At 45.7% G+C, this 72089-nt stretch overlaps 1 protein-coding gene across 5 annotated transcripts; it reads left to right on the forward strand.

Annotated features, from left to right (window-relative positions):
* Nucleotides 1–13394: 13394 nt before the first annotated feature.
* Nucleotides 13395–46412, forward strand: TLR5 (toll like receptor 5). Of its 5 annotated transcripts, none has more exons than XM_050780004.1 (5): nucleotides 13395–13480; nucleotides 23981–24146; nucleotides 36332–36453; nucleotides 37594–37689; nucleotides 42785–46412. In XM_050780004.1, exon 5 carries the CDS (start codon nucleotides 42789–42791, stop codon nucleotides 45363–45365), a length of 2577 nt encoding a protein of 858 aa, XP_050635961.1. In that variant the 5' UTR covers nucleotides 13395–13480; nucleotides 23981–24146; nucleotides 36332–36453; nucleotides 37594–37689; nucleotides 42785–42788; the 3' UTR covers nucleotides 45366–46412. The 5 variants fall into 5 exon arrangements, with proteins under 5 accessions (XP_050635961.1, XP_050635991.1, XP_050635972.1 ...); XM_050780034.1 differs by having other exon boundaries at nucleotides 36336–36453; XM_050780015.1 differs by lacking the exon at nucleotides 37594–37689.
* Nucleotides 46413–72089: the final 25677 nt, after the last annotated feature.

The raw sequence follows: 72089 nt of genomic DNA on the forward strand, positions 1-72089 counted from the left end.
TGCACACCACCATACCCAGCTAATTTTTTGTATAAAGTAGAGATGGGGTTTCAGCATGTTGGCCAGGCTGGTCTTGAACTCCTGACCTCAGGCGATCTGCTTGCCTTGGCCTCTCAAAGTGCTGGGATTACAGGCGTGAACCACTGTGCCTGGCCCATTAATTATTCTTTAAAAAGAATATATGTTATGTGATCTTGACTATGTAATTTATACATACACATACTAATGCCTGCATGTTAATAAAGGGAGCTTGAGAAAGTGAGACAAGCATGAGTCTTATTTTCCAAGCAGCAGAAATTCTCTCTCGGGAAATATTTCCTCTTGCTAGAAGTATCTTGATGAGCCTTAGGGTGAACGGTGACAGTGCAATTGGTAGTTGTGATTTTTCCAACCATGTGGCTTTTGTTTTGCTGAGTGGGGGATACAACATGAGGTGGCAGTTGAATTGCTCCAAAGCATAGAAAGGATTGGGGAGGCAAAAAAGGAGAATAATATTACCATAGCTAATACGCCTTATGTGCCAGACACTGCCGTAAGCATTGTTTAAGTACTAACAATTCTGCAAGGTAGATGCCATTATTATCCGCACTTGACAAATGAGGAAACTGAGACCCAGAGAAGTTAAGTCGCTCATCCAAAGTCTGACAGCTAGTAAGTAGCAGAACTTGGGGATCAAACCAAGCAATTCTGGCACATGAATCTGTGCTCACAGCCATCAGAGCTAGGGGTAAAAGAGTGAGGAGAATGTGGATACGTTTCTGATGGATAGGCTGTGATGTGGATTCTCTTTCATGTCTTGCAATAAAATCTTTTATAAAATATTCAGGTGTCCTTCATATGTTCTAAAGTTGAATTTGTTTTGTGGGTTACAGTAAAATGCCAAGTATGGGGTGTGTGTATGTGTGTGTGTGTGTACAAACAGAATGTAAGAATGCAGTTGAATCTGTGTAATTTTTTTCTCCTTTGCATTTTGATTTTCCGTAATACTCTATGGCTGAATGTATACTTTTACAATCAGAAAAAAATTATTTCTTAAAAATAAATATACTGAATTTTGTATTTGCCATATGATGAGAGCATTTAAAATGTTCATAGCAAATAGCCTGGAACAAAACTCATAAAATGTAAGCAATGGTTATAACTAGATGGAAAAACTAGGGGTGATTTCTTTCTTTCCTTTCTTTACTAAATTTTCTAATATTTTTACAATGACCAGATTCCAATTTTGAAATGAAAAAAAAAAAACATAATTTTAAATAAAATCAAGGATAATTTTAGATGCAATGACTAATGGGACATTATCAAAGTGAAGTGGCATGAAGACAGTGGGTTTTAGAAAACGTTCTCTGACGGTACCAGAATTGACCAGAACAAGGCGAGAAGCCAATGATTGGAATACCAAAGGTCCCCCCCTTTCAGCCTTGTCAGCTTTCTAGCCACAACAGGATGTCCACGGCTTACTGATGTATTCAACAAATGATTATGGAACAACAGCCCTGGGCCAACCATGGGCCAGGTACAACAAACAAGGAGGAGTTTAGACTGAGTGGGGAAGATAAGCACTAAACAAGTAAACCAATGACTACACAGCTAATTTCAGATGATGGTACAGGATGTGAAGGGGAATAAATATGACACTGACCAGAAAATAGGTATTGGGGCACTGGCGAAGGAGGGTTTTGCTTTAGATAAGGGGCACAGGGAATTAAGGTTTTAGCTGAAGCCTAAAGGATAAGAAGGAGTTGCCCAGGCATTCCAGGCAGTAGGCACTGCAGGGACACAGGCTGGGAAGAGGGAATAGAAGTGATAAGAGGGATATGGGAATTGAGCAGGAGGCAGTCACATATGGTCTTTCAGGCCATGCAAAGGAGTCCTTATTGTATTCCAAGTGCAAGTAGAAGCCACTGGGAGGTTTTAATAATGGAATGACACAATCTGAATTATGCATTAAAAGGTCACTCTGACTGCTCGTGGAGAATGAGTTGAAGAGGAGGAAGAGAAGTTCTGCGGAGACCAGTTAGGAGGTCAGCATGATTGCTGGTGACAGATGATGAGGCCTGACTATGGCAGACTCTGGAAAACGTGACTCAGCTTCCTGTCTTTCAAGAACGTGTCCAGCAGTTGCCTCCTCCCTGAGGCTTTTCCTGACCCTTCCCAGGGGGCTTTGTGACACCAAGGATCACCTCCTATTGCAACTGTAGCACTGTATAGCACTCACTGTGTGTATGTCCATCTCATCCTTATAAACAGTCAGTCTCCTTAAACTTCTCACTGGTGCCTAGCACAGTAGCTTGCCCTTAGCAATAAGCAACAACTAGGGTATTGAGTGCCTATAACCTGCCAGACTCCCACTAAGCAATGTACATACTGTGATGGTTCATTTTACATATCAACTTAACTGGGTTAAGGGATACCCAGATAGCTGGCAAAGCATTATTTCCGGGTATGTCTGTGAGGGTGTTTCTGGACGAGATTGGCATTTGAATCCACGGGCTGAGTGAGGAAGATCTGCCCTCACCCAGTGTGACAAGGCACCATCCAATCCATTGAGGGCCTGGATAGAACAAAAAGGCAGAGGAAGGCAAATTCTTGCTTTCTCTCTTCTGGAGCTGGGATGCCCTTCTTCTCCTGCCCTTGGACATCAGGCTCTAAGAACTGTACCCGCAGCCCTCCAGGTTCTCAGGCCTTTGGCCTGAGACTGAGAGTTAGACTGTTGCCTCCCCAGGTTCTCAGCTCTTTGGGCTTCTCTGGGGCTCCAGCTTGCAGACAGCATATTGTGGGGACTTCTCAGCCTCCATAATTGTGTGAGGCAGTTCCCCTAATAAATTCTCTCTCATCTGTGTAACTATCTATCTATCTCGATTTCTCTGTTTATCCTATTGTTTCTGTTTCTCTGGAGAACCCTAATACACATTTATTGCATTATTTTAATCCTGTTAACAGCTTGATAGGTAGGTATTTGTATTAGGCCATTCTTGCATTGCTATAAAGAAATACCTGAGGCTGTGTAATTTATAAAGAAAAGAAGTTTAATTGGCTCACAGTTCTGCAACCATACAGGAAGCATGGCACCGGCCTCTGCTCTACTTCCTGATAAGTTCCTCATTTCATCTGAGACCTCAGCAGCCTGGACTTCCCTGTCCTTATCACTATCAGCATTTTGGTCACAACCATTTAACCAGTTTCTAAGAAGTTCCAAACTTGCCCTCATCTCTCTTCTTCTGAGACCTCCAAACTCTTCCAGTCTTGGCCTGTTACCCAGTTACAAAGTGGCTTCCACTTTTTCGGGTATTTTTATAGCCATGGCCCACTCCTTGGCACCAATTTTCTGTATTAGGCCATTCTCGCATTGCTATAAAGAAATACTTGAGACTGGGTAACTTATAGAGAAAAGGTTTAATTGGCTCCCACTTCTGCAAGCTGTACAAACATAGTGCCAGCATCTGCTCAGCTTCTGGGGAAAGCCTCTGAGAGCTTTTACTCATGGCGGAAGGTGAAGCAGGAGCAGGTTCCTCACATGGCGAAAGCAGGAGCAACAGCAAGAGTAGAGAGGGAGGTGCCACACTTCACAACAGCCAGATCTCAGAATAATTCACTCACTATCATGAGGACAGCAACGCGCCGTGAGAGATCAGCCCCCATGACCCAAACATCTTTCACCAGGCCCCACCTCCAGATTTGTGGATTACAATTCAGCATGAGATTTGGGTGGAGACAAATTTCCAAACCATATGAGTATTATTCTTTCCATTTTACAGATCAAAAACTGAGGTTTAGAGACAATGAAAAATTCATCAATGTCACACAGATAGTAAGTAAAAGAGCATGGGCTTTGAATGCAGGTCTAGCAGGCTCTCAAGCTCAGGTCACTATTGAGCAGGGCATCCATAAACAGGTGTTAAGTGAACAAATGAAGAGATAAGGACCTGGACTAGGGCATGGTGGATGAGACTAGAAATAAAGAACCGCTACAAGAGAAAGCTCAAAGGAAAGTCTGAATAAACCTTTGTATCTATTAACTGTGGGCGGTGAGCAGTCATTCAAGACAGCCTCAACATGGCCCCACCTTAAGACTGGAAGCACACAGGGACCTCCAGGTCATGGAAGTGGGCGGGGGAGCTAATTTCAGAGAGAAAATTATATTTCTGGATCTCCTGAAGAGCTGTGATAAAAAAGGTCAGGAAAAAAGGGAGAAGACAGCTTAGAGGAGATGGCCATCCACTTGGTCAAACTCTTTCCAGGTCAAGTGGATTAAAAACAAAAACGTTTTTTATTACAGTGTGGTTTCTGAGGAACCCAAATCGCAATACCACCTGAGGTTATTTTGCAACTTGATTACTTAAAAGGGCATCAAGTCTGAGTGAAGTGAGGTCATGGAGCCCATTTCTACCCCATCTGCCCTCCTCCTGACAGCCACAGGGAGGAGATGGCACAAAACCATGAGGCAGATTTCCCCCAAGACCCAGGCACCTGAAGGCTCCTGAGACAGATGGTAACTCATCTAATAGGGGAGCCTCTCTCCAACACGCCACCAGAACATAACTGCACTCCAATTATATGGTTTTCTGTTCTTGGACATTGCCCTGCAGGGAGCTATGTTTTAACCTTATAAGCACCCCATGGGGAGAGCATGAGGGTTGGTAGAAAATGTGTGACATATAGGTCTCACCAGGCCCCCTTCATGATTTTTCAGAGACATGTTCCCTCACTCAAATGCAGCAACAACTTGACAGAAGATGAAAATGGAGAGAGAAGAAAACAATTCATGCTCGTCGCATAAGTGGAGAAAAAGCGAAAAAGAGAATCACTCACTTTCTGATTATTGGAGTTGCCAGGCAGCACAATGAAGCATTGCTAGTAGAAAAGTGCCTGTACCCTCTGCCATCACACGCCTCCCTTGGGACCAGAGCTCCTGGCCCACTAGAAAGTCTGAAGAATGCACAACTCTATAATTGTATCTTGGCAGTGCTGCAGCTATGCCTGCAACTGTGATTTCAGATACGTGGCTCACAGAGAGGTGGACTTGCATCGCTTCAACAGCTGGGCACTCATGAACAATGTAAAAGGCACTCCACCTTGACGGGGGCTACGGAGGAGGAGAGGTAGGGAGAGTGGAAACAAAAATGTCCAGGAAGGGCAAACAGTGGCTCATACCTAGCCTATAATCCCAGTATTTGGGGAGGCTGACGCAGGGGGATTGCTTGCGTTCAGGAGTTCAAGAGCAGCCTGGGCAACATAGCGAGACCTCGTCTCTACTAAAAATTAAAAAAAATTAGCTGAGCATGGTAGTGCTTGCCTGCAGTCCCAGCTACTTGGGAGGCTTAGTGAAGAGTGAGGATGGCTTGAGACCTTATCTTTTTTTTTTTTTTTTTTTTTTTTTGAGACGGAGTCTCGCTGTGTCTCCCATGGAGTGCAGTGCTTGCTCACTGCAGCTCTGCCTCCGGGTTCACGCTTCTTGGGCCTCAGCCTCCCAAGTAGCTGAGTGCCACCACGCCCGGCTAGTTTTTTGTATTTTTAGTAGGACGGGGTTTCACCATTTAGACCTTATCTCGATTCCTACCTCGTGATATACAGGCTTGAGCCACCGCGCCCGGCCCTTATCTTTTATATATATATATATAAATATATATGTATCTTATATATATACACATATATCTCCACCAGAAAGAAGCAACCAGATCAGTTTCCAGGAAGTGAAAATCTTTGCTTTGGTAAAAAAAGAAAGGAAATTTTTTTAAAAGGAGAGAAAAAAGGTGTGGAGGATGGGAAAAGAGAAGGAAGAGAAGAAGGAAGCAACTGACATCCAACAGCGGATATTTCCACATAACAGAAGGTTGAAATCTAGCCCAAAACAAAATGGACATCAATTCACCTAAGCGGAGTGTGAGCAAAGCCAAGCAGCTATTTTCTTTCCTAACCTAGAGTATTGGCCAAAGGATTCTTCTGAGATTCAGTTAAAAAACCAGAATTACACTGCTTTTGTCATATACCTGAGTCCTCCAACTGTTTCACACTCTCAAGTAATTGACAGTACTGAGGAACTCTAAAATAACCGTGCCAAGAGGCTATTAGAAACATTCACTCTTCAGATCTGAGGCCAGCGGTAGACAAGGCCATCCCAGCTGTCCTCTCTGTGGGCTCCTTTTCCATGGAGTACAGCCAACTGGGCCTGTAGGGGGGACAACCACAGTCACCCACAGGTTCTTCCAGGGCTTTCAAATTACATGACTTATCAGTGGCACCACAGAACCCCAGAAGCCTGAAGCTGCCACAAAGAATGTCCACTCCTGACATCCCCAAAGCATGGTTCCCATGGGCATGATGAAGAGCCAGGAGTCTTCGCCCTTCTTTTGGTCTCTCCTTTGGTCAACACTTATTGAGCATTCATCATGTGTCATACCCAGAGCCAGGGGGAAGGAAAGAAAGAAAGAAAGAAAGAAAGAAAAAGAAAGAAAAAGAAAGAAAGAGAGAAAGAGAGAAGAAAGAAAGAGAAGAAAGAAAGAAAGAAAGAAAGAAAGAAAGAAAGAAAGAAAGAAAGAAAGAAAGAAAGAAAGAAAGAAAGAAAGAAGGAAGGAAAGGAAAGGAAGGAAGGAAGGAAGGAAGGAAGGAAGGAAGGAAGGAAGGAAGGAAGGAAGGAAAGAAAAGAAAACTCTGGAAAGAGTCCTGCTTTCTTGGAGCTCACAGCCTGGCAGGGACAGTGAACAGGATCGAATTTAGATTCAAGGTGAAAAGCATAGCCAATGACATGAATGAGGTGCTACGGCAGCACAGGGTGGAAGTCGAGATTGATTTGAGCCACATGTGCCAGGTAACAAAGTGAAGGAGGCTTTATTAAATCCAGGCAGAAGGACAACGGGTTAGGGAAGGTATGTCATAATCCTATTTTAAAGGCTTCACACGATCTCTGTTACCCACTCTACCCTTAGGTCATTGATGACCTGCTATATTTATTTTCTCCTATTGCATAAAAAAATACAAGAAATTTATTGACATAAAACAATAGCCATTTATTATCTCACAGTTACAAGGGGTCAGGAATCCAGGCATAGTGTAGCTGGGGTCTCTGCTCAGAGTCTTACAGGTTGAAATCAGGGTGTTTGCTGGGCTGAATTTCTTGTGGAGCTTGGGATTGTTGGCAGAAACCAGTTCCTTGCAGCTGTAGAAATGACATCCTATTTGATCACTGCTGCTTGGTGAGAGTCACTCTTAGCCTTTGAAGGGGGCCACATGGCCAGGACCTGAAGTAAATAGTTCATAACATGGCCATTTGCTTCTTTGAGGCCAGCCGTGAATTGCTAGACAGCCTGCTCGAATGGAGTCTTACATAACAGCACCTAATCAAGGGAGTAATGATCCCATTATAGTCACAGATCCCCCCATAAAAATGGAGAGGGGTGCCAAAGACGGGAATCTCGAGGGCCATCTCAGAATCATGTCTGCAAACCAGCAACTTGTCGCATCCAATGGGGAAACTTCACTCCTTTTGGTATTTGACTCTAGAAGAGTTGGCACCGTTGACCACTCCCACCTTGAAATTCATTCAATGACTCCAGTTCCTCTCTTTTGATATTTCTCCTGTTTTTTTCTTTCTACATTCTTTGGTTCTTTTTTTCTCTGTTTTGTAATTTTTCAAATGTGAAATATATTACACATATATAAAAGTGCATCAAATATAACTGCACATTGTCATGAACAATCATAAAGCAAACCCTTATGTAACCATTCCCTAGGCCAAGAAACAGAACATTCCCCCGCCCTGAAAAGACCCCTGGGCCTTTTTCCCCATAATGCTTCCTTCCTTTGGCCACCCTGACTTCTGCAATAATCAATTTCTTGATCTTTTAAAATTGTTTCATCACCTACTTATGTGTGCCTAAACAATATAATTTAGCTTCACCTGTTTCTGAATTTTATATAAATGAAGTAACATTTACCTATTCTTTTGAGTCTTCATTCTTTTGCTGAACATATGTTTGTATGTTTCATCCATGTTGCTGGATAGCCTTTCCAATGTCTAATGCTCCATTATATGACCATTATTGATCAGCAATTTATTTATCCATTCTACTTGAAATTTTTTTATTTTTAATTTTAATTTTTTATTTTGTAGAGTTTGGCTCTCACTATGCTGCCCAGGCTGGAGTGAAGTGGCTATTCCTAGGTGTGATCATTGCACACTACAATCTTGAACTCCTGGGCTCACGCCTGTGACACTGAGCCCAACCCAGCTTATCCATTCTACTTTTGATGGACATTTGAGGGATCTCTAGTTTGGTGATTTGTATTAGTTATCTATTGCTGTGTGGCAAATCATGCCAAAACATAATGGATTAAAACACCATGTATTATGTGACAGTTTCTGTAGACTGAGACTCCAGGCATGGCCTGGCTGGGTCCTCTGGCTCTGGTCTCTCACAAGACTGTAATCAAGGTGTTAGCTGGGGCTATGGTCTCATCTTAAGGCTTGAGCGGGGGGTGATTCAATGCTAAATTCACTCAAGTGATTGAGTGGTTGTTGGCCAGAACCATTTTCTCACAGGCTGTTAGACTGATGGCTTCAGTCCCACACCAGTTGTTGGCAGGAGGCCTCCCTTGAGTCCTTGCCATATGGGTCCTTCCATAGGGCAGCTGACAATGTGGCAGCCAGCTTCATGACAGCAAGCAAGCAAGAGGGCCAGAGAGAGAGTGTGAGCAAGGCAGAAGTCACATCCTTTTGTAATCTAATCTCAGAAGTGATATCCCATCAATTTTGTCATGCACTATTTGTTAGAAGAAGTCCCTAGGTCCAGTTCACACTTAAGGAGAGAAGATTACAGAAAGGCATGAATACCAGGAAGCAGAAATCTTAGGGAGCCATCATAGAAGCTGTCTGGTACAAAGGATATAACAAACAATGCTGCCTTACAGATTTCTGTATGTATATTGTGATATATGCATATCAGGTTTTGCACCTAGGCATGGAGTTTCTAGATCTTAGGGCATGTGAATCCTCAACTTTCCATGACAATGCCAAACTTTTCCCAAGTGGTTACACAAATTCACATTCCTACTAGCAACAAGTGAGAATTCTGTTTGCTCCATATCATCACCAACACTTTTTATTATCAGACATTTTATTTTTGGCAGTATGATTTATGTAATATGTGATGTATTATAGATTTAATTTGCATTTCTAAGATTACTAGTGAGGTTTGGCACTTTTTCATTTATTCATAGGTCATCTTGTATTTCCTCTTTTATGAAGTATCTGCTTGAATCTTTTGTCCATTTTTCTCTTGACTTTTCTTTCTGATTTGTATGAGTTCTGAAGATAATCTGGATGCTTGGGCTGTGGCAGTTACATGTGTTGCAAGCATCTTCTCCGGTTTTGTTTCCTATCTTTTTATTCTTTTAAATATGTCTTTTGATGAACACAAGATCTTCATTTTAAGGCAGTTGAATTTATCAATCTTTTCCTTTATGAACTCTTGGACTAAGCCTGTCTTCTGGCTATTGTTTTCCACCTATGTCTCCAGCTGTCCACCCCTCTTGATCCCCCACTATTGTCTCCATATAAACATCTTTTCTATGCTCTGGACACATGACTTCAACTGCTCACTTGATGGCTCCACCTCCATATCCCACAGTCAGTCCAACACCAATTTACCCCAAACTGAACTCATCCCTCCACGTTCACCTTCCGCCACGCTACCACCTGTAACTTGTATTTCCTAACTCCATGACTGACACAACTATCCACCAATCACAAAGCCAGTGTCTTGTGAATTTGCCCTGACTGCTCTTTCTCTTATAAGGATCCCGTGTTTCTGATTCTACGATCTAAACCTTGCCCCATTCTGTCTCCTCCTCTACATCTCCAGTGTCAGAATGTAAGTTCCATGAGACCAGGGACCTTGTCCAGCTTGTTCATTACCACAATATCAGTAGGGGATAGTGCTTAACAGCATGAATTTTGGAGCCCAATTACCTGATTCAAATCCTGACTCCATCAATTATTAGCTATCTAAGGAAGTGGAAGTTACATGACCTCTTCTCCCTCAGTTTCCCCATTGGTAAAATGGAGGATGATGATAGTACTGATTCATAGGGTTGTGGTAAGGGTTGAATCAGTTCATGCATGTATAGTACTTAGAAAAGAACAGGGCACATGGTAAGCACTCAATAAATATTGACTATTAATATTATACCCTACCACCTAGCATGGGGTAGGGTATAATATTAAGCATCAAAATATATTTTAAGCATCAAAAAATATTTATCATCAAACAACTAAGTATCAAATAATATATATCAACAGAAATGAATGAATGCCACTCCTCTAATTTAGACTCTTATTATCTTTGCTTAGACAATTGCAGTAGCCTCCTAACTGGGCTTACTTTCTGCTAACCATCCCATTCCCTTTTCCATTCATTCTACACACTACCATTAAGGTTATAACTTCTTGTATATAAACATGAAGGTGTGGTGCCACTCTATTGCTTAACACCATGCAGTGGATCCCCAAGCCCCATGGGGAGCCAGGGCATAGTCCAAACTCCTCAATAGAACACATGTGCATGAACATGTGATCTGGCAATTGCCTATCTCTTTACCCACCTTCATCCTTCACACAACCTGCACTCCATTTACCAAACCACTGGCAGTTCCCCAAATGAGTCGCATTCCTTTATTCCTCTCCTGCCCAGAATGCCCTCCCTCTGTCCTGTCCAGGTGACAAAGTCATCTTTTTCTTTTTTGCCAAGTCCCAGATGTAGGCACTTCCAGGCAGAGTTAGATACATTTATTATTGCAGCATTTATCAAATTACACTGTAACCATTTATTTACATGTCCACCCCCACTCCCCCAGGCTGCAAGCTCCTGAGAGCCAGATCATATTTAGATTTGTATTTCTGGCAAGAAGCACAAGGGCTATGGAAGCTTAATATCAATTTGCTGAATGGATGGTTAATTTTAAGAAGTACCTAATAAACCTTGGTATTTGTATTTCCTTAAATACTTGTTTTGGTTGCTACCTTTCTTAATAGAAATAGTCACTACTGCTTATGTTTACAAGTTTATTGGGTTCTAATTTTATCCTTTAAGATAAAAATTGCTAATATAATTCATTCATTCATTCATCAATAAATATTTATCAGGAGACATTTGTCAGATACTGATTTGAAGTGAACAAATCAGATATGGCCCCTACCCTCATGAGGCTTACAGTCTTTAAATCTATTAAGGATGAAGGACAGACTGACCTTGAACCAATAAACAGGTCCATGTAAAATCATAAATTGAAATGAGAGTTGTGAAGGAAAAAAACAGGTTATAAAGAGAAAGAATAATGGGAGGGACCTAATTTAGATAGAAGACTTATGGAAGTTCTCTTTGAAGAAGTTACATTAGAGGGAACACTAAAAGGTGGGTAGGAGTGAGCCACACAGAGTCATGGAGAAAGGGCATTCCAGGCAGAAGAAACAGCATGCGTGAAGACCTTAGGCAAGCGGAAGGCAGCTGCTGAGGCTGGGGCCTGGGAGTTGGGGACTGGGAGCAGACAAACCTAGAGAAGTTGTCGGGGGCTAGACAATGGGGTTTTGATCTAGAATATAAATTTCGTTTGTAGTTCATAGGGAAGACATTGAAGGTTGAACATATGGGAATGACAGGAACCTCTGGCAGGGCTCTGCCTGTGAGCACCACATAGCACTCTGAGGATGTGTGCGCTACTCTAGGTTTCAGTGGAGAAAAAAGCAAGTGACAACCCTTCTGTCCCTGCTCAGTAAAAGCTTTGATCACCAGCCCCTTCCCCTGAATATACTGGAGAAAAATAATGCAAGTGCATTTCAAGGGCCGCATGTGAGAAGATCCTAAGCTGTCCTGGCTGTTCAGGTAGAAGTTGTCATCTTCCTCAATGATTTCGGCTGTTGGAAGACATGGCCAGGCAGACAGAATCTAAAAGTTCTTCCAGGTGTGACATGAGTCCCTGGAGGTCAGTGACAGAAAACAGTGTCCAAAGCCAGATGCCACCATGGGAAGGGGGGCTTTGGAAGCCCCTGGGAGGCCATAACACCGCCTGGAAGGCTCCTGTCTCCCACATATTCGCAAAGCTCCATGATAAGCCAGACCCCTGCTAAGCGTCCACCTATGATGCAGAATAAACAGTGCCACCCGTCAAGCTGTCTCCAACCTTGCCCTCGGTTCCACTACCAAAAGAGGGAACCTTGCTGGGCTTGCCCCAGCAAGGTGTTATTTATGTTAAGCTAGGGCCACCGTGGCTTTCAGCTCTTACTGCTTTCAAGGTGCCCTTACAGACCTTCCCGCTGCCCCCTGCATATGCCAGAGTGTGAACACCTCCTCCCTCTCCACAGCCCCCGCAGTGGGGTTCGGGTGGGCGGGGAAGTGGTTTCATCCCTCTATATGCAGCCCTTGGAGACCTACTTAGGCAATTTGTCACTCAGGCTTCAAGCTGCCAGCCGAGGAGGGGAGCTGAGAAGACTCTATAATGAGATCTTTGTGCTGTAATTAAGTGCCTGGCTTTGTTTTACACCTATCTTTCCCGCCTTGCCCGATTCCACCGCCAAGCTCCTCCAGGCAGTGAGTGGGGAGTGTCAGCAGCTCTGTGATTACACCCTATGTGGCAGGTGGCAGGGAGCTCCTCCGCCTGCAGTCTGCACCCCACCCCCAGGCTTCCCCCACCACTAGTCTTAACTCAAGACAGTGTATTTCTGTCCTTGAACTAGATTTCACCCCAGAAAGTCACTCCACCGCTTTCTCATAAGGCTACCTTCTTTTAACCCTATGGTTGCAGGGCCTCTGGGGTGTCCATTTCTTTCTTTTGACACGTTCCTTTTCCTGAAAGTTTCAGCAAACCTCAAAGGCAGAGGGGGTGTGAAAAAGGAAAAGATAAGTTAGGGCAAAAAAACCACTGTTCTTATAGGACAGGAAGGGTCTGTCTTCTCTCTTGGGTCCTCCACACAAAATCGGAGCTTCCAAACACCCCAGCTCCCAAACATATGCAGTAGATTCTGCTGGCAAGAATGTGTCACTGTGATCTTCACATTTTAGCCTGAAGTTTAGCCTAGCTGAAGAAGCACCGGATTGGCAGTCGGAGAACATGGGATGGTGCTTCTCTTTGGCCTGGCTGTGCTTTCGGACAACACTTCAGGTTTTCGGCCTGAGTTTCCTTCTCTGCACGATGAGGAGAGAATGGGAAGGGGCAATGCTGGCCTGTGTGATCTCGATGGACATTGTGGGAGTCTGCAGAGACCGAAGCAAAACCTCCGCGTCTTCTCCTCGGGCCTCGCCTCTCACAGCCCTGGGAGAAAATCCTTCCCCGTGCTGGGGCGTGGCCGAGACGGGGGCGTGGCCTCGCCGGTGGGCGGGCCCTTCTGTGGGCGGGGCCGCGGGGCTTTGTGGAGCCCGAGCAAGGGCGCAGCTTCTGCGGCCGGGAGTAGCCAGACGAGGCGCGGGCGGCGCGGGGAGGCGTCCCAGAGGTGAGCGCCCTGCAGCGGCAGGGGACGGGCCGGGGGCCCTAAGTCGTAGGCGGCGCGGGGCGGGGACGCGGCTGCCTGCGGCGGTCGGACGCCTCTCCGCCCTCCCCCCGTCTGTCCCGGTCTATTTTACAATCTATGTCCAACTCGCGCCGCCTCACTAGGCGGCGCTCTCTGCCCTGCGGCACCCGCGAGACGTGGGGTCTGTCGGCCCGGGGACGGCGTGAGGGTGTCATGTGGGTGCCCTGTGCCTGACAGATTGGAGACGAGGAGATCTCGGCAGTGACGAAGTCACCCACATCCTCTCCTTGAAACAGAGCGGGTCCCTCTTGTGCTGTCTCACTGTCACTCTCGCCTCTACCCTGTGGAAGAGGCAGGTGGCTTGTCCCCACTTTCTTCCTTGGAGAAGGGAGACAGAGGGCCACCTCCAGCAGGGCTGTAGAAATCCCAGAAAGTCACTGAGCTGCTCAACAAAAGGCCCTAAACACCCCACCCCACAGCACCAGGCAGTGCACCCTGGCCAAGACTCCGTGGTAAATATTGCCGCCTTTATGTTGAGAGGGGGAAAAAAAAAAGCCTGCCCGTGAAGATCATCGCCCAGTGGCCATGCTCCTGTGAAAACACAATTGGAAAACCATGTCCTAAGGGGCGAGGGTGGGACTGGGACCATGCTGTGGCTTGGGTGATTGATGGTCGCGGGAGTGAGGGTGCTGCCCCGGGAAGGCGCTGAGGCCCTGTTGGGTGGGAATCAATGGCTGCGACTTTCTCCGGGAGGAGGGAGAGCGGTGTTGTTACCTAGTGTTAGGAGCACGTCCGTCCAGCACCGTGAATTGCCAACAAGCAGAGTAACTCCAGTGTCCTTCAGATACTGTTGCTGAGCAGTGACCTAATCAATGAGATGCTCTGTTTGGACGGCAGGTACCTCTGTAATGCCGCCCTCTTGCTCAGTGCCTGAAAGAGGCGTTGGTGACTCCCCGCTAATGCTAGGGGTAGCTACCCTGCCGGAGCAGTCAGGCTCTTGCAGGGCCTGTGTGGTTTCATCAGTTTTCTCCTGCATTTACCCATCCCCTCTGAATTCTGAAAAGTGTGTCCAAGATCTCTTGGACTCCTTGACTCACTTCATCCTTGTTCCTGTGGGCAGAAAACAATTCCCAGTGTGTCATGCACAGCCAGTCAGAAGGGAAGCCCTGGAGCAGAGCCCTGGGAAAAGTTCTGTGGAGCTAGATGCTAATTATTCAGTTACTGGATTGTGAGGAAATTCCAGGGGAGGTCCCAGAGGAGGGACCGGGCTAAAGCTAATTACCAAGCAGTACAAAAATTATATATATATATACACGCACTTTTTTTTCTTTTTTTGAGACAGAGTCTCGCTCTGCCGCCCAGGCTGGAGTGCAGTGGCGCGATCTCAGCTCACAGAAACCACTGCCTCCCAGGTTCAAGCGATTCTCTTGCCTCAGCCTCCCAAGTAGCTGGGATTACAGATGCCTACCACCATGCCTGGCTAATTTTTGTATTTTTAGTAGAAACGGGGTTTCACCATGTTGGTCAGGCTGATCTCCAACTGCTGACCTCAGGTGATCCGCCTGCCTTAGCATCCCAAAGTGCTGGGATTACAGGTGTGAGCCACTGCACTGGGCCAAAAATAATCTAAATTTCAACAGTCAGTATGACCATGTCTGTGCATATGGGCCTAATTATCAGTCTGACTGATTCTTCCTTCCAAAATGATGGCAGAGGATCACCTCTTTGGACATTTACAGCTCTGAGCAAAGCAAAAAGCATGTAGGTGCCATTGTCTGAATGTAAAATCAGCCCTGCCAGGTTTTTGATGTTGTTCCTGAGGAGGAAGCACCTCTCTGGAGGAAGGTGTTTCCAGAACAGTGCCTCCGTTGTTCATTCCTGTGCATCAGGAAGTTTGGCTCTGCTGAGTGTTGAAAGCAAAACTCTCCTGTTTGTTTGTTTCTGTATGCTGACAGACTCAGACAGCAGACAGCACTGCAGTGTCCAGTTACTGCACCCAGATGTGTTTGTTTCACTCCTAACATTGTGGGAAAGAATGCAGAAGGCAGATCCAAAGCTTCCATCAGATTTCCCGAAGCTTGAGTGATTCCCAGCCTTGGTCCTTTAATGTGTGAGCCACAGCGTATAGTGTCTTCAGCGTATAGTGTCTCTGGGACAAACCCAAGTCTGAGGCACAGTCCCTGCTGTCCAGAAGTTCCTAGGTCTAAGTGGGACGACAAAACCAGCACCTGTGAAACAATTAGAGAGCAATTAAGTGCGAAAGTATGTGGCAGCATCTGCTAGCTCAAAGAAGACAGCTAGTGTGGACTGACTGGGAAAGGAAGAGAGAGCTTCACAGAGCCAGCTGGTGTTCAGGTTGACTTAAGAATGACCATCAAGGGCTGGGCCAGGCCCAGGAAAGGAAGCATGAGGATATATGAAACTCACAATAACCAAAGGCACTTGCTGCCCAGAGCCAATCCAAATTCCTGCCTTCCAGGAATTCTGGCTGTGGGTCCTGCCACTCTCTTCCTGCACCCAGTCATACTGCCCTTCTTATAGCATTCTAACCATGGCTTTTTTTTTTCTTTTTTTTTCTTTTTTTCTGAGATAGAGTCTCACTCTGTCACCCAGGCTGGAGTGCATTCGTGTGATCTTGGCTCACTGCAACCTCCGCCTCCTGGGTTCAAGTAATTCTCCTGCCTCAGCCTCCCGAGTAGCTGGGACTACAGTCACGTACCACCATGCCCAGCTAATTTTTGTATTTTTAGTGGAGACGGGATTTCACTATGTTGGCCAGTCTGGTCTTGAACTCCTGACCTCAGGTGATCCCTCTGCCTTGGCCTCCCAAAGTGCTGGGATTACAGGCATGAGCCACCGCGCCCGGCCTGACCATGCGTTTTTTGTGTGCCTCCTTCACTTTATGCCTACTCTCCTATGCTCAAAATGCTCTGCTGAGCAATCCTCTACAGTTTTTAAGAAGCAGCTCAAATGACACCTTCTCCAGTGAAGACTTCCCTGGCAGGCCCCTATCCGAGTTTTTGAGCAGAATTGGAGGGTTTTTCCTTTGTCCTCCATTAGTCCTTGCATAGACCTCTTTGAAGCTCTGTATTGTCCATAGGAGTTAAGGGGTCTTTGACCCACTCATTGAAGCAGATCTGTGTCTCACTTACCTAGGGCTCCCCTGAGCCAAATTTGGTGTCTGGCACATAAGAGGCATTTGATAAATGATTCTTGATTGAAATTCAAGTCCTTATAGGTAACGGTGAAGTGCCCTACCAACTTGGAGTAGACGGCATGGGTTATGTGTTATAGAGAGTCTCAGATTAGATAAATTACATGGAGCCAATTCCCAGAGGCCTTGAGGAGTCTGAGTGCAATGCAGTGGTGGTGCTCAAAACTCATAGCACCCCCTATTGCCTTCACTGTAGAATTCTGCCCCCAGCATATCCTCTTTAGCCTCATCTTCCCCCAGCTCCCACCTTGAACCCACAAATCTACCTTCTGAGCCACTCCAGCCCCAGGTAGCTCCCCAGGCCTGGGCTGTCTCTTCTCCTTTGTCCATGCTGTTTGGCAGCCTTGACCAGGAATGCCTACTGCTCTCCCCAGCTAATTCCTGATCATTAAGACTCCAGATCTGAATCCTCTATGTGCAGAGGCCCCTCAGGCTGGGTTTTCAAGTTCTCTGTGCTCCGTAGCACCCTGCACAGCCTCTAACAGCATTTACCACACCCTCTTCTGGCTGCTGTTTACTTGACCATCTCCCTGCTGGTTAGCTCCCTGAAGGCAGGGATTGGGTTAATCCTTGATATATCCCCCATCGGCTAATGTTGTTCCTAGGAGATGGTGTCCAATAAGTGTGCACTGGATGGCAGGCTGAAACAGGGTGGTAAAAATATCAAAAGAAGGACAAATCTAGAGACATCTGGAAGGGGAAAACTAGAATTTGGTGATTAGTTATATAAAAAGAGTGTATTAGTCTGTCCTTAGACTGCTAATAAAGATATACCTGAGTCTGAATGATTAATAAAGGAAAGAAGTTTAATTGACTCACAGTTCCACATGGTTGGGGAGGCCTCACAATCATTGTGGAAGGCAAGGAGGAGCAAAGTCACATCTTACATGGCAGCAGCCAAGACAGCATGTGCAGGGGAACTCCCATTTATAAAACCATCAAATCTCTTGAGACTTATTCATTATCACAAGAACAGCACGGGAAAGACTTGCCCCCATGATTCAATTACCTCGCACTGAGTTCCTCCCACAACACGTGGGAATTATGGGAGCTACAATTCAAGATGAGATTTGGGTGGGGACACAGCCAAACCATATCAAAGAGTAAGGGACAAGGTTCCTTAAAACCTATGAGGCAGGTGGAGATGGTGTCCTACAGGGGTAGGATTCCCTGGCCTGGGGAGAGGTCTGCTTATATGTCTCTGAGTACTATGCAAAAATGTTTTTGTTTCCTGGAGGATTTTCAAAAAATATTAAGTCACTTTGAGACATGTTGAGTCTGATGACAAAATGGAAATGTTCTAGAGTCAACTGAAACACACCTTTGAGTACAGGTGAGGTCGGGCCTAGAGAAAGATTTTGGGAGCTTAGTGGTGACAGTTTAACTTGTGAAAGCAAATGTGGTCACTGAGGGAAGAAGCCTAAAGCAGAGAACAAAGTCTTGGGGAAACCTGGAAGCCATGGGAGTTGGAAAAAGAAAAGGATCTGTTGGAAAATAGAATGACAGAAAGATAGAGAAAAAATCAAGGAAGCCAAAGGAAGAGATATTTCAAGAAGAAATATGTGGCCAAAACTGCCCAATGCTAAAAAAGCAAAAAACAAAACACCAAACCACACACACACACACCACTAGGAGATTCAAAAAAGAAAAGAGGCTAGGTACAGTGGTTCATGCCTGTAATACCTTGGGAGGCCAAGGCAGGAGGATTGTTTGAAACCAAGAGTTCAAGACCAGTCTGGGCAGCATAGTGAGACAGCCCCCTACACACACACAAAAATTATCTGAGCATGGTGGTGCATGCCTATAGCCCCAGCTATTCCAGAAGCTGAGGTGGGAGGATCACTTGAACCCAGGAGTTCAAGGCTGCAGTGAGCTCCGATCGTACCACTTCACTCCAGTCTGGGTGATGCAATGAGACCTGGTCTAAAAAAAAAAAAAAAAAAAGACCTGAGGAGGTTAAAGAGAGGCTAGTTACTGAGTTACTGGGCAGTGGAAATGTTGGGTGGAGTTTTTAGACTTCTTGTCTGAGGAATTTGGCCGTAAAAGAAAGAAGGAAGGAATGATCTGCTCAAGAGAAGACGTTCTGTTTGTTTTATGGTAAGAGAGATCTGCCTGCCTTTGATCACACTAGGGAAGGAGCTCATTTATGCTAAAGGAATATGGATAAATATTTATATTGTTCACATTGGTTATATTTCATTTAAACCTTCCTATCCTGCTTTCCCCTCCCCTGCAAGTGTCCCATAGAACTTTCTTTCTGGGGAATTGCCAAAGTCATGGTATTGCTAAATCCAGTGACAGGGTGTTGCAACACTGAAATGATTTGTTCTCACCTCACTGGCCTGTAATAAGCTTCTCTCAAACACCTCCAAACAACTTTGCTTCCTAATAGTGCTAGTCAGGCATTTTCTGTTTTACTGTGCACAAATTAATAACACCAGCAATAACAGCAAATGCATAGATAGCACTTAACTCTGAGCTAGAGACTATTCTGAGTACCTATGAGGAGTAAATGGTGAACCAGTATTCAAGCTCAACATATCTGTCTTCAGGGTCCATGCACTTAAAGCACTATGCTAAATTCAAGATAAATAAGTTTGTATTTTACCATAGATTGATGTTCATGTTCCTGACACTACTACAACATTCATAGTCCTGATGCTACTGACGACGTGGCTTGTCCACAGTCACCAAACCAGGCATCTCTCTGGACCCAGGTTCACTGTGGGTTGAACTAGCTTTAATAGTCAATAAGGCCAGGGACAGTGGCACACGCCTGTAATCCCAGCACTTTGGGATGCTGAGACGGGCAAATCTCTTGATCCCAGGAGTTCGAGACCAGCCTGGGCAACATGGCGAGACCTGCTTCTACAGAAAATAGAAAAATTAGCTGGGCATGGTAGCATGTGCCTGTAGCCCCAGCTACTTGGGAAGCTGAGGTGGGAGGATCACCTGACCCGGGGGAGTTCGAGGCTGCACCATGATCACACCACTGCACTCTAACTTGGGTGACAGAGTGAGACTCTGTCTCAAAAAAAAAAAAAAAAGAAAGAAAGAAATTAAAAAATAGTAAATAATTTGATAGTCAACAAGTAATCTGCCACATGCAAAGTATTGCAAGGGACCAAAAAATATAAGCTATGTGTCCCATCTCATTTACTCTTCATAACCATCCCATTTTATAGTCAGGGAAACTGTCTGGATTTGAACTCAGAAGACCATAATAAAGGCAAAATCGAAAGCCACTTTTAGTCCTGAGTTTCTGGGGTCTGAGATTCCTCCTCATCTTGGTCAGCGATATAACTAGGTTCGGATAGTTTCAAGACTACCTTTTATTTTCTTTCCCAACCTGTGAACCAAAAGGGTAGTGAGTATGAATCTCTAGTATGCACAGATGTGCAAAAAATACTACCTCTCCTCTATTTTCTAGATATTAATATTGGTTTAGAGCCTTCATCTCATCTGGCTGGCAACCATAGAAACCACCCCAGGTTGTGTCACTGTGTCACAATTTCAGATCTTTTATGCATTGCCAAGATCCCAGGGGCATGGGTGCAGGTGTCTCCTGCTCCCCCATCTGGTCCACTCGGGTTACCACTGAATGCACTCTTGTGCCTGTCTTGCCTAGCAAGTCCCCACTGCTTCCAGACCACATAGCTAACACTGGGGTCCTGCCAGAGTCCTGTCTTCCTGGGACCCACAGGCCTCTTTTCCCTTCCTGTCTTCCTGTTTCTAGAAGCATGCCTCTCTGCTTCTACCCATCAGCACCCCCCACCTCTCTTCCCCCAACTTGGCAAAGCCTTGTGTCCCAACCTAAGGCCCTGTTTGGGAAATCGAAGCCAGAAGAACCTGCAAGCTATTCCTGGAAGGGTTCTGACATGTACCTGCCCTGGGCCAATGACTAGGGAGCTGGCTACAGAGGTGGAGGTGAGCCTAGGAAAGTAGAAATACAAGGAGAGGGGAAAAAAAAGTTGTCTAATCTCAAAATATCTAGCCACAGACACAAGATCCTCTGAGGGTAATTTCTTGAGGGGGGAAAAAGTTGCTATTTAAAGCTAGGATATATGTGGATGCATTTTTTTCATTGGTACATTAATAACATCATTTTCCACTATGTGTCTTCAAGATCTGGTGTAACAGGCTTGTAAATTTGCCAGAATGAAGAAGGAATGTTCTGCTCCAGGGAGGATTGGCTCTGGTCTGTGATTGCTGTCATGATGATACTGAGCAAGTTTCCTTAGATAACTTTAGAGTTAACAAGGATGTAAAAATGCTTCCATTTCAGACTTACCGTTATACATACGCAGAAACTGAGGACAATGAAAGTTAGACTTGTCTAGGATACCCAGACTGTAGCTGAAGGAGGATTAGAACTGAGATTTACCCTTTCCCAGCCCAGCACTTTTGCCATGGTCTCATTTATCTTGGAAGTAACCACCACTAGCAAGTTGGAACCCAATCAACTAGCTGACTCCCTGCCCTGACTCAGAATGGAGCACAGCCACCCTGGGCAGCCTGCCCAGGCAGATTCCACATGCAATAAACCTCCTTTGGGTCCCAGGACACTGGGCACAGGGTGGGGACCTGTGCTTCCAGCAGGGGTACGCTCCCCAGCCTCACCTGTCCCTGCTTACAGTCCCTCAGGCAACACCAGTGAAATCGCTTCCTCTCAGGGCGTCTTCATCCTGGCCTGAGTGCCCCCCACCTTTCCCTCTCAGCCTCTTAAGGGTTCACCTTGCATCAGGGGGTGTCTCCAGCAGCTGCATGGTGCATTGGATTTTATCTGCCTGGGAAACTTTCTCTTGATGCCTTTGCTAGCCCAGCACAGACTACACATCCCTCTCAGAACAGTTCTCAAGTGTTTGATACTCTCTCTTCACATTCCTATTCCGTGTCTAACCGATCAGTTTAATAGGGTTCCTAAGTCCCCGGTCACCATCCCCACCACAACTGTTTCCAATTTACATCACAATCCAAATGATTTTTGCAGCGCTTAGCAGATTGTCTGTGTCATTACTTTCAGGGATGCTATATTGGACTTCCCTACTCTCATCTGCTCCAGCTCCCTGATCTTACAGTTGCCCAGCTTTCCTGGCAATTGACTTTGCTCATCAATACACAGGATTTAGCTGAGTAGCATCCAGGGAGGATGTCGGAGCCTCAGATGTTAATTTTCTAATTGAGAATATTGGCGCTGTCTGAACCTGGAGACAGATAGGGATGTTCACTTTGTAGACGAGCTACCTTTTCCCGACGATTTTAAATGTTATGCTAGTTGTTCGTTTTTAATATCACTCAGACAAAATGATGTCTTTCAATCAGATGCTTTAAAATTGTGTGATAAAGAGTTATAATGTGCTGACAACAGGGAAGCCATTCTGTACCTAAACCATGTGGGTTTTCAACATAACTATTTTCAGAATATCAGCGCCTTTGCTTGCTGCTGTTTTTGTTGCTTTCTGATGCTGGGAATTACCACCTAAAGATAGTAAAGAAAACAGAGGAAGCTTTCCGGTAATTTCCCACTCATGCTAAAGAAACACAAAATCACCGCAGTGCCTTGAGAAATTTCCTTTCCCTCTCTCACTTTCCACTTCAGTGGTGTTCTAAAGGGAAGGCGTTTCTGGTGAGGGGTAGTTGCGTAAATGATGGCTGCCTACTTCAGCAAGCAAGAACTGTTGGGAGTATTAAGCATGTGTAACTGGATCCTCTGGTTTGGGCACTGGAGGATCCTTGCAAGCCGGAAGCAGGCTGTTGCTGCCGGGGTAGGGGGCGGCGGGAGTGGGAGGTAGAAACTATTATTGCTGTGATTTTATAGGCAGTAAACTGATGCTCAGAGAGGTTCAGCACTTGCCCAAGCTCACGTACCTACCAAACTGTGGAGTTAGGATTTGAATCTAGCTACAAACTTAGTTGTCATTGAAATGTCTAAATGCACTCTGTTGCGCAAGCGATAGGAACTTCCCAGCGGAGCTCAGCTCAGGACCGCTTGCAGCTCCTCCCCGCCCCGCTCGACTCTCCCCCGCAGCTCCGCGGGCTCCTCCCCCTCGGTCCCTGCCCCTTGTGCGCCCTCTGCTGGTCTCCAGGGAAAGCGCCTCTCCTGAAACCAGAGACGTAGCACCCAAGCTGTCCTGTTTCCTTAGCTCCTAGTAAAGCGATATGACCCATCCATCCCCTCCTCCTCAAAGCCTCACATGAATCTTCTTTGAGGCACTCTCTGATGCTTCACTCTTCAGCGCTGAGAAAAATGGGGAGGGGGGAGTGAATGTATTAGTATAGCCCATTCTCAAAACCAGTCGTGCAGCATCTTAGTCATGCCTCATCCTGGAAGAATGAGGCAGCTCACATGGGCATGGGAATAATGAGCAGGGAGGTGAATCACAGGCTCTTAGGTTCTCACCGCTAACAGTGTGGTCAGTGGACCGGCAGCAGCATCACCTGGGAGCTCGTTAGAAATGCAGACTCTCAGGTCCCGCAGCCACAGCCCTGATGAATCAGAATCACCGTTTCAAGGAGGTCCCGGGCCGTTTCAGGTTCCGAGCTCGCTTTGAGACCCTGTGGATGTTTTGCAGCATATTGAATTTTGATTCTGTTTAAAGGTCACAGTGACAACTAAGTTTGCAGCTGGATTCAAATCCGAGCTCCACAATGTAATAAATATGAGATCTTAGACAAGTGCTTAAGCTCTCTGCGTTAATCATCTATAAAATAATGAAAAGCAGTATAAGTCAACTCTTCAACTTTCAGGACATCGTTCACCCGAAACCCGAAATCCAATAACTGTGCGCTGTCTTCTAGCACAGCCATAATTTACCTAGATGTACTGCTTAGAAGTCTCACTCTGATGGTGACCTTAGTTCTATTTGTCCCTGGAGAGCCACCAGACCGTTTTGTCTGGAGGTTCTCTGCTCACTGGACAATAGGGACGGTGGAATTGTCCTCATCCTTGTTCTTGAGTCTTTAGAAACCAAATGACCCCAGAAATGTCATGGAAGAGATTTTTAGGTCCCAGAGGAACTGAATGACTTAGGCATCCACCTTCTGAACAGAAGCTGGGCCAGAGATTTCTCAAGATCCCTTCAAACTTGGTGTTCTGTACACCTTGATTTGCAAAGTGGTCTTGATCTTTTCCAGTTAAAATTCCATTTAGTAGAGATACACAGAAAGTTTGCAATTCTTCCACAAGAAAACTGCTGTATGGCATAGAAAAATATCTACGTAATTTTTTTGGTTTCTTCTTCTTAATTAGCTTTCCTATTCTTCCTTAGGAAAACAAAAAGCCCTTTCTCCTGATTCACCAAAATATAAAATACTGACTGCCATCACTGTGATGAGATTCCTATAGTCTCAGGAACTGAAGTCTTTAAACAACCAGGGGACCCTCTGCCCCTAGAATAAGAACACATTAGAAGTCCCTTCTGCTAGGACAAGGAGGTAAGTGCTTCTGGTAAAAATGTATCGTGTGTGTATCTGTGTGTGTGTGTGTGTGAGATACATATACAAATTTATACATATTTGTACATTTATATACTTACGTATGTATGTATATTTGAGATAGGGTCTCTCTGTTGACCAGGCTGGAATACAGCAGTGTGATCATAGTTCACTGCAGCCTCAAACTCTTAGGTTCAGCGGATCCTCCTGCCTCAGCCTCCCAAAGAGCTCAGACCACAGGTGCACACCAGCATGCCTGGCTAATTTTTCTATTTTTTGTAGAGACAAGGTCTCACTGTGTGGCCCAGGGTGGTATGGAACTCCTGGGCTCAAGCAATCTTCCCATCTTGACCTCCCAAAGTGCTGGAATTACAGGCGTGAGTCACCATGCCCAGTTCTATCTTCAAAATATTAATGGGGAAAAATATTGCTGGGGTACTTAAGTTGTGCCAAGTACTACAGGGGGATCCTGTGTGAATAAAACTGAGTGCCTGCCCCTCAAGACTTACAATCTAGTGGAGAAGGCATAATGTAATAAACATGCCATGATGGAGATGTACCCAGAATACCAGGGGAGGGAGATGAAGAGTGTATGTAGGCCGGGCGTGGTGGCTCATGCCTGTAATCCCAACACTTGGGAGGCTGAGGCAGGTGGATCGCTGGATCCCAGGAGTTCGAGACCAGCCTGGGCAACATGGTGGAACCCTGTCTCTACAAAGCAAAAACAACAACAACAACAAAATTAGCTGGGCATGGTGGTGCAAGCCTGTAGTCCCAACTACTTGGGAAGCTGAGGTGGAAGCATCACTTGAGCCCAGGGGGTTGTGGCTGCAGTAAGCCCTGATTGCACCACTGTACTCCAGCCTGGGTAACAGAGCGAGACCTTGCCTCAAAACAAAAGAAACTAGTGCACGTAGAAGTGTGAGAAGTGCACGTAGAAGTCTCATGGCAGAGGTGGCCTCTGAGGTGGCCTTCAATGGGGCAGTTGGAATGGGATGAGCAGATGAGATGTGCACGAGCATTCTAAGCCCTGGGACCAGCCTAAGCTGAGAGATCAGGTGGAGGGCAGACTCTGAGAATGGCAAGTTAGACGTTGAGCACAAGGCAGTGATGGGACGCCAGTGTAGATACAGCCAGGAAGGCAGGGTGGCTGGAGTTTCCCCCTCTGTGAAATGAAAGGGTTCAAGCACCGAGGGCCTCTCCTGTCAACCATTCTAGAATTTGCTTAGAGTCTGTGGTGGGGACCCTGAGGTCATCCTGAAGAGTCTGAGTGATAATGGGCATGAGGAATCAGTGAAGACTTCTAATCAGAGTCATGCCCTAGGAAGCCCCCTCAGATAGCAAGGGGTGTGTGTGTCAGGATCAGGGTCAGGCTTACTCTGGGAGCCTAGCAAGGTGGTGTCTCCCATATCTAGAGAGGAGGCAGTGGAGCCTTGCAGCCGGGCAGTGGCTGTAGAATTGGAAGAAGGGGAATGGATGCTGGAGGCATCCTGATATGAAATTCACAGAACTGGCTGCCAACAGCATTGATGCCCTGCTTGAGGCTTCCTCCAGCTGGGAATTAAGGAAACCAGAATGACCTCACCCTCCTGGTTAGATTTTAAGGATATATACACTAAAGATAGAAATGAGGATCCATGAGCAAAGATGAATATGAGGCAGTGTCTGACCAGTGAGAAGGGTCTCAGAAAGGCCATAGCCCTAAATGCTCTGAATTTGGGGGAAATGCTACAAATATGCAAAATGATTTTTCAAGCTCTGTTCAGATAAGGAAGAAGCAACAAGCTCACTGTCAGAAGCAGATGGTGCAATGGTGTAATACTAGCAGATAACCACTCCCTGACAGGAGAGAAGTGATGGCCCATGTGGGAGAGAAAGAAGCAAGCAAGTGACGTGTGGCTGTTCTGAATCTGCCCAAGTCCTTCTCAGACCAGCCCATCCAAGGAACCCAGAGAATTGGCAGAGGAGCTCTCTGCACCTAGCAGCCTTTTCTGCAGGGCCACGAAGAGGGAAGGAGGCACCAGGCAGGATGTGAGCAAATTCATTCATTCAGCAGATATTTGCCAACATACTACATTCTAGGTGCTGGCAACACGGTGAGCCAAAGAGAACCGAACAATACCTGGCCTCCGGAACAAAATTCTGATTCACAAAATGGGACACAGGTGGGCTTTTAAACCACAAACCAGTGAGCTTGACAGCAACTGTGGACAAATTTCTAGGAGGTTTGGTAGGTGGTCTGCAGCTCTGTGGAATGGTGTGGGGATCCCTGTATGTCAGCCTGTGTTTCTGAATGGTGAGTCACAGAGAACTCAGCTTGTTTCCATCCTGACAGGGTTACCCTTTTCTAGCAACTCTAGGAATTTGGCAGGGCATTGACAGTCTCTCGGGGTACCCCCCAACCCCCACCCATTGCTAATGGAACAAAGGCTGCACATAAAAGTGCACATGAAAGGGAAATTTAGGCTACACTTAATAGATGTGCTTTGCATTACGGAATCATAAAGACCTAGAGAGGCAAACAGACCCTAATGAGACCACCCGGCATCAGTAAATAAATCAACCATTCTGCAGTGCACAGAAGCCTCGTATGCTGATTCTCTGAGTCCTCTTTAGATAACAGTAGTCAGTCGACAGTCTTATACCCCGCTGTGTTAATCCCTGATGCTAATGACTGTTGCTGCTCAGGCGTGTGATGGGTCTGAGGAGAAACCTAGGTAGGAGCTCGCTTTCCATTTTGCTCACATGAGCGGATTGCCTGTTCCTGGCCGTGGAGTGCATTTTGCACGAGTGAGCTGCCCTCCCTCCTTCACCTCGTTAGCCTGAGTGTGAGCTGCCTAGGGCACCTGCCTGACCCCAGCTTTCCCTCCCCGTGGCGCTGCTGGGTGCTGCTCCCCGGGACTGCGGCAGAGCCCTCCTCGCGGGCGCCGCTCCTGACATGGTGTCCGGCCGCACGGATGACCGGTAGAGGGCAGCAGCGCGCTCCGGGTCCTGAGCAGGGCCTTCCTTTTCAGACTCGCAGTAGGTCCGCTGCTGAGGGACGGGGCCTGATGGGCTAGGGGCAAGGGCAACCTGGTGAAGGAGTGGGATCACTGCAGGAGGAAGAGAAAGAGGAGACGTGGAGAAGTGGTGCTGACCACATTGGCGTGTTGAACACTGCACATTTATGTGGGCCCCAACGTGCCTGGCGTGTGCACGCGACCGGAGCCCAGCCGTCAGGTGTAGACATGCAGGAGGCTGGCAGATGGGTTAGAAGAGCAAGGAGGCACAGCAGTTGGAGGTGTCGAAAGAGGGTTTGAAGAGAAAGCCCGGAGTGCCTGGAATGGTGAGGAGGCATGAGGAGGCTGACACCGTGAAAGGCAGGGACGGCTCAAGGGCACTTTCAAGGCCATCAGGGAATGGTGTGGAGAAGTGAGCGCGCACAACAGCTGGAGGGGGCGGTTGTGAGGAGGGTCGGAGAGAAGGCCCTCCTTTCACCGGTAGAGGGTCGTGACTGCAAGGTGTCCAGGTTCTTGGGGTTTTGAACAAAGAATTGGACAAAACGCCTAGCAAAGCAAAGAAAGAGTGAAGCAACAAAAGAACAAAAGCAGGGATTTATTGAAAACCAAAGTACACTCCATAGTGTGGGAGCAGAGCCAAGCAACGGGCGGCTCAGGGGCCTGGATGCAGAATCTTCTTGGGTCCAAATACCTGCTAGAGGTTGCTCATTGGCCACTTCATGCTCACCTTATGTAAATGAAGTGGTGGCCTGCAATCAGGCTGATTGGTTGCAGAAAGCAGCTGACCAGAGGCTGAAGTGAATTTACAAAGGCCAGGCTCCTGTGCAAAATACCTGATTGGTTGCAAAAAGCAACCAATCAGTGGCTAGGAAGAAGTTACAGTTATTCTTCTATGCAAATGAAGACTCGGCAGGGAATCAGTCTGATTGGTTGTGGACAGCAGCCATTCAGAGGCTGGAGTGAAGTTACAAAGTTGCAAATGAAAACTCACCTGCAATCAGTCTGATTGGTTGCAGACAGCCAATTTCCCATCTGCTGTGCAGAAAAGGACAAAGGGAGTAGCGTCTGGTCCTTTTGTTACTTAGGCGTGGAAAGTTTGGGTTTTCCTTTCAGTTTAGTTCTAGGAAGTCAGCGTGAAACAGCCTTAGGTTCCCTGCTTCCAGACCCTATTCTGCCTCACTCCCACATTGTTCCATTGTCAGGAATAAACGACTCGGGGGGTAAGGTAGACCTCCAGATGAAGATGAAGGTAGAAGGGGAGGAGAGGCTGAGAGGCTAACCTGCCACTGGGACCCAGGGCCAAAGCCCTTTATGATTGAGGGAAAGTGACCACAGATCAGCAGATGATGGCTGAGAGATGTACTGGAGCGGGACCGTGGTCCGGTCCTGAACAACACATGCAGCCATGCCCAGAGATGCTAGGTTTAGAGGCTAACATGCAGTAGACAGAGCTGCTTGACCTTAAGTTACTTAACTTCTCAGGGCTTCAGTTTCCTCATCCGTAAAATGGTACCTACAGTAATGGTACCCAGTAATAGTACCTACAAAAGACTGGGAAGATGAGGGAAGGGAGGGAGCTCCCAGCTGTGTGGGGAGGAGCGTACAGGCGAGGGTAACCCACCATATGGTATTATAGGGATTTGTGTCTATTTCTGTTCTCCCTCCAGACTCTAGCCTCGTGGTTCTCAGACATGGGTATGCATCAGAATGACCCAGATGCATTAAAAACACTGCCAGGTCCGAGCCCCAGAGCTTCTGATTCAGTGGGGCTGGGATAAGGCCCAGTAATTTGCATTGCTCGCTAAGCCCAGGTGCTGCTGCTGCTACTGGTGGTGGTTCCGAGACTGCACTGTGGGCACCACTGCTCTGGAGTCTGTAGAGCCCCAGCAGGGACTCCTGTTGAGAAGAGACGGGCACATAGTGGGAGTAACTCTAGGACAAACAAAAATTCCAGATACAGTGCAAGAAGAGGTAGTGCTGAATGAAAAAGCGATCACTCCAGCAAAGCTTTAAAGTCATGGTGGTTTATGAAGGAAGTTAGAGTTGCACCTGGGGAGCAAGTGCTGAGGTTAATGGCCGTGCAATCCCCCGTCTGTTTTATTGGAACTGTTGTCAGAAGCAGAATGCTGGCCTGGTGGGACTATGGCCCTAGCAATGTTTTGGACTTGACAATGCCCATTTGGTGGGCATGATTCCAGTGGGATGCTATATTATGCATCTAAAGAATGTATTTGTCCTGGAAGAGTTCACTTTGTCCACTGCCCTCGAGCCTTTACCCAAGGCTAAACCCACATTCTGTACCCACATTTGGAATTGGTCCAGGAATTTTATACGTGTGTCAATTTGGAGAAACTCTCTCAGACACCCATTTGGAAATGAATTAGTGTTTTTCTCAGACAGTGAGTCCTCCATGCTTGCTGTTCCAATGGCCCTCCAGGTTTGGGCCCAGCACCTACCAGGAGAAGCATTCCCTCTGTAGCTTCCACCTGACCACAGCCAATCCAAGCCCCGCTCAGAACCCCAGGTCTGCCAGCGAGCCTGTGACTGGAATTATCTGTTAGGGATCAAGCATTAACTTGGCATAGGAGCAGCCCTGGCGCAGCTGGAGGCATCCGCATGCTGTGGTGCCCCAGGAGCAGAGGCACCCCTGAAATGCAGGCTGTGTGTTTGCTGCAGAGACACCATGGCCCGTAACTCCCCAGGCGTAGGTGAGCAGCTCTGCTGTCCAGGCAATTAAGTCAAGAAAGGGAACCAGCCCAGCTAATGGCTGGGATTAAAGCTAAATGAATTCAGCTCAAATGAAAGGGATACTGACCCTTCTCCCTCTGGTCTCATTATCTTAAGTAACAGTGCTTGGCAGGGGTATTGAAGCCTGCATTGATTGTTCTGTTTCTGTTTTTCCCCCTCAAAGCCCTAGATACAAGTTAAATCAGCCTTAATAATAAAAACCCAATACTCAACAGCCCTCAGATTTTCTTACCAGCCCTCCTTCATCTAAGAGAATCACCTGGTTTCTGAGTTGGAGGCGATCCGTTAGACCAACACTTCTCAAAGCATGGCCTGAGACCACTAACATCAAAGTAACTGGGATACGGATATAAAATGCACTTTCCAGGCCTCAGAGGGCTGTGGAACTGGAATATTGGGAAGTCAGGTTTGGGTATTTGTAGTGGGTTTTTTGGGTTTAATTTAATTTTTTAAATTGTGGAAAAATCAACATATAATTTTCGTTTCATAAAAAATGTCCATTTTAGTAATTTTTAAGCAGACAGTTCAGTGACATTAAGTACATTCACCTCTGTTCATCTCCAGAACGTTTTCATCATCTCAGATTGAAACTCTGCCCATTAAACACTAACTCCCCATCCTCCCCTCCTCCCAGCCCCTGGTAACTTCTGCTCTGCTTTCTGTCTCTTTGAATTTATCTGTTCTAGATATCTTTTTTTTTTTTTTATACTTTCAGTTCTAGGGTAGATATCTCTTATAAGTGGATTCTTGCAATATTTGTTCTTTTGTGACTGGCTTATTTTACTCAGCGTAATGTCTTCAAAGTTCATCCATCTTATACCATGTGTCAGAATTCCATTCCTTTTTAAGGCTGAAAAAATATCCCATTATATAGACAACAGATTTTGTTCATTTATTCATTCATTGGTGGACATTTGGGTTGTTTCCACCGTTTGGCTATTGTGAGTGATACTGCTATGAATATTGGTGTGCAAATATCTGTTAAGCTTCTGCTTCCAATTCTTTTGGGTGTACACCCAGAAGTGGAATTGCTGGGTCATGCAGCGATTAGTTCTGTGTTTTATTTTTTGAGTCAGTACTGTTTTTAAGCAGCCCACGTGGTTCTAAGGTGCAGTCAGGGTTGCAACCAGAAGACCAGGTGATCAGACTCTGCTGGTGGAATCATCTGAAGACTCTGAACAACCCCAGATGCCCAAACCACACTCCACACCAACTAAATCAGCCTTTCTCAGATGGGACCCACACACTTGCATTTTTTTAAAGTCCCCTGGTGATTCCAGTGTGTAGTCAACTTTGAGAACCATTGGTTTCCATCAGTGATCCTCAAATTTGAGTGTGTATAAAATTCACACAATGGCTAAGGATACAGATTCCTGAGAGAGCACACCACCCCCTCCCCCCGCCCACCACCACCACCACCACCACCACCACCACCACCACCACCACCACAACAACAACAACAACCCCAAAGAGGCTCATTTAATGCATCTGTGGTCAGTCTGGGCTTCCCGGGTCTGAAGACTTCCCAGGTGATTCTAATGTGTAGCCAACGCTGAGAGCTACTAATCTTGTTCAGTCTTTCAATGAAACATGAGAACACTGAGACTGTGAGGAGTGACGCGCTCTGCCCAAGTCCCTGAGCTTGTTAGGGTCTGAGTCTGCACTCATTCCCAGGGCTGATTTTCAAGACAGTCCCACAGGTTCTCCATACTCTGCCTCGCAGGTGCAGGGGGTAGAATCATATATAGAACCTGCATCTTTTCTACTCTTAATTTGAACTGTAATCCTTGAATTAGAGTATAGTCAGTGCTGCTATAAGGCTTGTTTTGGAATGTAAACTTGTTTCTAACATGATTGATGTATTAGGGAGCAATATTAATGTGTTGGGAAGATTATTGATATGCTAGAGAATAATATTAACATATTCAAGAATGTGAATTTCACATTTGCTTATGTGTAATTTCTTGCATGTAAAAGCAGAAAACTGTACCCAGCTGTGCCAAAACACAAAAGAATATGCAAAATATACCTCCAATATTAGTCAGCTACCTCATTTTCCATGTGTGATTTGAGCCACATGCACCCACATCTGTTGCTGTAACTTCCCCTCTGATATCAAATAACCCTTCTTCCCCCATTCACAATAACTCACTGGCTGGGTGCGGTGGCTCACGCCTGTAATCCCAGCAATTTGGAAGGCCGAGGTGGATGTCAGGCCTCTGAGCCCAAGCCAAGCCATCGCATCCCCTGTGACTTGCACGTATATGCCCAGATGGCCTGAAGTAACTGAAGAATCACAACAGAAGTGCAAATGCCCTGCCTCACCTTAACCGATGACATTCCACCACAAAAGAAGTGAAATGGCTGGTCCTTGCCTTAAGCGATGATATTATCTTGTGAAATTCCTTTTCCCGGCTCATCCTGGCTCAAAAGCTCCCCCACTGAGCACCTTGTAACCCCCACTCCTGCCCGCCAGAGAACAACCCCCTTTGACTGTAATTTTCCTTTACCTACCCAAATCCTATAAAACGGCCCCACCCTTATCTCTTTTTGGACTCTCTTTTTGGACTCAGCCCGCCTGCACCCAGGTGAAATAAACAGCCATGTTGCTCACACAAAGGCTGATTGGTGGTCTCTTCACACGGACGCGCATGACAGTGGGTGGATCACCTGAGGTCAGAAGATGGAGACCACCCTGGGCAACATGGTGAAACGCATCTCTACTAAAAATACAAAAATTAGCTGGGCATAGTGGTGCATACCTGTAATCCCAGCTACTCAGGAGGCTGAGACAGGAGAATCACTTGAGCCTGGGAGGCGGAGGCTGCAGTAAGCTGGATTGCATTCCAGCCTAGGTGACAGATCGAGACTTCATCTCAAAAAATAAAAATAAGATAACTCACAAGCTGCAACCCTTCAAATGCCCACTTCCACAAGCAAACTGCAGGTCATTTTCAAAGCCAAGTGCTGTATTTATTATGCATTTTTAAGCATTTAACTTGGCTAAAACTGTGCTACCATAAGGGGGGTTCCAGTCCTTTCTTTTTCTTTCGTTTTTTTTTTTTTTTTTTTAGACAGAGTCTTGGTTTTGTCGCCCAGGCTGGACTGCAATGGCATGATCTTGGCTCACTACAACCTCCATCACCTGAGTTCAAGGGCTTCTCCTGCTTCAGCCTCCCAAGTAGCTGGAATTACAGGCGCCCGCCACCGCACACAGTTAATTTTTGAATTTTTAGTAGAGATGGGTTTCACCATGTTGTCCAGACTGGTCTCGAACTCCTGACCTCAGGTGATCCACCCGCCTCAGTCTTCCAAAGTGCTGGGATTACAGGCGTGAGCCACCGCGCCCGGCCCAATTCTTTCTTTATATGCGTGCCACTGATAAGTTTTCAAGTGTGAAACACCCTAGCTCCATTTTTCCCATGAGCCCTGTGGTTTTTATTGTGTGATATTGAATAGTGTAATGACTTGTAAAAAGGAATGTGTATGTCACCTGATAGAAGAACTAACTGTAGAAGTAATTATACACATTGCTTTTTAGCATCCTTTTAACAGTGGTTGAGAAGCTCACTGCCCCCTTGAGAATTTTAGTTCCTGTCCCTCCCTTTCCTCCCTCTATGGCCACTAGATGGCGCACTCCTCCGCTGGGGTCGGGCGCTGTTCTCGGTGCCTTTGCAGCGGCAACCTGGTCCGCGTGGACGCCGTTCTTGAACTCTCGTCTCACTGAGGTTTGATCGGGTCTGGAACAACTTCACAGCCTGGTTCTCCTCTTTAGATTGGATTTCCCCAATCCCAGTGCTCATTCAAGATTTACTTCCACCCATTTTAGCTCTGGCTCCTTTTTGGATGGTACTTCCTCCCAGGCTGTCTGCAGGAGCTGCCTCGCTGCACACCTCTGCTCACCTGCTCATCTGGTTCCTCTGCTCACCTGTCCTGCCGTTTAACCCACAGAGATCTACTTCAGAGACACAAATGTCGTTGTTTCATGCCTTTCTGTACTTCATAAAGAAATCGGTCTGCGTGGTATCTTTGTAATACAACATAAGCCCAGATAATGTTCTTTCACATCCATTTGTTCAGCTGGCTTTATCCACCTTACTTACTTACTTTCATTTTAGCTTCCCTATTATGTACTTGAAAATTCAGTATCCTGGAACATATTTCGTTTAGGGCTGTCTTTCACTCATCTTTACCACAAATTCAAGGTCATCTAGTTTCGTGGCGTGTTTGGGAACCAGCAGTTGAGTCATCCATAAAAACAAATAATTTAAACTAAAAACTGTAACTGTTCTTCGGAGCTGGCATTCTCACTCCCATATCCGCAGGGATTTCTCCGATGATAATTTCCTTCTCATGTTTGGATAAAATAGCAGCTGCAAAACTGTCAGCAACTTGGGGTTCAAGTTTGTTCTTTCCTGCAAATACTGGTAGTTCAGCATTGGAACATATTTATATCTTACAGTCACTTAAAACCCTCATTTCTGAAATCAAATTTTCTGTTCTCTTTTCTTCTACAATAGAGATCAGCAAACTACAGTCTGTGTTTGGACGGCAAAACCTAAAATATTTACCCTCTGGCCCTGTAGCGAAAACGTTTTCCATCCCCTGTTCTAGAACCTAAAGTGTGATTGTTTAACAGAAACTAAGGCTCCTCAGTGTGACATGGAGGTGGACAGGCCTCAGGATGTCAGCGAATCCTCTGAAACTGGGTTCAAAATTTGGTTTGTGACGCAAATGTACATTTTTGTAGGAAAAAGAATCAAAGCTATCATCAGAGTCTCAAAGGGGTCCAAGACTTCAAAAGGTTTAAAAACATATTGTCTACTGATGGGCAGTGTGACTGAGCATGAGAGCCCACCATAACATCCTAGGCGTGAGCAATGAGGCCAACATGCTTACATGCCTTGTAGGGCACTTCAGAATCTACTTCATACTATAAGATGTGGAAAAGGTTATGTGGAACCCAATACAAATGTGGTCTTTCCATTACCATGTATTTTCCTCCTTGGGTGGCAAGGCCTGTTCTCCCCCACTATTCTTGTCTCATCTGAAGTACATCTTCAGAATCTTCACCCCAGGTACCACTGAGTAAGGGCTCATGCTTCCTACCCACACCCTTATCTCTGCCTCCCAGGATTATATCAGTTTCTAGAATCATAGCCTTCCAATTGCACGCCAGGAACCCTGGAGCTGGATTTAGAGCCCATTGCAATAACTGCCTCTCATCTCGTCCCTTGTGACATCTGTCCCTCTATTTGTAGATTCTCTTCTGCCTTTTTAGGTTGGTTTATCATCTCGATGCATATTTGATATTATTGGACACTATGGAGTGTCAATGATAAATGTGTAATTGAGGGTGGCAGGGACAGAGCAGAGCACCTCACATGGCACCTGAGAAAGCCTGTCCCAAACCTTGGAGGCAGGAGGGGTGGTGTTTGCCTTTAGGAGTTTCTTCTGAACTGTAACACCCTTGTCTGCCCTGATTGGTTTCTATTTTCTTTCAATAATTCTTCATCTTATCTATTGAGATCACTTTGAACTTTTATCCCATTTTCCAAAATGCAGCCTCCCACCTATGTGTCTCATCTATAAATACAAGGTCATTAGCTCTGAGGCCCATTTGAAGCCACAAGAAATTCACTGAGACAGAAAGTGGCTACTTCATTTGCATTACTCAATCTCATCACCTACAAAAGAAACAAACACTGGCCAGGCACGTGTCTGTAATCCCAGCACTTTGGGAGGCGGAGGTGGGCTGATTGCTTGAGCCCAGGAGTTCGAGACCTGTCTGGACAATATGGCAAAACCCTGTCTCTACAAAAAAAGTGCAAACATTAGCTGGCATGGTGATATGTACCTGTGGTCCCAGCTACTCAGGAGGCTGAGGTGGGAGGATCACTTAAGCCCAGGAAATTGAGGCTGCAGTGAGCTGTAATTGCACCACTGCACTCCAGCCTGGACAGCAGAGTGAGACCCTGTCTCAAACAAAACAATCACAGACTGTGTAGGTGGAAAGAATACAAAGGATTCACAGAATTCCTGGGTTTCATCATCAGAGTGCCTGTAAGGAATGTGGAAAAAGACCTGCAAGCTTTACCTCTTGGCACTGCAGCACTGTCAGACCCAGGCCTCTGTTTTATAACAAATATTTGAAATGACCTCTTTATTATTTTGAAATGATATTCATAGATGTAACATAATCCACCTACATGCATAATTTTATAGAAATCAATATACTGTCCTAACTGGGATATAAAAAAGAAATAAAAGGGGGAGTAATTTATAATGAATTGGTACATGTCTCAGTGTGTGAATGCTTGTGTGCAACTAGAAGATGAAATGAGTTAAACACTCACACCTACTTATAAAGAAGATGCTTGGATTTAAGAGAAGTAAGATAATATTCAACTGACACTTCTTAAACACTTTTTTTCCAAGGCAGGGTCTTACTCTGTTGCCCAGGCTGGACTACAGTGGCACAAACACAGCTTACTGCAGCCTCAAACTCCCAGGCCTCAGCTATCCTCTCACCTCAGCCTCCCGAGTAGCTGGGACTACAGGTATGCACCACCATGCCCAGCTAATTTTTGCATTTTTTTGTAGATATGGGTTTTTGCCATGTTGCCCAGGCTGGTCTTAAACTTCTGGGATCAAGTGATCTACCCACCTTGGCCTCCCCAATTGCTGGGATCACTGGAGTGAACCTCCACACCCTGCCTCTTCTCAAACTTTTGTATTACACTTGACATTTTGAAATGAGGACTAAGTAAATTTGCTCACACATAAATGCTGTCACCATATGGTACAGACGGGTACAGTGTGTGACGTTGTTTGACTCTCCACAGAGGCACTGGCCACCATGAAGTGATTTTCTGAAATGCTGAATAACACTGTCAACAAAAAAGAGTCAGATTCTGTAAAATATTTCAAGAGGTTTATTCCAAGCCAAATGTGAGGACTACAACCTGTGACAGCCCCAGGAAGTCCTGAGGACATGTGTCTAAGGTGTTGGGGCTACAACTTGGTTTTATATATTGTAGAGAGACACGAGACATCAGTCAGTCTATGTGGGGTATGCATTGGTTTGGTCTGAAAGGCAGGACAACTCAAAGCCTGGGGTTTCCGGGTCATAGATGGATTAAAAGACTTTCTGGTTGGCAATTTGCTGAAAGAATTAAGTTTTTATCTAAAGTCCTGGAATCAAGGGGTTATGAAGAAAGGTTCTTATGCAGAGGAAGCCTCCAGGTAGCAGGCTTGAGAGAGAATAGATGGTAAATGTCTCTTTCATGAGAACTAAAAAGGTGCCAGATTCTTAATTAAATCTCTCCTGGATCAGGAAAAGACCTGGAAAGGGAAGGGGATTCTCTACAGATGTAGATTTTCCCACAAGAGACAGCTGTGCAGGGCCCTTTCAAAATATGTCAAAGAAATATTCTATTTTGGGGTAAAATACTTAAATTTATTTTAGGTCCTGCTATCTGTTGTGTATTTTATTTTATTTATTTTATTTTATTTTATTTTATTTTATTTTATTTTTTTATTTTATTTTATTTTTGAGACAGTCTCACTCTGTTGCCCAGGCTGGAGTGCAGTGGCATGATCTCTGCAACCTCTACCTCCTGGGTTCAAGTGATTCTCATGCTTCAACCTCCCAAATACAGATGCCACCACCCTGCCCGGCTAATTTTTTGTATTTTTAGTAGAGACGGGGTTCCACCATGTCAGCCAAGCTGGTCCTGAACTCCTGACCTCAGCTGATCTGCCCACCTTGACCTCCCAAAGTGCTGGGATTACAGGTATGAACCACTGTGCCAGGCCTATTGTGTTGGTATCTTATTGCTGCAAAGAGTCTGTTCTATCAGTCTGAAGATCTCTGTTTTAATGTTAATACTGGTCAGTTGTTCCTGAATTCCAAAGGGAGGAGGGTATAATGAGGCGTGCCTGACCCCCTCACCTTTCTCATCATGGCCTGAACTAGTTTTTCAGGCCCCTTTTCTTGGCCAAGAGAGGGGTCCATCAGTCAGTTGGGGAGCTTAGAATTTTATTTTTGGTTTATAACACTTTATAAAGGTCCAAACTAAACAAGGTACAGTCTTTCCTAGATTGACAATTACCTAGATTGACACAGTAGTTGCATTCCTGAAAAGTTCAGTATATATTAAAACAGTGCAAAAACTATTTTTTTAGCATATAACACAAAGTTAGGTTCTGAGGTAATTTTGAGCAAGCTTTTGACCCTTAGGGACTTTGCGCAGGACATCCTACAGCTGTGTGGATGCTGGCCGATTCTGCATGGTACAGGACTGTCATGCAGATGTAAACCAAAAATTAAATTCAAAGGCCCCACAACCATCTGAATGGACTTTCTTTTTTCTTTCTTTCTTTCTTTTTTTTTTTTTTGAGATGGAGTCTCTCTGTGTCACCCAGGCTGGAGTGCAATGGCACAAGCTCAGCTCACTGCAACCTCTGCCTCCTGGTCTCAAACCCCTGACTTCAGGTGATCCGCCTGCCTCAGCCTCCCAAAGTGCTGGGATTACAGGAGAGAGCCACTGTGCCCGGCCCATCTGAATGGACTTCCTTCTAGGTCAGAGCACTGAAAAATTTAACCTAAAAGTCTGGTTTAGGCCATGATGGAAGTGGGGGCTGAAAATGCCTCATTATACCTGCCAACATTAACATCAACACAGACCTTAGGTCTGATGAGAGGCATTTACATTCTGTTCTGTGTAGCTGGCTACCTGGAGGCTTCATCTGCATGATCAGACTTTGGACTCCACAACCTCTTATCCCAACCCAGACATTCTCTCCTTTTGAGAACTCTTTTTTTTTTTTTTTTTTTTTTTTTTTTTTTTTGAAATGGAGTCTTACTGTGTCACCCAGGCTGGAGTGCAATGGCACAAGCTTAGCTCACTGCAACCTCTGCCTCCTGGGTTCAAGCAACTCTCCTGCCTCAGCCTCCTGAGTAGCTAGGATTTCAGGCACACACCACCATGCCTGGCTAATTTTTGTATTTTTAGTAGAGATGGGGTTTCGCCATGTTGGCCAGGCTGGTCTCCAACCCTGACCTCAAGCGATCTGCCTGCCTCAGCCTCCCAAAGTGCTGGGATTACAGGCGTGAGCCACCACGCCTGGCCTCTATTGATAACTCTTTCAACCAATTGCCAATTAGAAAAATTTTAAATCTACCTATAAATTGGAAGCTGCCCCCCGCCCCTCAAGTTGTCTCGTGCTTCTGGACCAGACCAATGTGTATCTTAAATGTATTTGACTGATGTCTCATGTCTCCCAAAAATATATAAAACCAAGCTGCATCCTGACCACCTTGGGCACACATTCTCAGGGTCTCCTGAAGGCTGTGTCATGGGCCATGGCCCTCGTATTTGACTCAGAATAAATTTCGTCAAATGTTTTACAGTTTGGCTCTTTTCATTGACATACATTATTATGCCATTCTGATTACAGGGGGGATACCCACTCCTGTCACTGCAACAACCAAAAAGCAAGCCTGCAAATTTACAGCTTCCTAGAAGGCAGCTGTCCCCATCAAGAGCCACTGCTTTTAGAGAGTGTTACAGATAAAATGCACTGAGGCAAAGGTCCTTGAACAGATCCAATCCCTTTATCTTTCTGTTGATGGCAGTGTTGTTCATTCAACATATTCAACATACTCTTTCCTTTTTTTGTGTGAGCACCATGCTTCTTTCTAACTGTTTGCTGTGTGGAGAATATAGTCTACCAGGGGACAGAGATGTTAAGTATGATAAATAAGCAACCAAATAGACAAGACAATTAAGGGCTGTGATCATTGCTTTGATGGAAATAAGATGGTTTTTGAAAGATTAACAGGGCGGGGGAGTTATTTCAAATAGTGTGTGCAGGAGAAGGCTCTGAGGAAACACTGGTGTGAGATCCAGTCGCAGTAAGAGCAGAGAGAAGAGGGTTCACGTGGAGGAGGCAGCACGTACCAAGATCCCGAGACTGGAAAGAGTTTGGAATGACGGACCATGTGTGTATTCCAGGATGGCTGGAGCTTCCACCTTAGGACCTTGGTGCTGGCCACTCCTCTCCCTCAAACACTGGGCCTCCCCACATTTTTCCTTACTTCCTTCAGACCCCTGCCCTAATCTCATTACATCAGAGACACCTTTCCTGTCTCCTCTCTATAAACAGCAGCCACCACCCCAGCCCTGGCACCCCCATCTCCTTTTTCCCACTTTACTTTCCTCCATTGCATTTACCTCCACCTGTCAGTACCTATTTCCTCTTCCTTTTGTTGTCTATCACCTCTTCCATCCACCAGAATGTAAGCTCCATGAGGGCAGGCTTGGTCCATTTTGTTCACAGCTGTATCGCCAGCTCCTAAAACAATGCCTGAGGCTTGGTGTGCTGGCTCATGCCTGTAATCCCAGCACTTTGGGAGGCTGAGGCTGGCGGATCACTTGAGGTCAGGAGTTGAAGAACAGCCTGGCCAACATGCTGAAACCCCATCTCTACTGAAAATACAAAAATTAGCTGGGCATGGTGGCACACACTTCTAATCCAAGCTATTCAGGAGGCTGAGGTGGGAGGATCACTTGAACCCGGGAGGCAGAGGTTGCAGTGAGCTGAGATAGCACCACTGCACTCCAGCCTGGGTGACAGAGTGAGACCCTGTCTCAAATAAATAAATGATAAATAAAACAGTGCCTGACACATAATAGGTACTCAGCAAATTTTTTTTAGTGAGTTATTGAGGAGAAAAACTATTCAAGATAATGTTGACAAGACAGTCAAGAGCTGAATCATGTAAGTCCTCGTAGGATTTTATTCCAAGTACAGCGGGAGGGAAGGGAAGGGCCCTGTACAAAGAGGAATGATATCAACTAGATTACGGTTTTAAAAGATCATGCTGGCTGCTGGCTGGAAAATGAAAGCAAGACCAGAAATAAGAGAGCCAGTGAGGAGTCTCCAGTCTGACCCACACAAAGAGATGGCGGTGGCTTACAGTAGGGCAGTGGATAGGCTTGGGAGGTGGCACCAACAGGACTTGCCGATGGATTAGATATGGGGGTGATGTTTAAAAGAATGAGGGTGACTCTGCTATGTTGTCACCCTGAGTCTCTGGATGGATATGGTGAAGCCATTTACTAAGATGAGGGAGAAATTCAGAGTGGTGATAAACATTCTCACCAAGTTTTTCCTAACAATTATCAGATGCCTGAGTTTGATACTTTGAGTCAACCCAGGCATCGATGCCTACTTCTGATTTGCTGTAGCTTGTGTGCCACGGCCTCACAGTTTCTGTGGAAACCCCACCATACATCAGCCCCAACACAAAGCACAGCCTCGTTAGAGATAGGCTACCTCCAGCACCGTGACTGCTCCAGGCTTAATCTCTCCTGGTGTTGACACCTTTGCCAGTGATGTTGTCTCATGGGATCATGGGATTCATGCTCTTTATAAACCATTGCCTTCTTCCTGTTTCTTTCATTTATTTTTCCTCTCATTCACCTGCCCTCTGAGCTATGTAACTTTTCCTTTACCTTCCAACAGAGGCCTTTCGTTACATTTAGAGCAAATGGAATGCATAGCAGGCACCAAAGATGGAGGTGCTATGCAAATAACAGACACCAAGCTCTCTGTGGGTGGGGTTCTTGTGTGTTTTCTCTTCACAGCACCCAGCACAATACTTGGAACATAAGCCAGACACATTTATTGAGCACCATTTCTGCTGCACCCGTGAAGAAAACACTCAACCCACCCAGACAGACAGTCAGCTCCCCCACAGGACTTAAGCAAGTGGGCCGGTCTCTGTTTATTGTCATACACTCACACACTCACACAGCTGTCAGGCGAGCACTAGGCACTTATCACATTTTTATTAAGCCCATCACATCTGACTCTTTGTAGGGATGCCAGAAAGTGCCCGATTTCTGCATGATGGGATGGACTGTGGGTGGAGTAAGGTCAGACAAACGGAGATGGGCCAGTAGCCTAGACAAGTTAAGGGAGAAAAACAATGAATTTATTTTCCACTCATCAGCCGAGCTTTCTGTGGGCTAGGAACGGGGTGCCTGGCTAAAATGAAGCAACACTGTGTCTCTTCCTGCTGTTTTCTCCAACTCCCCTCAGCAAATCATGAATGAAAAAACGAATGAATGAACAAACGTAGAATTATTATAAGGATTAAGTGCAGGCAGGGTGCAGTGGCTCATGCCTGTAATCGCAGCACGTTGGGAGGCCGAGGTGGGAGGATCACTTCAGCTCAGGAGTTCAAGACCAGCCTGGGCAACAAAGCGATACCCCCATCTCAATTTTTAAATTTTGATTTAGAATAATAAATAAATTTTTTAAAAGATTAAGCGAAATGTTTTTTAAGTACCTAGAATAGTGCCTAGTATATAGAGAATTCAACATAAGTGTTTGATAGAAAGAGAGCAAAAATAGGCCAGGTGTGGTGACTCATACCTGTAATCCCAGCACTTCAGGAGGTTGAGGTGGGCAGGTCACTTGAGCCCACAAGTTGGAGACCAGCCTGGGCAATGTGGTGAAACCCCATTTCTACTAAAAATACAAAAATTAGCCAGGTACAGTGGCACATGCCTGTAGTTCCAGCTAATCAGGTGGCTGAGATGGGAGGATAGTTTAAACCTGGGAGGCGGAGGTGGCAGTGAGCTGTGATGGTACCACTGCCCTCCAGCCTGGGCGACAGAGCAAGACCCTGTCTCAAAAAAACAGAAAGAGAGTAAGAATAGCTTTGTCTGTATCTGCCAGCAGCCACGTTTGTGGAGTCAGAGGAATGAAGGGATCAAAGGGAACAGGAACATCATAGAGAATACCCCCAGGATCTGAAGACCCCAGCGCAATACCTCGAGCTTAAATGCCTGTGTTTTCATTCTCCCTTCTCCATAGGATCATGGGAGACCACCTGGACCTTCTCCTAGGAGTGGTGCTTGTGGCCAGTCCTGTGTTTGGATTTCCTTCCTGCTCCTTTGATGGCCGAATAGCCTTTTATCGTTTCTGCAACCTCACCCAGGTCCCCCAGGTCCTCAACACCACTGAGAGGCTCCTGTTGAGCTTCAACTATATCCGGACAGTCACTGTTTCATCCTTCCCCTTTCTGGAACAGCTGCAGCTGCTGGAGCTCGGGAACCAGTATACCCCCTTGACTATTGACAAGGAGGCCTTCAGAAACCTGCCCAACCTTAGAATCTTGGACCTGGGAAGTAGTCAGATATACTTCTTGCATCCAGATGCTTTTCAGGGACTGTTCCATCTGTTTGAACTTAGACTGTATTTCTGTGGTCTCTCCGATGCTGTATTGAAAAATGGTTATTTCAGAAATTTAAAGTCTTTAACTCGCTTGGATCTATCCAAAAATCAGATTCGTAGCCTTTACCTTCATCCTTCATTTGGGAAGCTGAATTCCTTGAAGTCCATAGATTTTTCCTCCAACCAAATATTTCTTGTATGTGAACATGAGCTCGAGCCCCTCCAAGGGAAAATGCTCTCCTTTTTCAGCCTCGCAGCTAATAACTTGTATAGCAGAGTCTCAGTGGACTGGGGAAAATGTATGAACCCGTTCAGAAACATGGTGCTGGAGACACTAGATGTTTCTGGAAATGGCTGGACAGTGGATATCACAGGAAACTTTAGCAATGCCATCAGCAAAAGCCAGGCCTTCTCTTTGATTCTTGCCCACCACATCATGGGTGCCGGGTTTGGCTTCCATAACATCAAAGATCCTGACCAGAACACATTTGCTGGCCTGGCCAGAAGTTCAGTGAGACACCTGGACCTTTCACATGGGTTTATCTTCTCCCTGAACTCCCGAGTCTTTGAGACACTCCAGGATTTGCAGGTTCTGAACCTTGCCTACAACAAGATAAATAAGATTGCGGTTGAAGCATTTTACAGACTTGACAACCTCCAAGTTCTCAATTTGTCGTATAACCTTCTGGGGGAACTTTACAGTTCGAATTTCTATGGACTACCTAAGGTAGCCTACATTGATTTGCAAAAGAATCATATTGGAATAATTCAAGACCAAACATTCAAATTCCTGGAAAACTTACAGACCTTGGATCTCCGAGACAATGCTCTTACAACCATTCATTTTATTCCAAGCATACCTGATATCTTCTTGAGTGGCAATAAACTAGTGACTTTGTCAGAGATCAACCTTACAGCCAACTTCATCCACTTATCAGAAAACAGGCTAGAAAATCTAGATATTCTCTACTTTCTCCTACGGGTACCTCATCTCCAGATTCTCATTTTAAATCAAAATCGCTTATCCTCTTGTAGTGGAGCTCAAACCCCTTCAGAGAATCCCAGCTTAGAACAGCTTTTCCTTGGAGGAAATATGTTGCAACTTGCCTGGGAAACTCAACTCTGTTGGGATGTTTTTGAGGGACTTTCTAATCTTCAAGTTCTGTATTTGAATAATAACTATCTTAATTCCCTTCCACCAGGAGTATTTAGCCATCTGACTGCATTAAAGAGACTAAGCCTCAACTCCAACAGGCTGACAGTTCTTTCTCACAATGATTTACCTGCTAATTTAGAGATCCTGGACATATCTGGGAATCAGCTCCTAGCTCCCGATCCTGATTTATTTGTATCACTTAGTGTCTTGGATATAACTCATAACAAGTTCATTTGTGAATGTACACTTAGCACTTTTATCCATTGGCTTAATCACACCAATGTCACTATAGCTGGGCCTCCTGCAGACATACATTGCGTGTACCCTGACTCGCTCTCCGGGGTTTCCCTCTTCTCTCTTTCCACGGAAGCTTGTGATGAAGAGGAAGTCTTAAAGTCCCTAAAGTTCTCCCTTTTCATTGTATGCACTGTCACTCTGACTCTGTTCCTCATGACCATCCTCATAGTCACGAAGTTCCGGGGCTTCTGTTTTATCTGTTATAAGACAGCCCAGAGACTGGTGTTCAAGTACCATCCCCAGGGCACAGAACCTGATACGTACAAATATGATGCCTATTTGTGCTTCAGCAGCAAAGACTTCGCATGGGTGCAGAATGCTTTGCTCAAACACCTGGACACTCAATACAGTGACCAAAACAGATTTAACCTGTGCTTTGAAGAAAGAGACTTTGTCCCGGGAGAAAACCACATTGCCAATATCCAGGACGCCATCTGGAACAGTAGAAAGATTGTTTGTCTTGTGAGCAGACACTTCCTTAGAGATGGTTGGTGCCTTGAAGCCTTCAGTTATGCCCAGGGCAGGTGCTTATCTGATCTTAACAGTGCTCTCATCATGGTGGTGGTTGGGTCCTTGTCCCAGTACCAGTTGATGAAACATCAATCCATTAGAGGCTTTGTACAGAAACAGCCGTACTTGAGGTGGCCTGAGGATCTCCAGGATGTTGGCTGGTTTCTTCATAAACTCTCTCAACAGATACTAAAGAAAGAAAAAGAAAAGAAGAAAGACAGTAACATTCCGTTGCGAACTGCAGCAACCATCTCCTAATAAAAGGAGCAATTTCCAACCTATCTCAAGCCACAAATAACTCTTCACTTTGTATTTACACCAAGTTACCATTTTGGGGTCCTCTCCGGAGATTTCTTTTCTTTTTGCTACTATGAAAACAACATAAATCTCTCGATTTTCATATCAACACCGTGTTCTGTCTCACTAACCTCTAAATAGAAAATAATAGATCTAGAAAATTGCAGCTGCCCTTAGAGATTCCCAGTCTCCATTGGTTTTCTTTCAGATCCAATAATACTGTTCTGTCCTGCTGTGTTGATTATGGAATGTATCCCTAATCATGGGAAGGACACCTTGGGAGAAGCTGCAGATGGCTGACGTGCTTTCTCTAGCATTCAGTCAAAAATGAGATGGTCCATGATTCTGGGTTCTCTGTGTTCTGCAAAACAACATTAAGTGGAAAACAAACAGAAGCAGAGGCACATTTCCTTCTTTTGCCACAGAAACAATGCCACTGTTGAGTGCAAGTCACGCTTTGTCTTGTAGATAAGAGGTGGCCCCAAAGAAGCTGGGATGAATGAGAGTCACTCCCTCTCTTGTGGCTGTACCGCACTTCATGTTCTTACCTTCAGCTTCTCCAGGTCTTGCCCAGTGAGCCAAGAACTTTCTTTTACATGCTGCCTTTATTTCAGCCTGGCCTTCAAGACCTTCCGTGATTTATCACCAACCTACCTTTTCAGCTTTATTTCCTAGCACACCTCATTGATCAGCCGCTCAGGCTGTTGCATGAAAAACACGGACTTTGCACACAGATCCTGGGTTGAGTTCTGAGTCAGCTGTGTATTAGCTGTGTAACCTTGGCCATGGTATGCCCTTGCTGGGCCTACATTTTCTCACATAACAGCATCTATGTCATAGAATTCCTGTGAAAATTAAATTGGCCAAGGATGTCAGGGCCTCTCAGATCTTTTCCTTTGTTGCCCTAATGACCACAAGAGCACACACACACTGAAGGCCTTCTGGGGGCAGTCGCAATTTCAATGAAGTTGTACTTTTTTATCTTCAATGAAATCTAAGTGTATTTTCCATTCTGTTCCTTTTTTTCGTGTTTATTAATATAGAAATGTGTTTTTGCAAAAGGATTAAGAACACTTAAAGCAAGGAAACTGTGCCAAAATTACCCCATAGCTTCACACACTGCCTCCTCCAAGTCCAGCATAACTCCAGGTCACCTCCTCAGCTCTCCAGACTGTCACCTTCTTCCCCTCACTGGGCCCCTCAATTCTGACTCCTACAATACACACACACACACTTCTCATCCCAACTTCTTTCGGCCACTTATAATCAATGAGACCGAGCTTGCCCTGCATCCAGTGATGGCATTATTTTCATGCACATCATGCAGGCCCCACTCTTCCTCTTTCCTCTGGATTCTTCTCCCATCTCTGCACATCCATCCTACATGCTCAAAATCCAGCCCATGAAGCTCCCTGGGATCCCTCCAACCCAAAGTCCTGTCTCCCTTTTGTGAAAACTCTTGACACTTTATCTGGTCTTTTAAAAGTAGCTCTTACTATCACTTCCTGTCTGCTTTGTTCTGAGCCTGCCTGGCCGCCCGCCCCTCTAGAGGATAAGTTCCCTGAGGACAGACCTTGTCTTCTGTGTCCTGCCCTCACTGACTATAGCAGATCACTTATGGTTTTGGGACCATTCATGGGTTTCCCACCTACACATCTGCCCATGCTTCTTCCTCCCCATGGAATTTCTTCTTCCCATCCTACCACTTGTCTGCCTGGTGAATTTCCTTGACTAGCACGACTGCCCATCCCTCATGACCCCAGTGACAGATTTTCTGTCACAGATACATGACATTGTGTTGTGTTGTGCCAGTGTGTTTGTGTATGTGTGTGAATGGCTTAAGTTTGTGAGACACTGCAGTCAGGACCTTGTCTTGTTCATCTGTGTACACAGGCCCATTATGGTGCCTGGCCCACAGTATGTGCTTAATAAATGTCTTGTGGATGAATGAAGTATATTGGGAAGCCCAGCCTTCCTCATGTCAACACCTGCTGTTATTAGACTTTCCACAGGAGGCACAGGGAGGATGAGGGCCTGAAAAAGCAAGATATCCATGGAGGTGCTGAGTGGTGAGCTGAAGAGGGCAGGAGACCACAGGCTGTCAGACACCCCTAAACACCATTTCAAATGGCCAGGTGTGGCACAGGGCTCCTGGGTAGTGGGACAGTGGTAGCCTGGATAAGCAGCTGTGAGTGGGGCTAGAATGGAGAGCTGAAGGGGTGGGGAGGAAAACAGAACCCACATGAATTTGCAGTGAATAAGGTCTCCTGGAACCTTGTGCTAAGAAATACAGTAAAACAGGGCCAGGCACTGGTGGCTCATGCCTGTAATCCCAGCACTTTGGGAGGCCAAGGTGGGCCAATCACTTGAGGTCAGGAGTTTGAGACCAGCCTGCCCAACATGGTGAAAACCCATCTCTAGTAAAAATACAAAAATTAGCTGGGCGTGGTGGTGCACGCCTGTAATCCCAGCTACTCGGGAGGCTGAGGCAGGAGAATTCCTCGAACCCAAGAGGTGGAGATTGCAGTGAGCCAAGATGGCACTATTGCACTCCTGGGTGACAGAGTGATCCTAACTCAAAAAAAAAAAAAAAAAAAAAGGAAAAGAAAAAGAAAAAGAAAGAAAGAAATACAGTAAAACCAAACAAAAGTATACTGTGCCAGTAACAGGTATAACTGCAAATCAGGAAGACTGGAAAGACCACTCTGCCTCGGTTCATGCTCTCCTGTCCCACCTGCCACTCAGCCATGGTTTTCCCCCAGCTCTAGGGAGTGCGAAAGGGGCACCCAGGACACTGAAGAAATCTCCTGGTCAGAACACCTTGTAAGAAACTCCTAGGGAAAGGGGTTTCCCAGTCTGGCTAGGGGTTGGAGGTAGTGCTACAACAGGGACCTCCCTTGGTTTGGGTGACCATCGCTATGATTCTATTTTCCAAACCAAACCTGGGACATGTAAAATGACAAGTGCAGGTGTATTTACAGGAAGAACAAGCTGAAACACAGATAACTCTCAACATAGGAAAGAAGTCTATCCCACAGCCTTTTCTAATCTTCTTATTTAAAAACACAAATTACAAGTAATTTTCCTAATGAAACACATTTAAAAGGCACCTTTTGTGGTCTTTGTATAGAGTGTATGGGGGACCTGTTCACTTCTACATCCTAGCCACTGTTGGATTCAACATACCACTCTATTTCAAAACTTCCCTTTTCTGGCAAAGATCCAAAACTTACTAAAATTATTTTAATTTGTCTTCTTTTCCATGGTCAGGCCCAGCAGTTGGAATTCTTTTTGAGGCTATTTTCCCAAGTATTTATCACGTCACAAGACTTGCTGCGTACCTGACAAAAGGAAGGCCCAACAGAGGGAGCCACATTGGGAAGTGGGCCCTGGGGAGTCTGCTGAGATGCTGGTTGCTAAGTGACTGCCCTGTCTTCCACGGGGCAGTGATTCAAAGCCATGCCTCAGGAAATAGATAAATTCCACATAGCATGGACCTCTGGGGTCACTCCAAAAAATAGTGAGAAACTACCACAGTTCAATCTCAGAATGGCTAGAGCTTTCTGTAGTTGAAACTGTGACTATTCTGGAAAGATCTAGAATATTGAATAGGGCTGCTGAAAACTTCAAAGAGAATCCCACTCATGCCAAATACAACTGACTCTGAAAATCCCTTGCCAACCACATGCACTTGCAGTGAAGAATGTTTTAGAGAGTCTTGATATTATGTAGAGCAAATGTGGTTTGAAGTTTTAAATCATGAAAGAACCACATTAAGAGAACAAGAGACTGTGGAGTAAAAGTTAAAGACAGTTAAATGCTCATGTACCACAATATAAAATTGATTTTAAAAAGTCTACAATATTAAATCAAGAAATATTCCAAATATATGTATTTCGAAGTATGAAAATGCCAGAAGAAAGAACTAGACAAATTAATGATGATTGCCTGAGGAAGTTCTGCCCAATTATTCCATTTGGAGCATCTAGAAAAGCTGGAGAAACTATTTTTTAGAATCTATTTAAAGACACTGGAAAGCTACAAGGTAGTAAATGGAGCCAAGAGGCAAGAGAAGAAGGAAATCAAGAAAGATGACTACATTGCAATTAAGACCATCTATTCACCAAAGAAAGACTATCAGTGAATGAAAAGGGAAACTTTAGCATGGAGAGAGATATATGTAATACACGTATCCAGAAAGGACTCAAGCCAAAATCTAAAAGAACTTCTACAAATCAGTAAGAAAAAGACCACAGAAAAGAAAAATGGACATGACACTTAAGAATTTCACAAAAGGATATCCAATGTCCAATAAGGAAATGAAAAGATATTCAGCCTCCTTTAGTCATTAGAGACGTACAAACTGAAACCACATCGCAATCCCACTACCCACCCACCAGAATGGCTAACATTAAGAAGACTGACAGTACCAAGTATTGGCAAGGCTGTGAAGCAATTGAAACTTCCCTGCGTGATTGGTGAGAATGTAAATTGGCACACTATAAAGCAGGGTTCCCCAACCCCCAGGGCCACAGACCTATAGTGGCCTATAGCGGCCTGATAGGAAGCGGGTCATATAGCTGGAGATGAGTAGCAGGCAAGCGAGTGAAACTTCGTCTGTGTTTGCAGCCACTCCTCATCGCTTGCATTACTGCCTGAGTTCCGCCTCCTGTCAGATCAGCCACGGCATTAGATTCTCATAGGAGCTTGAACTTCGTGTACGAGGGATCTAGGTGGTTTGACCCTTATGAGAATCTAATGCCTGATGGTCGTCATTGTCTTCCATCACCCCTAGATGGGACCATCTAGTTGCAGGAGAACAAGCTCAGGGCTCCCACTGATTCTACATTGTGGTGAGCTGTATAATTATTTCATTATATATTACAATGTAACAATAATAGAAATATAGTACACAATAAATGTAATGGGCTTGAATCATTCTGAAACCAACCCACCCTTATCCCCCACCAGTTGGTGGAAAAATTGTGTTCTATGAAACTGGTCCCTGGTGCCAAAAAGGTTGACGACTGCTACTTTTATTTTTTATTTTATTATTTTTTTTTTGAGCAGAAGTCTCAGTCTGTCACACAGCCTTGAGTGCAGTGGTACAATCTCAGCTCACTGTAACATCCGCCTCCCAGGTTTAAGCAATTCTCCTGCCTCAGCCTCCCAACTAGCTGGGATTACAGGTGCGTGCCACCACACTCAGCTAATTTTTTTGTCTTTTTAGTAGAGATGGGGTTTCGCCATGTAGGCCAGACTGGTCTTGAACTCCTGACCTCAAGTGATCTGCCTGCCTGGGCTCCCAAAGTGCTGGGATTACAGGTGTGAGCTGTGCCCAGTCGGAGACTGCTACTTTAAAGAACAGTTAGTCGTCTACTAAAGTTGAACCACACATGCCCTGTGATGCTGAAATTCTACTCATAAGTATATACACACTAGAAATCCATGCACTTATGCACCAAAACACACGCACAAAAATGTTGGTAGTAGCATTATTTGTAGTAGCCAACATTGGAAACAATCCATATGTCCGTCAACCACAAAATAGATCAATAAATTCTGGTAATTGAAAGCCTTGCAGAAATGACAATTAGCCAATTATAGCTACATGTAACAACATAAGTGAATCTTGAAAAAAATGTTAAGTCAAAGAAGCAAGGCATAATGATAAGACACCAAGTAGTTGCAATTTGAGAAATTTTAACAAGGCAGAACTCATCTGTGGTGATAATGAGGACAGTAGTCACCTCTGGGGAGGAGCAGGTAGCGCTGGAGGGGGCTTCGAGGATGCTAGATATGTTTTATGGCCTGACCTGGGTGACAGCAAGACTTTTGATAATACATCTTATCTGCACTGATGAATTTGTTTACTTTTCTGTGAGATACTAGATTTCCATTTAAAAAACAATTTTTTCCTTTTTTTTTTTTTTTTTGAGATGGAGTCTCACTCTGTCACCCAGGCTGGAGTGCAGTGTCACATCTTGGCTCACTGCAACCTCTGCCTCCTGGGTTGGAGCAGTTCCCCTGCCTCAGCCTCCCAAGTAGCTAGGATTACAGATGTGTGCCACCAGGCCCAGATAATTTTTGTATTTTTAGTAGAAACAGGGTTTCACCATGTTGGCCAAGCTGGTCTTGAACTCCTGACCTCAGGTGATCCACCCACCTCAGCCTTGCAGAGTGCTGGGATATGAATTAGGCAGATTTGTTGGTTAAAGGAATAGAAACATGTAGCAGACTAATTCATGTAGAGCTTCTGGGACATTCTTCCCAAGATACCTTATTTTTGTCAGGGATGGCGTCTGATCTAAATGTGTTTCCATGCTCTACTCCCACCAAATGAAAAACACAAGTGATTATCCTGGAGGGCTTAGGGAGATTGGAGGAGTCAGCAAGCTTTTATTACGAGTATTTGATATTATTTAAAGTTTAACTCTGTGCATGCATTTCATTAATAATACTTAAAACAGACAAAAACAAAAATAAATATGTACTTACATAAAATTAAGACAGTAACTCCTGCCCTTCGCAGAAGACGGAGAATCTAGAAATAATTAGCCAAAATTCTAAAATTAAGCCACCAACAAAAAAAATTATTTCAACAGGTGAATATGCATACAAATGATATACACACACATATATAATATATTTTATGTATAATGTTTTGCCCAATTTTATTTTTCTTAAGATTAAAGGCACTTTTAATCTCTTTTACTTAGCAATTAAATATTTGATTTCTTCATGGCCACAATAACTTCCATTTAGATAGACCTTTAAGAAATTAAACATTTTGGCCGGGCGCGGTGGCTCAAGCCTGTAATCCCAGCACTTTGGGAGGCCGAGACGGGCGGATCACGAGGTCAGGAGATCGAGACCATCCTGGCGAACACGGTGAAACCCCGTTTCTACTAAAAAAATACAAAAAAACTAGCCGGGCGAGGCGGCGGGCGCCTGTAGTCCCAGCTACTCGGGAGACTGAGGCAGGAGAATGGCGTAAACCCGGGGGGCGGAGCTTGCAGTGAGCTGAGATCCGGCCACTGCACTCCAGCCCGGGCGACAGAGCCAGACTCCGTCTCAAAAAAAAAAAAAAAGAAATTAAATATTTTTATTTCACAGAAAATTCCATGGAAAGAACTCACTAAGGCTTCCATGGTCCTCTTAGACACCACAGTCCAGGAGAGTCTGACAAGGTGGCTTTATTCCTGAAACTCAGGGGTCTGATCCAACGAACTGGAAATTGTGTTTCTTTTCCCAGCTCAGGCTATTCACCTCCTCAGGCCCCTGTTTTCCTGTCTCCTCCCCAGGAAGGTTGCGATAAAAATCAATGACATCATGTCTCATCGGGCCCCAGCCACCCTTCAGGAAGCAGGTGCTTTGGCGGAGTGGAGACTGGGGCATTTTTCTGCTGCGCTGGCCTGCGTCTGCCGTTAGCCCTAGCCCTAGGGGCCTAACACTTGAGGTCACCTTCATGGTTTTTCCAGTGACCTTGGCCATTAATGAGGTCCCAGGGCTTTCCCTAGCTGCAGCTGTGTTATAGTGCCAGGATCTTCCAAGCCTGCAGGTTGTGCCAAGCCTGGAAGGATTTGCAAAAGTAAGTCACCAGTAGTTTCCATGCACTGGTCCCTGTGAAAACAAAAGAAGCTTTTTGGAGTGTGAACTAGGGATCACCACTGGTTATTTATGGAAGACACTCAGGCTTAGGTGTGAAATAAAGGAGAAGCTGGTGTGGGGAGTTCCTGGCTGGCAAGGGACAACCCCAACGTGAGCCTCGGGTGAGGAGTTCCCCAGCCGGCTTCTTCTGGGCTTGGAATGAGAATGCGGAGTTGCAGTCTTAGCTGTGTGTTGTTTCACCCCTTGGAGCTTCAGGGTTTGGTTTGTTGTTGTTGTTTCCCCCAGGATTAAAAGGTATACGGAACTAATTAGCACAGTTCCTAGCACAAAATAAATGCACATTAACACCTGGTAGTGCAGAGACAGAAACTATGTTGTGGAAAAGTTGACCATATAGGTTTCTCTGGGTTCCACAGGTCTGCTTCTAGTTCCACTGGTCTGGACACAGTTCCTTGTCCCTGGGGTGAATCTAATCTCTTTGGAGGTCAAGGCAATACCTCTGGAAATCTGAGAAGAAAATCAGTAAACTGGGTTTTTCTTAAACATACAATAAAATGGATAAAGTCCAAATGTATATTTCAGTGTCTACACCCATGTAACCATTACCTCCATCAGCATATAGAATGTTTCCTTTGCTCCAGAAAGTTCCCTCCTTCCCTTTCCTGCCAATCCTTACCCCTGCCCCAACTCAGACAACCACTGTTGTAATCTATCAACATAGACTGATTTTGGCTGCTCTAGAACTTCATTGATTGAATCATTCGATCAACCTTTGCATCTGTCTTCCTTTATGTAACATAATTTTTTGAGATGCTTTCCAGGATATTATAATATCAGTGAGCTTCCTTTTTATTGCAGTGTGGATACGTTACAATTTATTTATCCGGTCTCCTATTGAGGGACACCTGGATTGTTTCCAGTTTTTAGCTATTAGAAATAAAGCTACTATGTCCATTCATTTACAAATATTTTTGTGGACATGTTTTCCTTTCTCTTGGATAAACATGTAGGAGTGAAATTGCCAGGTCATAAGGTAGGTGTATGTTCTCCTGTTGTATTAGTCTGTTTTCATGCTGTTGATAAAGGCATACCCAAGACCGGGCAGTTTACAAAAGAAAGAGGTTTATAGCCTGGGTACAGTGGTTCCAACCTGTAATCCAGCACTTTGGGAGGCTGAGGCATGTGGATCACCTGAGGTCAGGAGTTTGAGACCAGCCTGGCCAACGTGGCAAAACCCCGTCTCTACTAAAAATACAAAAATTAGCCAGGCATGGTGGCATGTGCCTGTAATCCCATCTACTAGGGGGGCTGAGGCAGGAGGACTACTTGAACCCAGGAGGCAGAGGTTGCAGTGAGCCGACATTGTGTCACTGCACTCCAGCCTGGGCAACAGAGCAAGACTTCATCTCAAAAAAAAAAAAAAAAAAGAAAGAGGTTTATTGGACTTACAGTTCCATGTGGCTGGAGAAGCCTCACAATCATGGTGGAAGGTGAAAGGCACATCTCACATGGCAGCAGACAAAAGAAGAGAGCTTGTAGAGGGAAACTCCCCCTTACTACACCATCAGATCTCATGAGACTCATTTGCTATCATGAGAATAGCACAGGAAAGACGTGCCCCCATGATTCAATTACCTTTCACTAGGTCCCTCCCACAACATATGGGAATTCAAGGTGACATTTGGGTGGGGACACAGCCAAACCATATCATTCTGCCCCTATTCCCTCCCAAATTTCATGTCCTCACATTTCAAAGACAATCATGCCTTCCCAATAGTCCCCCAGAGTCTTAACTCATTTTAGCATTAACTCAAAAGTCCACAGTGCAATGTCTCATCTGAGACCAGGCAAGTCCCTTCTGCCTATGAGCCTGTAAAATCAAAAGCAAGTTAGTTACTTCCTAGATACAGTGGGGGTACAGGCCTTGGGTAAATACAGCCATTCCAAATGGGAGAAATTGGCCAAAATGAAGGGGTTACAGGACCCATGCAAGTCTGAAATCCAGCAGGGCAGTCAAATCTTAAAGCTCCCAAATTATGTCCTTTGATTCCATGTCTCACATCCAGATCATGCTGATGCAATAGGTAGGTTCCCATGGTGTTGGGCAGCTCCACCCCTGTGGCTTTGCAGTGTATAGCCTCTCTCCCAGCTGCTTTCATGGGCTGGCATTGAGTGTCTGCAGCTTTTCCAGACACACAGTGCAAGCTGTCAGTGGATCTACCATTCTGGGGTCTGGAAGACAGTGGCCCTCTTCTCACAGCTTCACTAGGTAGTACCTCAGTAGGGACTCTCTGTGGGGACTCTGACCCCGCATTTCCCTTCTGCACTGCCCTAGCAGAGGTTCCCCCTGAGAGCCCTGCCCCTGCAGCAAACTTCTGCCTGGACGTCCAGGTGTTTCCACACATCCTCTGAAATCTAGGCAGAGGTTCCCAAAACCTCAATTCTTGACTTCAGTGCACTCGCAGGCTCAACACCATGTGGAAGCTGCCAAGGCTTGAGGCTTGCACCTTCTGAAACCACAGCCTGAGCTCTACGTTGGCCCCTTTCAGCTACAGCTGGAGCAGCTGGGACCAAGTCCCTAGGCTGCACACAGCATGGGGAACCTGGGTCTGGCCCATGAAACCACTTTTTCCTTCTAGGCCTCTAAGTCTGTGATGGGAGGGGCTGCTGTGAAGCCCTTTGACATGTCCTGGAGGCATTTTTCCCATTGTCTTGGGGATTAACATTTGGTTTCTCATTACTTATGTAAATTTCTGCAGCCAGCTTGAATTTCTCCTCAGAAAATGGGATTTTCTTTTCTATCTCATTATCAAGCTGCAAATTTTCTGAACTTATATGCTCTGCTTCCCTTATAAAACTGAATGCCTTTAACAGCATCCAAATCACCTCTTGAATGCTTTGCTGGTTAGAAATTTCTTCTGCCAGATACCCTAAATCATCTTTCTCAAGTTCAAAGTTCCACATATCTCTAGGGAAGGGACAAAATGCCACCAGTCTCTTCACTAAAACATAAAAAGAGTCACCTTTGCTCCAGTTCCCAACAAGTTTCTCATTTCCATCTGGGACCACTTCAGCCTGGACTTAATTGTCCATATCGCTATTAGCATTTTGGGCAAAGCCATTCAACAAGTCTCTAGGAAGTTCCAAACTTTTGTACATTTTCCTGTCTTCTTCTGAGCCCTCCAAACTCTTCCAACGCCTGCCTGTTACCCAGTTCCAAAGTTGCTTCCACATTTTTGGGTATCTGTTCAGTAGCACCCCAGTCTACTGATATTAATTTACTGTATTAGTCCATTTTCACACTGCTGATAAAGACATACCCAGACTGGGCAATTTACAAAAGAAAGGTTTATTGGACTCACAGTTCCACATGGCTGGGGAGGCCTCACAATCATGGCAGAAGGTGAAAGCCACATCTTAGATGGTGGCAGACAAGAGAAAAGAGCTTTTCAGGGAAACTCCCCCTTATAATACCATCAGATCTCATGAGACTCATTTGCTATTGTGAGAACAGCATGGGAAAGAACCGCCCCCATGATTCAATTACCTTTCACTGGGTGCCTCCCACAACACATGGGAATTCAAGATGAGATTTAGATGGGGACACAGCCAAACCATATCACCTGTAAAAGAAACCACCAAGCTGTTTTCTAAAATAATGGCAACATTTTATACTTCTCCCAGCTACGTATGAGGTTCCAGTTGCTCCATATCCTTGTCAACACTTGATATGGTCAGTGTTTTTCATTTTAGCCATCCTATTGGGTGTGAAGTAGTAGCTCATAGTAGTTTCATTTGCATTTCCCTAATGACTAACATGCTGAGTACCTGTTCACATGCTTATTAGCCATTCATGTATCTTCTTTTATGGAGTGCCTGGTCAAGATTTGTGCTCATTTTAACTGAGTTGCTTGTCTTTTAGTATTTATTTGTAGGCATGTTTTATGTATTCAGATACAAGTCTTTATCAGATATATGTATCACTATTATTTTCTCACACTCTGTGGTTTGCCTTTTCATTTTATTAACAATCAGTAAAGCTTTTAAATTTTGATGAAGTCCAATTTATCTATTTATTTTATGGTTTGTGTTCTTGTATCCTGTCTAGGGAACATTTGCCTACACCAAGATCATAAAGATGTTTTCTTCTAGAGGATTTCTAGTTTTAGCTCTTTATGTTTAAATTGAGGGAAACTAAATGTATGGCCTTAAGGAGCTGTTCCAGCCTTAGACTATACACCAGCAGAAAGGAACTCACAGCACTGAAAATATTGTTCTCTGCCCTCCCTCATCCCTCTTCTTCCTTAATGGGAAGAAAGAGTAAGAAGCTGTTCCCTCCAGCTGAAAGCAAAGGAGTACCCTAGCCCTCTGTGATAGCTGACGGCAGCATCTTTGTTAAGCAAATGGATTGTCTCTGCCAAGAAGGAAGAAAAAAAGAAGCATTAATTGGGCACCTTCTGCTTCCAGGCTCCATTCTAGAGAATTTACCTAAATCGTCTCATTGAATTCACATAACTAGATAATGTAAAGAGTGGTCACTTCCCCATTTCACAGATCAGGAAACTGAGACTCCAACTTAAAAGATGAAGCAACTTGCCTAGCTAGTGATTCCAATCTGAGTTTTGCTGATTCTTTGCTTAACCTTCCTCCACCCCCGAAATGCCCCTTTTCTTCTCCTCAGGGTGGCTCTCCCGGAGAGGCTGCTCTGTTTGCTGGAATTTACCTTGTTCTCTCCTCACTGCTGAAGCACTGTCACTGCGTCCTAACAAAACATCACAGGATCCATAAGACATTGCCTCTCATTGGAGGTTTGCTCCTTCTCCCTATCTCAGACAGGATTCAATCAAGAAAACAGAAGCCACTGTATGTACTCCAGGTGTTCAAAGTTTTAATTTAGAGAAGTAAGGGTATACTGAAATATTGCAAGACCTGGGGAAGGGGAGGTCAGGAAAGTTGACACTAAAGACCTCATCCCAAAACACTCAAAGAGATGTACACATCCCACGATTGTTGGCAGCAGCAAGCATGTTTGTTCCCAAATCTCAACTCCTTACAGATCTGGCTGTAACTACCCCTGAAGAACAAAGACCTTTCCCCTGCCTCTGTCCTAATCTCAAGGGTGCTTCTCATTTGCAAACTCGAACCAGGAACCAGACAGGGACAGAGTTCGGGGAAGTATTCCTGGCTTTGCTTCTCTCTGCAGAAGGGACTTTGGCTCTGAGGGAGGGCCAGGGGTTGGTGGTAATGCCAAGTTTACCTGGGACAATCCAGCACTCTCTCTGAGGATGGCTCCAGCCCCTTGAGGGGAGTCAGCACCCTGTGAATAGCATTTTCAGCCTCTCCCAGGAAGCTGGGGCTTGGAGTGGGAGTGTCCCCCCAGGAGAGTGGCAGGGGCAGGATGATTCAGGGTCAGCCCAAACCTTAGAGACATTCCCCAAGGTGGCCAAGGCAACCATGAGCAAGAGCCAACGCCTTAGTCAACAAGACAATGGAGGGCAGCTCATCTGAAGGGCAAAGCAAAGGCCGAAGTGAGAGAAGTAAGCGCTGTGACATGGAGACCAGGTCAGGACAGGATGGATGGCTTGGGAACCAGGCTCTTAAGGAGAGAATACTCAGCACTTCTGAGAACACGACAGCTCGAGGACCCGTGCTGGCCTGGGCCCGCTCCCACGGCCCCTGATGGGAGCCTGTGTGCTCTGCAGAGAGCTGTGCCCTGTGATCAGGGAGTCTGCGACCTGGGAGGGAATACACTCAATCTCACACGGGTGGTGGAAACCTGTGCTCCCTGCACAGCCAGGGAAGATAGTGAGCTGCTTTGTGAGTGTGAGACATGAGGGGACTTACAGGTACAACAGCCAATTGACTCAAGCAAAACAATTGCAGGAAAGAAAAGGCTTTGTGAATTATGGAGTGCTGTGGGCTGAGTTGTGGACCCCCAAAATTTATTTGTTGAAGTCCTACCCCTAGTGTCTCAGAATGTTCCTTTACTTGGAGATAGGGTCTGATAGAGTTTAGATATTTGTCCCCCCAAATCTCATGTTGAAATGTAGTCCCCAGTGTGGAAGGTGGGGCCTGGTGGGAGGTGACTGGCTCGTGGAGGAGGATTTCTCATGACTGGTTCAGCCCCATCCTCATGGTGCTGTCCTCATGACAGTGAGTGAGTTCTCGTGAGATCAGGTGGGCTGAAAGTGTGTGGCCCCTCCTCCCTCTCTTGCTCCTGCTTTGACCATGAAACCTGCCTGCTCCGCTTGCCTTCTGCCCTGAGTAAAAGCTCCCTGAGGCCTCCCCAGAAGCTGAGTAGATGCCATAGCCATGCTTCCTGTACAGCCCGGAGAACCATGAGCCAATTAAACCTCTTTCCTTGATAAGTTACCCACCCTCAGGTATTTCTTTATAGCAGTGCAAGAACAGACTAACACAGGATCATTGCAGGTGGAATCAGGTAAGACTAGGTTATACTATAGTAGGAAGGGGTTAATCCAATATGACTAGTGTCCTTAAAAAATGGGAAATTCATCAAGGGCAGATTGGATAAAGGAAATGTGGTACGTATACACTATGGAATACTTCACAGCTATAAAATAGGAGAAGATTATGTCCTTTGCAGAAACATGAATGGAGGTAGAGGCCATCATCCTTAGCAAACTAATGCAGGAACAGAAAACCAAATGCCACATGTTCTCACTTATAAGTGGAAGGTAAATTATGAGAACACATGGACACATAGAGGGGAACAGCACACACTGGGGCCTACTTGAGGGTAGAAGGTGGGAGGAAGGAGAGTATCAGAAAAAACTGTTGGGTACTAGGCTTAGTACCTGGGTGATAAAATAATCTGCACAACAAACCCCAGTGTCAAGAGTTTACCTATATAACAAAACTGCCCTTGTACCCTGAACCTAAAAGTTTTTTTAAAAAAGAAAAGAAAAGGGGCTGGGCATGGTGGCTCACACCTGTATAATCCCAGCACTTTAGGACACCCACGTGGGTGGATTGCTAAGCTCAGGAGTTCAAGACCAGCCTAGGCAACATGGCGAAACCCCGTCTCTACAAAAAATACAAAAATTAGCCAGGCATGGTGGCATGTACCTGAAGTCCCAACTACTTGGGGGGCTGAGGCCAGAGAATCTCTTGAACCCAGGAGGTGGAGATTGCAGTGAGTCGTGTTTGTGCCACTGCACTCTGGCCTGGTTGACAGAGCAAGACCTTGTCTCTAAACAAAACAAAACAAAACAAGAAAGAAAAGAAAAGAAAAAGAAGAAAAGACAAGAAAAGAAAAGAAAAGGATATAATCAGCCAAATTCAAAATGTGTGAAATGCTACAAGGTAAAAGAACTAATTTTTTCCAACAAATAAATGACAAGAAAAAAAGAGAGAAGAGGAAACTACTATAGATTTTAAGAAATTTAAGACATATCAACCAAACACAATGTGTACATAGACCTTGTTGAGATCTTGACTTGAATAAATTGACTGTAAATAAGGCTTTTGGGGAAATGTGAACACTGAGTATCTATCTGGTAATACTGGGTTTTTCGGTTTTGGTTTTGTTTTTTGAGACAGAGTCTCACTCTGTCTCTCAGGCTGGAGTATAGTGGTGAGATCTTGGCTCACTGCAACCTCTGCTTCTCAGGTTCAAGTGATTCTCCTGCCTCAGCCTCCTGAGTAGCTGGGATTATAGGCGCACACCACCACACCTGGCTAATTTTTGTAGTAGAGACGAGGTCTCGCTATATTGGCCAGGCTGGTCGCAAATTCCTGACCTCAAGTGATCTACCTGCCTCAGCCTCCCAAAGTGCTGGGATTACAGATGTCAGCCACCATGACTGGCCAGGTAATACTGTTTTGTTTAGTTAATAGTGAGATAATTGTATCAAGATTATGTATTTAAGAGTTATTGACTGGGTGCAGTGTGGCTCATGTCTGTAATCCCAGCACTTCAGGAGGCCAAGGCAGGTGGATCACTTGAGATCAGGAGTTCAAGACCAGCCTGGCCAATATGGCAAAACCCTGTCTCTACTAAACACACACAAAATTAGCTGGGCATGGTGGCATGTGCCTGTTATCCCAGTTACTCAGGAGATTGAGGCATGAGAATTGCTTGAACCCAGGAGGTGGAGGTTGCAGTGAGCCAAGATATCACCACTGCACTCTAGCCTGTGTGACAGAGTGAGACTCTGTGTCCAAAAAAAAAAAAAAAGTTATCATTTAGAAGACATGTGACTGACATTTATGTAAATAAAATAATGATAATTAGAATTTGCTTTAAAATATTTCTGTAGAGATAGGTGCAGGGAGGAGGAACAAATGAGGTAAGATTGGCTATACACTGGTCATTGTCGACGCTATGTAATGGGTACATGGGGGCTCATTATACTATTCTTTTTTTGTATATGTCCAAAATTTTCTACTATTAAAAGTTTTTTTAAAATTTAAAATAAAAAATAAGTAAAAATGGGAAATTTAGAGGTAGACACTCACACAGAAGTGTCAGATGAAGATGAAGGCAGCAATCATAGTGATGCTTCTACAAGCCAAGGATCACCCGAAAACCACCAGAAGCCAAGGGAGAGGCCAGGAACAGACCCTCCCCACAGCCCTCAGAAGGAACCAACCCTGCTGACACCTTGATCTTGGACTTTCAGTTTCCAGGACTGTGAAACAAGACATTTCTTTGGTTCAAGCCATTCCATTTGTGCACACAGTTATGGCTGCCGTGGAAAACCATCCACAGTGGGTCGGTTCCTATGGAGGTGGGGTGAGTGATGAGATGTTCCTGACTGTGCTGACAACGGAGAACAAGAGAGCTTAGGTGTGGATGGGAAAATAACTAGAAACTTCCCCTTGATCGCTCAGCATCCTGTTCCTTCCCTGTCACTTCGACGTCTCTCTTTCTTGAATATGGAAGCAGCCCTGGGCCCAGCTGTTGCAGGTGGCCAGGAAGGAGCCTGGGAGGATGACGGGGTTCCTGAGCTGATGGAACTGGGCTGTGAGTAGGCAGAACCCTGTTCCACCACACACACCCCAGTGGAGGTCAGTACCCCAAATCTGACACCAGGATGTAGCGTGTCCATGGAGTCTGTCTGCTGACACCTGTCCCACCCTCCCCTGGCCTGTAACTTTGAGAGAGACAGCAGAAGACACAATTCCTACCTATGTTGCTGCCATCCTTTATTCAACCCATTATCAGAAGTGATGACACATTGCAAAATGCTCAGGCCAGTTGAATTTCTGCAACAGGGCAAGGCAGTTAAATCCTGTCCTTCCTAGAGTCTCATTGACCAGGCTTTGAATCCCAATTCTACCATGGATTAGATTTGCAACTTTGGGCAAATTGATGAACTCTTCTGAGCTTTGGACTAATAATAGGATTTTGTGAGTAATACCTGAGATAATGCGTGCACAACACCTTGCATGTTGTTTAGCACCTACTAGAAGTGCAACTAACCCTAGCTGTTATTGCTAGTTTTTCTCTTGCTCCATCTGCATTCCTGAGATGTGCATAGTTACTCTGTGTTTGGTGTTGGGAAGAGCTGCAGAGAGTTGTATCCTCTTCCTAAGAATGGTAACTGAACTGCCCCCTTGGGTCCGGCCCTTAGCCCAACGAGGCAGCAACAAAACCAACAAGCCAAGTCTGTTTACTCTCCTGGTCTGTAATTTAAAATGTGTTTGATGCTACTTTTTTTTCTTTTTAGGACGTTCTGTATCTGTGATGAATGACCCCTGCATATATTGTATCTTTCAGTAAAAACAGTGGCGTTTCAGTAGTGTTACCAGCCAAGCTGCTTAACTCTCACATTACAGATGTCAGTGAAGCCCCTTGGTAGGTATTGTCTAAAATTAGATTTATCTGCTTATGTACACAATTATACTCTCATGAGTTTGAATGTTGGGGAAGGATCAAGGAAAAGACCAGACCATGAGATGGCAGTAGCACACAAGAGCTTTATTTGGATGAGGCTCGGACAGACTGCACGGAAGGGGAAGTCCCTCATGGCAGGAGGCCTTCCAGAGGCAGTGGCAGGGCCACCAGAAGAAAAGGGCAAGGACATTCCCAGGGGAGAGGAGTATCAGAGAGGAGGTTACAGGTCTAGCAGATGTCACAGGTCTAGAGGAAAAGAAAAGGGGCCAGGTGCAGTGGCTCACACCTGTAATCCCAGCACTTTGAGAGGCCCAGGCGGGCAGATTGCTGAGCTCAGGAGTTTGAGACCAGCCTAGGCAAGCATGGCGAAACCCCATGCCTAAAAAAAAAGATTTAAAAATTAACCAGGCATGGTGGCACGTACCTGAAGTCTCATCTACGTGGGGGGGGGACTGAGGCTGGAGGATTGTTTGAACCCAAGAGGGTTCATGGTGGGGAGCATCATGGTGAGGAGTCTCTGGGTCAGAGAGCTCCAAAGAACAGCAGCCATTTGGGGTCTTTTGTAGCTCTTACCTGTGGTGAGAGGGTGCTGGCTGTGGTTTTGCAAATTATCAACGCAGGCAGGCTCTAAATGGGCAAATAATATTTGGGCCACATTTAAAGCAATTGGGTGTGCCAGAATTTGAGTTTGGTGCTGGCAGTCTTGAGTTAACGGTCCTGGGCTGTGGTGCAGAAGTAAACAGCATGGGGGCCAATACACAGGGGGCTGTCTTGAACTCGTTCATACAATCCATTTATAACCTGTTTATAAGTTGTTTATAACCCATTTATAGCACATACCCCTATGCAAATACCTAGCAGATAGCATGCAGGACCTATTTGCCTGGCCTCCTTCAATGGTATCACATTCTGTACCACCACGATGGTTAATATGGACGAGCCCTAGCAGCTGCCCAGTGAAGTCCACACACTACTGACCAAACCAGCTCAAGTCCTTAGTTGTCATGAAAATAATATGAGTTCCCACAGCCGTAAACGGGAAAGCAGCAAGAGCTGCATGAGCATCCCCAGAACCCTGATCTTCAGGGTCATGTCCCCAATTGTAGTTCTCAGGCTCCTGCCGAGGGTCAGAACAGAGCTGAAGTCACAGGGTATCAGAAATGGGTAAGCCCAGCCTCAGCTCACAGAGGAAGCGCTCAGCTGATGGATGATTGTGTTATCTCAGTGAAGCCACATGACAATATACTTGGCCAATGGAACATCTTGTTCAATGGATCTCCAAGTTGGTTGTAAAATTAAAGTAAAATAATGCCATTATATGTAAGATGTCATTGATTGTAAGATGCTCCTTTATTTGATGTACCACTAATAAATAAAAACACTGACATTTAAACAATGACAATTGCATAACACATCTCCTTGTTCAATGTTAAATATGAAAAAATGTGCTTTAGAATTATGAGATGCAGTAGCAAAAACTACTCTCTGTGTATGAGGCATTTGATCTCCCTGGGCCTCAGTTTCCCTCTCCACCCCGCACCAACCCTTCCACCTTCTGATGTGACACGGAAGGTCTCTAAAGTCCCTTTCTGCTCTCACATCCTATGGTTTTGGTCCAATCCCTTCCTTGTGGGGCCTCAGGTTGCTTTCCACAGCCTAGCTCTCCCCCTGGGAGATGGCGTCCCTTGGGGCAGCACTTTCAGAGTTTCACTGGGTCTTATCAAGAGACATTGGCACTTGATTTTCTTAAAAGCAGAGCACACCTGGAATATTGTCATTATCCAAGACTGAAGTAGAGTGTTTCTCAATTGCCAGGACTGCAGGCAGCAACAGCAGATGTAGGATGAGGGCAAAGGTGGAGACAGTTGACCCCAGCCTGCAGCGGCCGCCATTTGCCCCCTTGACCAAGTCAGGAAAGTAAGAACTGTGTAGGCCTTCTTCTTCTCCTGCATTAGACCTTCCCACGCAGTCCATCACCAAGCTCGGCCAGTTCTACCTCCTAAGTGTTTCTAACTCTACTTCCTGCCATCCCCAGGGTCTGGCTCACTCATCTGGATTACTGTGATAGCCTCTTACTCAGTGGTTCTCAGCCATAGGTCCACATCAGAATCACCTGGGGAGCCTTTCAAAACTCTCCACACCCAGGCCCCACTCCATACAAATTATATCAGGATCCCCGGAGGTAGGACCTGGGCATTGTTTAAGGTTTACCCCAGGTGGTTCTCATGCAAAACAGATTAAGGATCGTTGTTCTAATGAGGAGCTTTTAAAAATCCTGTGGCCTTCCCATGGCCTAGGTCATACCCCAGAACAATTGCATAGGATCTGTAGGGTGGGACCCAGGCCTGGGGGTTCTATAAACTGCCTGGAGACTCCAGTATACCTCGGGATTTTGCATCAGTGCTCTGAGAACTACTCCAGTCTTCTTATTCCTTTTCCATGTGGCAGCCAGAGGGAGCATTCCAAGAACAAATCCAGCCATGTCACCCATGTCACCCTCCAGCTAAAATCTTTTTTTTTTTTTTTTTTGCATCAATCAACCTTTAATGTCCAAAAGAGGCGTGGATGCAGAGCATAGGAGATGTGGCAGGGTCTCGGGCCCTGCTCCAGAAATGAGGGAGAGATGAACACAAACTAGACACTTTCAACAGGCCACACAGTCTGGGAGGGCAGGGTGAAACACAGATTTGGACATTCATAAAAAAATAAAACCTAAAATCAAGCACTCAATTTTGTGCCCACTGAAGGGTTTGATAAAGGGAACTCAGTCACCACCCAGGTCCCCCTTCCCCTGCCAACATCACAAAGCAAGCTCGGCACATGCTAAGGGCTGAGGGAGGGGTATTCTCCTGCCTCCCTACCAGCCCCAAGAATGGACTTGAAAATAAAAGAATAAGCTAGATCCCCCACCCCCCACATTGTCAACCCTACATGAGAGTTTTGAAGGCGACTCATGAGAATCAGCAGCTCAAACGGCAATGACCACCCCACCCCAAACCCCACCCCACTCCTATTTCATTAACAGACAAGATTTCCCCTGCATCCTCCTCAGAATCTCCTCCTCTCACGGCCCTGCTCCATCTCCTGCTATCTGGCTTCATCACTGCAAGACTGACCTCCCCCAAGGCTCCCAGAAGCTCCTCTTAGCTCTTTATCACTTCTATCCTCACCTCCCACCAGAGACTGCAACGATCCACAGTCACTGTCCCTCTGCACTGAGACCCAGCTCCAGAGCAGATGGCAGCACGGTCATCCTGTCCTGGGTGGTTTAAATGAGGTCAGGCGCTGTGGCTCATGCCCATAATCCCAGCACTTTGGGAGGCCAAGGCAGGAGAATCACTTGAGCTCAGGAATTCAAGACCAGCCTGGGCAATATAGTGAGACCCCATCTCTAAAAAGTAATTTAAAAATTAGCCAGATGTAGTGGCACACACCTGTGGTCCCAGCTACTTGGGAGGCTGGGGTGGGAGAATCACTTGAGTATGGAGGTCAAGGCTATGATTGCACCACTGCACTCCAGCCTGAGTGACAGAGTGATACCCTGTCACACACACATACACACACACACACACACACACACACACACACACACACACACACAATCTTTAAATTGGACCTCACACACGCAATCTTTAAATTGGACCTTACTGCTTTTAGGATAAAATGCAGAATTTATTTATTTATTTATTTTTTTGAGACGGAGTCTCGCTCTCACCCAGGCTGGAGCGCAGTGGCTCGATCTCGGCTCACTGCAAGCTCCGCCTCCCGGGTTCACACCATTCTCCTGCCTCAGCCTCCCGAGTAGCTGGGACCACAGGTGCCCGCCACCACGCCTGGCTAATTTTTTTTTTTTTGTATTTTTAGTACAGACGATGTTTCACCGTGTTAGCCAGGATGGTCTCGATCTCCTGACCTCGTGATCCGCCCGCCTCGGCCTCCCAAAGTGCTGGGATTACAGGCGTGAGCCACCGCGCCGGCTCATTTATCTTAAAACAGCATGTTCTAGGGCTGTTCCTGAGCTGTGTCCAGCCTCCAGCAGGGGGAGCCTGGGAGGCATCCTGGAGCAGAGGAGATGCTCCGCTGAGCTTTCCGGGTTTAGAACTCACTAGGAGCTGGAGAGCCAGATGAGGGGAGGTTATCGGAGCCAAAGGAGTCATCCGGAGTCCATCGACCTGGAACCGGGGGAGCCGTGCACCTGCGTCGTAATACTTGTGGTGCTCGTCTAAGATTGTTCTGGAGAGCTGACCCTCCCCACACGCCTGCAGGAACCCTGCTCTTTGTCTGCTAGCTTGTCTGTTTCATCTGCACATTCTCGGTGATCAGCACAGCGCTTGTCTGGCACATCCCAGGAATGTTTGTAAAGGAGAGGGAAAAGGAAGCAAGGAAGGCTGGACTGCCTGCTGTGCCCCTGGGGCTACCCAAGGAGTCGGGAGAGCGGACGGTAGAGTGACTGCCATGATCAGTTCCAAGCTGAGAGTTTAAACTTTGTCCTAAGGACAACAATGAGATGTCGTGGAAGTGTTTTAAGCTGGAAGGGACATGACTGGATTGCAATTTTGAAGAAATAATCCTGCTACAGTGAGGAGGTTGGGTTGCAAATATATTACCTGAGAGCAGAGAATATTAGTTAGTAGACTTTTTTTTTTTTCATTTAGAAATTCAGGAGCAAGGGGTGAGGGCAGAGGAAATGAGGCCCGAGCAAGTGGGACCCCAGGGCTCTGATCCGGCTGCGTTTTGAGGCCAGGCCTGAGCACAGGAATGGGGGTGCCGGCTGCTCTGGGGTTGCGACATGAAGCGCACGGGGCAGCCAAAAGCTGTGAAGCGACCACAGCAGGCTGGTAAGCCCAAGAGGCGTTCACAGGAAGGACCCAACAAAACCTACCCTGGACCTCAATTTACCCATCCATAAAATGGGATAATATGGGTACTGAGCTCACAGAGTCTAAAAGCGATGAGGCGTTTATCTCAGCAGCTGGCACACAACAGGCACTATATACATGTTAACTGCTGTTATTATTTAAAAGAGAAGAGGCTGTAGTTGGGGTCAGTAGGAAGCAGAGCAGGTCAGGGCAGGTGGGTTGGAGGTGGAGCTGGGTAACGCCCTGACTTCTGGTATGTGGTGCTGGGATCCCTCGTCTAGAGGCATGGGGGAGCTGGTAAGGGAATCAGACTGCTCTGCCTGAACGGGAGAGATCTGAAGTTGACTAGAAGGAGAGGGAGGAGTCAAGGATGGCCCCAGGATTCCAGAGACATTCCTGAACACAGAGTCATGAGTGGGCTGCAGGTAACACGGCAACTTAGATCAAAGCCCTCATTCATGAGAAGTCAGCAGGCCTCTGGAGCTTAGGAAAGAGGCCCAAGTGGCAGGTGCAGGTTTGAGAACCATCAACACAAAGGGAGAGGTGGGATAGGGTGCAGAGCTTGCAGAGTGAGAAACCTGAGGTTAAGGACGGAGCCCTGGAAAAAAATGCATTTAAGGGGAGAGTAGAAGAAGAGATGCTAGAAGTGTGGGCAAAGGAGAGGTGGGGTTAGAGGCAAAAAGAGCAGCAGCACAGAAGCCAGGAGGCCGACTCCAAAAGTAAGGGCCCCTCAGATAACCATGTGGCGAAGCAGTGGGTGAGTGGGTGGATGGTCATCGTCAAGTGCTGCTTGAAAATCCCATGAGAGAAGGCCTGAGAAACATGACCTTGGCTTTCGCTATGAGGAGGTCACTGATGAACTCCCAAGGATGTCAGGAAGGCATCAGGCAGTTGTTTTGGGGGAATGCATGGATAGGAAGGTGGAGGCAGCAAGTGTAGACAGCTGCAGCAAGCAATTTGGCTGTGAAGGGCAGAGGAGCTATAGGGTGTTTAGGAGGGAGACATGGGGTTGACAGGTTTCTGTTCCAAGGTGCGAGAGGCTTGAGGACTTGAAGTGCTCATGGAAAGGAGAGAGGAAAAAGCTGAGGACTTGGGGAAAAGAGGAGGTCCCTGATTGGGGGTGGGTAAGAAAACAGACACGGACAAGGGAGCCTCCAGAACACTACAGAGACCCTATGGGAGCAAATGAGTGTGGAGCGGGGGAAGGAGGAGAAGCGTGAGGCGGGGACTCCCAAACCTCTACGCAAATACCAGTGGCTGTGTTTATAGGCAAGGCCATAAGGATGCATCTGCACTTGGAAGAAATAGAAGCCAATTCTGAATAGGATAAAACTCCAAGTCTTTACAGAGCTGGCAGCAACCTTGTTGCAGCAAGAACCGTTTAAGCTGTTTTGCATCTAGACTCTAACCCACCCCCTATTAGCATATAGAAAACGTATTCACGGCTGAACTGCTTCCTTGTTTTATGTGTTTTTAGGAAACTTTCTTCAGTGGTATTTTCAAAGAATATAGTTGAGTGTGTGTGTGTGTGTGCGCGCGCACGCATATGGGTGCATGCAATTTCATCTTGTTTAAAGTTTCAGCTGGGAAAATTAAGCCATACAGATTCGTAATGGAAAGAAATGCTCACTCTCATAATAATCTGATGTGGCACAGGAGCAGGCAGTGGATCTGTTACACGTTTTATGTGTGTTTGTCAGGCAGCGCGTAATTGACATTACAGCGAACACTGAGGAATTCTTTCTCCCACCAGATCTCTCCTCATTAATTGCACTTAACTTTCATGGAAAAAATTTTCCTTGAAGTGTTCCATGATCTGAGTCATACTTGGAGTGAATCTTTTGGGGAAAAAGTGAGCTAAAATTGCTTTAACTGTTTTTGACTGATGGGATGTTGGAAAACACAGACACACACACACACATTTTTCTCTCTTCTTTAAAAGAGAGGGAGGAAAAAAACCACTGACCTATTTTTACACTCACGCAAGTCACTAGCAGTGGAGCTGTAAACTCCAAACTTGGCAAGGCTGGGGCTGACATCTTTGAAGAGGCAAACCCAGCCAGCTCAAAAGAAAAAGACCACAGACATCACAAAAGTTTAAAATCCTGCATCTGAGCCTACAGAGGGAAATATTTCCTATCCAGAATTTCAGCAAACCTCATTATAGCAGCCGCACTAAAAAGCTTCAGGGATATTGCCAACTGCCATTTCTTTTCATTTAAAACAAGGCTGGAAAAAAAAAAAAAAAAAAAGAAAGAAACAGAAAGCAAAGCAACATTTATCACCCAGCAGCACAATGAGAAATTAGCAAACTCCTAAGCCTGAACTTCAAAGACCTAAGCTCCCGCAGACACCTTCACTGACTCCAGAGACAATTGCCAGAGTTTTTCAGGATTGATGTGGGTATTTAAATCCGCATTTGAAGACAGAGATAATACAATTTCAGGCACTGGGGAGCTGAATATCAAGCCTGTGAGAGGAGTAAGGAGAACAGAAGATCGTATTCCCCACAGTGCACCTTAAAATTCAAACACAACAGATCTCCTATTAAAAAATAGCTCAGTTTGCCAGGTGCAGTGGCTCACACCTGTAAACCTAGCACTTTGGGAGGCTGAGGTGGGTGGATCACTTGAGGCCAAGAGTTCGAGACCAGGCTGGCCAACCTCATCTCCACTAAACATACAAAAATTAGGCCGGGCGTGGTGGCTCACGCCTGTAATCCCAGCACTTTGGGAGGCCTTAGCAGTTGGATCACAAGGTCAAGAGATCGAGACCATGCTGGCCAACATGGTGAAACCCCGTCTGTATTAAAAATACAAAAATTAGCCGAGCCTGGTGGCAGGCACCTGTAGTCCCAGCTACTCAGGAGGCTGAGGCGGGAAAATTGCTTGAACCCAGGAGGCAGAGGTTGCCGTGAGCCGAGATCACACCACTGCACTCCAACCTGGTCACAGAGTGAGACTCTATCTCAAAAAATAATAATAATACAAAAATTAGCCAGGTGTGGTGGCACGTACCTGTAGTCCAGTTACTCAGGAGGCTGAGGCGCAAGAATCACTTGAACCTGGGAGGCAGAGGTTGCAGTGAGCCAAGATCGCGCCACTGCACTTCAGCCTGGGCGACAGAGCGGGCCTGTCAAAGGAAAGCTCTAAAAACAAGGCTCAGCTATCCCCAAGGACAAACTGTGATGCCCACAACCTCACAAGAAAAAGTTAGACTTGACCTGGCTTATCTATAAGGGATGTGCTCGGTCCATGCCAGCTGTGGGGCTAGAGGAGACTTCCCCATATGCATAGGGTTTGGAGTGAGCTACACACCCTGAGGAGACAAAAGGCCAGGAAGTCAACAGAGCATGGGATTTGGAATCACAGGACCCAAGTTCAACATCCAGCTCTGAAAATTGTTGCTATTGCAAGTTACTTCTTCCAGTTTCAGGTTCTTCTTTGCAGGGCTGTGGTGAGACCTGGCACAAGTATGTGTCCAATAAGCAATTCCTGCATGTAAAAATAATAGTAGTAGAGGCACCTGAGCCACAGGGTCTGCCTCTGCCATTTATTTCTTGTGTTTCAGGCAACCCCAGCTTCTTTGGGCCTCAATTTCCTCATCTGTGAAATGGGGGTGATGATGATGGCGACAATGATGACAGCTACTCTATCTAAAGCACACTCCTGTGTGCTCCCATGCATTGTCTGCTGGTTCTTGGGGGAGCTTCCATTATATGCCACATGAATATGTAATGTGTAAAATACATATTAATCCACATTGCATAAGTATTTACACATTTCCAATGATGTGAGTGTGTCGGGGGCTGGTTCTCTCTCCCAGTATGCCAACAGCAGGGCTCCCCCTGACCTGGTTTGAATATGGGCACTGACAAAGACTCTTTGCTCAGTGCAAGCCTTTAGGCTCCTCTGAGTCCTCTACTCAACTAGGTATGACTTTGGGCTTCACTCTGTCTTTGTAGAATCCAGTGTGAGCAAGAATCCTATTGTCAGTTTAGCAACAACTCCCCACCCTTGGAATCCAATCACCCTGGGTATCTTCTCAGCCTGGCCTGCCTGCAGCGAGAATTCTGTGGTCAGTCTAGCAAAAATGCCTCCTCTTAGTAATTTTCCATCCGCGGACACCCACTCTGCTCCTGGGCTATGAATCCTCACTTGTCCCTGTTGGACTCGGTTGAGTCAGTCTCTGTCCCCACTGCAAGACCCCACTGCAGTGGTCCCGAGGGCTACTGTGATCCCCCAGTCAATAGAGTCTGCCTTACCATCTGTAACAAGTATCATGAGTAATTTTTTCTTTGACAGCACCCCAAAGTCACGGGGCCCTCTGAGGCCAGAGCATTCAGCAGCACCA

The sequence above is a fragment of the Macaca thibetana genome, chromosome 1 (genome assembly GCF_024542745.1).
Source record: "Macaca thibetana thibetana isolate TM-01 chromosome 1, ASM2454274v1, whole genome shotgun sequence".
NCBI lineage: Eukaryota > Metazoa > Chordata > Mammalia > Primates > Cercopithecidae > Macaca > Macaca thibetana.

Bases quoted from the DNA above. Each gene is read 5' to 3' on its own strand.
- TLR5 (XM_050780004.1), top strand. From the start codon at position 42,789: ATGGGAGACCACCTGGACCTTCTCCTAGGAGTGGTGCTTGTGGCCAGT.